Source organism: Ornithodoros turicata, unplaced genomic scaffold, assembly GCF_037126465.1.
Source record: "Ornithodoros turicata isolate Travis unplaced genomic scaffold, ASM3712646v1 ctg00001192.1, whole genome shotgun sequence".
Lineage (NCBI taxonomy): Eukaryota > Metazoa > Arthropoda > Arachnida > Ixodida > Argasidae > Ornithodoros > Ornithodoros turicata.
This window is the reverse complement of record NW_026999494.1, coordinates 54,336-126,424: the sequence shown is the minus strand read 5'-3', so window position 1 is coordinate 126,424 and position 72,089 is coordinate 54,336. Positions and strand designations below refer to the sequence as shown.

The window sequence follows — 72,089 nt, the reverse complement described above, 5'->3', positions numbered from 1 at the left end:
AAGACGAACTCTATAGCAAGTGTCATTCCTCCTTCAGTCAGGTATTCACTGTATGTAGATGACGTTCAGATTTCTTGTTCCTCTTCCAGCGTCGCTAGGTGCGAACGTCAACTCCAACTCACAATAAACAAGTTGGTCAAATGGTCGCACGGAAATGGTTTCAAGTTTTCTCCGGAAAAGACAGTATGCGTCTCTTTCTCTAGGGTACGGGGAGTGTTCCCCGAACCAACACTTAAAATGGGCAGCCACGACATTAACGTAAAGCCCGAGCATAAATTCCTTGGACTTATATTTGACCGGAAATTGACTTTTCTTCCTCACCTCAAACACCTCAAGGTAAAGGCCATTAAATCTCTAAATCTTCTAAAAGTGCTTTCTCACCGGTCCTGGGGAGCAGATCGTGACACACTCAAGAAGGTCTACGTCTCCACTGTTCTATCCAAGTTGGATTATGGGTGTGCTGTGTATGGTTCAGCACGGCCATCTACACTCAAAATCCTCGATCCAATACACCACCAAGGACTGCGTTTAGTACTCGGAGCATTCAGAACTTCTCCGATACAAAGTCTATACATAGAAGCGAATCAGTGGTCTTTAGAGAGACGTAGGTTTTACCTCGCTGCTTCATATGCACTTAGAATCAGGGGTCACCCCGAGAACCCAGCATATCAATGTGTGAAAGATACACCATTCAGACAGCACTTCTTGAACAGACCTTCAGCCGTACCTTCTTTTAGCGTTAGAATGTCACAAGCAGTCGAACACTATGGCTTTCCAGAATACAACTCTATGATTCTTGAGACAACTAAGAAAATCCCTCCATGGCAGCCCCCTCCAAAATGCAACGTATCCCTTTTCAGATACAACAAGCGTGATACTGCTAACAGTGTACTCCAGCAGGAATTTGAGGTGTTAAAGGATAGCTTTGGCAGCCATGTAGAGTTGTACACTGATGGCTCAAAGACCGTTTCCGGGGTATCGTGCGCTATGGTCACTGGCACAGTTACAAGGTCACATCGTTTGAAGGTCACCATGTCTGTCTTCACAGCGGAAGTGTATGCCATAATTTTAGCCCTGAATTATATCTTACAAAATCGTATCAAATCATCAGTCATATACACAGACTCTTTGAGTTCCTTACAGACTATCTGTAGCATTCACTGCACAAAAGACCCCATTGTCCATCGTGCAAGGCTCATTGCAAGCACTATAGCTAACAGGGCTTATCGGTTACTGTTCTGCTGGGTACCCAGCCATGTTGGGATACCTGGAAATGAAAAGGCCGATCGAGCAGCTGCTGCTGCCCTAACAAACGACATTACGGCTTTCGACATTCCATCAAAAGATCTCACGCTATGTTTAAAAAGCAGCATTAACAGACACTGGCAGAGCTTTTGGGACCAACAGACAAGCAACAAATTACATGCTATAAAACCCAAGATAGGCCCTTCCCCATCTGCAGCAAATCGACTGTATGAGGTGCTATCTTGTCGGCTCCGTTTGGGACACACATACTTAACACATGGATATCTCTTACGGGAAGAAGATCCTCCCGAGTGCAATCACTGTGGGGAACAACTCTCAGTCCTCCATATCCTCATTGTATGCCCAGCGTATCAGCATCTTCGTGAACGTCATTTTGTTTTATTCTATAGAAACTTCTTACCACTGCACCCGGCGCTTTTGCTGGGCGATGAAAGTTTCATACCCTTTGAAAAGATCTATATGTTTTTTAGAGATACCGAGTTTTTAAAGGATCTGTGATTTTAACTACTAACCCAGCACTCAACACTGTTTTAGTAAATACACAAATTTTACACAGATAAAACTTACACTGGTATTTGGCGCATTATGGCCTTAGTAGCTAATGCGCCAGAAAAACCCAAATCAAATCAAATCAAATCAACATACTTAGTGAGTTTGTGCCTCAGATGCACGATCCTAATGTGGGAGAAAGCGTCGAATGCGTCGAATGGCGTTTATTTGGCTACCGAAAGAACACAGTATTTTCCCCTGTCGTTACCCCATACTTTGTGAGTTTGTGCCTCAGACGCACCATCCTAATGTGGGAGAAAAGTGTCGAATGACGAGAATGGGCGTTTATCTGGCTACCGAAAGGACACGGTATTTTCCCCTGCCGTTACCCCATACTTTGTGAGTTTGTTCCTGAGTGCACGATCCTATAATGTGGGAGAAAAGCGTCGAATGACTAGAATGGCGTTTATTTGGCTAAAACACGAAGTTTCCCCCGCGAAAGGGGTTAAAAATGTAGGGGAAGGCAACCAAAAGTGGATGGCATTGGACCCAGGCCTCAACCGAAGTCAAGGTCAGCCTTCCGGCCAGAGGGTCCAAGGCAACCACTTTTATAAAAACAAATGAAAGTGGAAAAGGCCCAAGGATATTTAAAACTACCACAAAGATGGTACTGGTCGCTGAACTAAAACCATCCGTGCTCCATAAAATCTCAACATCTTCAGATCATACGGTTGAAGCGGGAGAGACAAATCAGACTACCCACTAAAACTTTGGCAGCCAGCCAGGATATGTCTCCGCTCGTGAGGCCAAGGTCGCGGAGGGCCCTGCGTGTACCAGCGCACGTACCCCCTCTTGCACCAAAAGCAAGGCCATGTATAGAAAAACGTTTATCAGGGTAAGATGCAGCTAGGCAAGAGTACTTCGCAACCTTGGCCCTATTCATATCGGATAGTGTGGCTGGGCTGGCATCCCAAGCAATCGCTATGTCCAGCACGACCACCTCATCTCCTTTAGTGTAAATCAGATCAGGCTTAAGCCTGACACCCGAGGTCGATGTTAGTAACTTTTCTTCTTCTACAGTCGCATCTGGGTCGTGCTGACGTAGGAGTCTTGTTATTTGCTTGGCTATAAAGTTGTGCCTAGCCACACGAGGGAGGTGAAGCTTTTCACATTGCTGTAATATGTGAAAGGTAGATTCTTCCGCAAGACCACAATATCTGCAGCTGCGCATCTTCGGGTCACGTGTGTGTTTATTCGATAGCGCCCGAGTTGGATACAAATTTGTGCGCAGCTGGAGCGCTTTTATACGATCTCCGTCTTTTAGCAACTTAGAGTCGCATGCGAGCCAGGTGTTGCCCGCGGGTTCCTTAGTATGGGAAAAAAGGCCTTTGTTACTGTAGGCCGCTTGCCTCCTCTTCCAAAATTCCTTTTTTTAAGCAAAAGATCGCTTCGTTGACCTCACTCCTGTCGGTTATTCCGACAGGGATGCCCAGATGAACAGCCAGGCGCTGGAGGTTTTCCCGGAGGCCACTAGACAAGATTGCGTCGATGAAGGGGTCGCCGAGCCGTGTCATTCGCGCCATGGCCTTGTATTGAACTGATGCAGCCGTCCATTCAATGCATGCCACGCCGAGTCCGCCCTCTAGGTTTGCAAGATGAAGGTGGATTCTAGGAAATGAGTGTGGTAGATGGAGAATGGACTTGACTGTGTTTCTAACTGCTTTGTCTTTCCTAGTAGCATGGGAGAGCAACCCAAGAATGTTAGCAGCTTGATAAAGAAATCTTGGGACTACCAGGTGCTTTATGCATTTAAGTTTCTGGAAAGGTTTTAATCCAGCTGATGTAATAATAGCGATCATCCTCTTTGCCGTGTCGTCGTCAATTCTACTTGGCCGATTGACAGAGTTTGAGGCCGAGATAGGAGATCGGCGTGTCTCTCCCCCGTGGCTGAATTGTTTTGCCGCCAATGTCCAAAGGTGGAATACTATAGTCGAACCATTTCGACACCCCGTTGTAACGCCACCCGAAGTATTGTGATTTGGCGGGATTCAGGACGAGGCCGACGTTGTTGAGATAGCTTTCATTCATCCTTATCAAGGATTTAAGGCCCTCCAGGCTGGAAGATATGAGTAGGATGTCGTCCGCAAATGCCATCGCTGCTGCATGTTGTTGGTCAATTTCGACCCCGAGGCCCGACGTTTTGGCCACTTGGAGCAGGGGATCCAAGACCGAGTTAAAGAGAAACGGCGAGAGGGGGTCTCCTTGCTTAATGCCTCGATTTACAGGCACCTCCCTCTCGTCCGTCTCTCCGTTCCAGAAGTACATAGCGACACATTTCTTATAAAGATCTTGTATAATGTCTCCGTAGCATTCTGGAATGTCCCTGCCCCTTATGGCCGCTCCAATGGCCTCGTGGGAAACGCAGTCGAAGGCTTTACGGACATCCAAACTCACCCCATGCAGACTCTTCTTTCTTTTCTTAAAGATTTTCATTAGGGCCTGGCGGGTCAACAGGTTGTTACTCGTCGCCCTATCGTCCTGAAATCCGCCTTGGAGAGCGTGGAAGTTGTTATAAACTGAGAGCCTTCTTAGGAGTATTCGGGAATAAAGCCTGAAGAGCATTGGCGACATGGTTATTGGGCGGACCTCTGCAGCTGTCTGAGGCCGATTCCTTTTAGGAATGAACACGGTTTTTGACCTCTTAAGTTCATCTGGAATGTGCCGGTGGATGAAAAAGTTATTGCAGACGTGACGCAAGATTGTCGCTGGCACGGCGTTTAGGTTGTCTAAGGTGAGTCCATCTGGACCGGGCGCTGACTTTCTGTCCATTGCTCTTAGCGCAGAGACAATCTCTTCAATCTCCAGCGGCCCATACTCGGCCGGTGTCTTGGTCCCGGACGATAGTCTGGTTGAGCATGCCGCTGAGGGTCCCGAAAGCAAGGGGTCATAGTAGGCATGTATATCGTCCAATGTGATGGAAGTTACTCGGATGATGGAGAATGGTGGATAATACTTGGAGACAAGTCTCTGAAATTGCGTAGCAATAAAGTTGGGGCGCTCGACTCTGGGGCCGTGGACTCTTTCGCAGTATTGGAGGATGTGGCATGCAGTTTCTTCGGCCTCGTGGCAATGATGAAAGAACACAGTATTTTCCCCTGTCGTTACCCCATACTTTGTGAGTTTGCTCCTCAGATGCACGATCCTAATGTGGGAGAAAAGCGCCGGATGAGTAGAATGGCGTTGATTTGGGTATCGAAAGAACACAGTAGTTTCCCCTGCCGTTTCCCCTGCCGTTACCCCATACTTTGTGAGTTTGCTCCTCAGATGCACGATCCTTATGTGGGAGAAAAGCGTCGAATAAGCAGAATGGCGTTTATTTAGCTATCGAAAGAACACAGTAGTTTCCCCTGCCATTACCCCTTACTTCGTGAGTTTGTTCCCCAGATGCTCGCCCGGCATCGGGAACTTGGCCCCCCCATCGCACGGCAGCAGCCGCAGCGGCCCCCTCCTGCACTCACGGTTGCGCTGCCGCAGGAGGGAGACCAATAGCTGTGCGTGGCTCTCCCGTGTCTGGGGAAAGGGGACCCTGGTGGTTGAGTGGACCTGGAGGTTGTTTAGGACCCTTCGGGGCCCCTCCGCGAAAGCAACACACCGCTTTGGCCCCTGCTTCCCATAGTCGGGTGGTCCTGGGAGGCCCGGCCAGGATTATTTGTGGTGACTGCCGACGACGAAGCCGGTCAGCTGGCGCCGCCCACGCATGGCGCCTCAGCGCGAGGCCGTGCAGAATAAATCATTCTTTGGGCTCGCTGGCCGGACGTGTCTGTTTTATCTCTAGCTGGGATAGTTTCCCACACTGGTGACCCGAACAATGGAACACGCTGCGCCTCCGACAGGGGCCCACAACGATACAAGAGACCGCAACGACCCTGCCTCTCGCCCTAGCGTTGGACACATAGCAGTACGGCTCCCGCCCTTCTGGAACGCCAACCCAAACGTTTGGTTTTCACAAGTAGAGCGCCAATTTCATCTGGCTGGTATCACTTCACAAGTTACGAGGTACTCCCATGTCGTCTCGGTATTACCCCCAGACATTGCTACAGAAATCGCTGACATCCTCTGTGGTACAACCCCTCCTATGCCGTACGATACGCTGAAGGCGGCCATCATCGAACGCACTACCGCCTCAGAACGCAAGCGCCTTCAGCAACTCTTGTCCGCAGAGGACCTTTCGGATAGGCGCCCATCGCAATTCTTGCGTCACATGCAACGGCCTGGTGGAACGTTTCCATCGTCACCTCAAACAAGCCATTATGGCCCACGGTGATCGTGCGAGCTAGTCGGATCACCTCCCGTCCATCCTATTGGGCATCCGCGCAGCAGTTAGAGTCGGTCTTGGCTGTTCGTCGGCGGAGCAGGTATATGGAACCCCGCTCCGCCTGCCCGCCGACGTCTTTGTACCTTCATCCGTCCCCTGCACGGATCAGCCTGCTTACCTCGCCCGCCTCAGACAAGCTTTTGCTACGCTTCAGTTCACTTCGACCCGAGCGGTGGCATCATCACCTCCCTTCGTCCCGTCGGAATTGGGTACAACGTCGCACGTTTTCCTCCGGACGGATCGTCTTCGTCGCGCACTCGAGCCTCCGTATTCTGGGCCTTACACGGTTCTGCGCCGTTCCCCCAAGACTTTTGTCATCGATGTCCACGGCCAACATCAATCCGTCTCCATCGACAGGCAAAAGCCTGCACTCATAGACCACGCTCCTCCCGTTTCCTCCCTCTCCGGACAAGCCTTTCCAGCGCCTCCTATGCCCGTACAGGTGAAGCACGTCACCTGGGGTGACTACTTACCCCATGCGCCCTCTCATCTGAAGACATGATAACCTTCCCGTACCGTCACCACACTGAGAGGGTGGGGGGGCAGCTGTGGTGACTGCCGACGACGAAGCCGGTCAGCTAGCGCTGCCCACGCATCGCGCCTCAGCGTGAGGCCGTGCAGAATAAATCAGTCTTTCGTTTTTGGGCTCGCTGGCCGGACGTGTCTCTTTTATCTCTAGCTGGGATAGTTTCCTACATATTCAGCTAGTCGCCATCCCCCTTTTCATTACTTTTTCTTTCTACCTTCTCTTCTACTCCGCCTTCCTCTTTCACCTTCTTTAGCGGCAAGGGTCAACCTTGGGTAGTCCTTCACCCTCCAGAAAGTACACTTGGGTATCGTGCAGAGACACCTGTTACCGTGCTGGCTGGGCATGGTCCCCTGGTTGGGCTCCGTGGTGGGCGGCATGGTCTCTGCACTGAATTGCTAGTTTTCTTGTATGGAGAACAACAACCCAAAACACAATTGTCGGAACCGGAAACGGTTCCGCACCGATGGAACAAAAAGCTTCAACAACTTCGAAACCAATTCAGAATCCTGGTTTGCGAAGGATATTGTTGTTCACTCTGATGAAGAATAAAAGCCACTTGGAAAAATGTCACCATTAGTTGTTGGAAAGACACTAGAGACGACAATAGGTAAAAGATACAATGCGAAAACACTGAGAACTGGTGGTCTGCAAGTTCAGATTGAGACAAAGGAGCAGAGTCTGGCACTTCTTTCACTAAGAAACATTGACGGCATTGCCGTGACCACTTCTCCACACAGAATCCTCAATACAATCAAAGGCGTCGTTTCTGAAGATCAGTTGCTCTCGTGCACTGAGCTGGAACTTGACGAGGGCCTAAGGGAGCAGGGTGCCATTTCAGCAAAGAGAATGTCGATGAGAAGCGACGGAGAAATGATTCCAACTAAGCACATTGTACTCTGTTTTCAACTTGACAGCCTTCCAACAACCATAAAGGCCGGATATGTAAGCTGCCATGTCAAAGCGTGTATCCCCTACCCCAGACGCTGTTACAAGTGCCAGCGATTTGGCCACGGTTCGTAGGTGTGCCGTGGGTAGGCTGTCTGTGCAAAGTCTGCTGGAAAGGATCACTCTTCAGAGACTTGTTCTAATGATGTACGATGCACAAACTGTAAGGGTAGCCACCAGCATTTTCCAGATCCTGTCCTCTCTGGAAGGAAGAAAAACAAGTACTCAAAATAAAGACCGAACAGAACATTCCATACCGAGCGGCAAGAGCACAGTTAGAGTTCCAGAGAAAAGGAACTTTCTGTGAAGTGGCGCGCAGGGGAGTGGCACCACTCAGAGTTTCAGTGGAGACCCAGACCTCTGGGCTTCCACTCCACACTCTCCAAGGCAAAGAGAAAGTCACTGAGGTCTGCTCTTCAGTGGCCACACAACAAAACGGCAAGGCAGAGACTGCCGGAGCCTCTGAGGAGGTCCGCAACTCCCTCTATTTGGGACGGGATTTCAAAGCACCCGTCTCAAAATGCAACACAGAGTATGGATGTTGACGACGACGACTGCTTATCGCAGAAGACGTCATCAAGTTTGCCAGGGTTCACTCGTAGTAAAGAGCAGAAAGGAAAAAGAATGGTGGAAGAGGTAAGGGCGCAAAAACAAAAGAACAGCAACGGATTCCTCCACCAAGGAAGCAGCCTCCTTAATTATTACACACTGGTGCACAAATTAATCTCACAGTCTTTACGTCTCCGGAGTATAAGTCAGCTCTTGCTCCTCCTCTTTCTCTCAACGCTTGTGATGAGTTCCAAGAGCATTATACAGTGTGCTTCACAATCATTTTCAGCCATTGGTCTTTCTTTCTGTACTGTATGTCTCTTCCAGAACATAGACTCGTGTGTGGACAACAATCCTTATAGTAGCGACCACTTTCCTGTGGTGCTCAAACACCGCCTTCTATCTGAATCTTTAATTACGCGACCGCCCCGGTGAAAAACAGACTTAGCAGACTGGGTGTCTTTTCAAGAGGAAACCACTCAGTTGTTGGCATCGTTGCAGAGAATGGATATTGACGAGGCCAATGATTTCTTTGTGGACATGGTAATAAAAGACGCCACTAGGTCTATTCCGCAGACCAGGGTCACCTCCCCAGGTGTTGCAAACCCTGGTGGACAAATGACTGCGAAGAGGCGATAAAGGAACAAAACCGTGTATGGGGTGGGTTCCCAAGGTATCCTACACTAGCAAATCTACTGCTCTTCAAAAGAGCCAGAGCTAAGGCGAGATGGACACGAAAACAACCAAAACGGGACTCTTGGAAGGGGTTCGTCTCTTCCTTAACTTCAAATACACCAGCAAAAGTGGTATGGGATAGGATCAGAAAAATCAAATGTGATTATACCTGCTTCTCTGTCACCCTTCTTCAGAAAAATGGCATTGTTTGTGAGACTTTAGAAGAACAGGGTGACGCCCTGGGAGAACACTTCCAGAATGTGTCGTCGTCTTCCCACTACAGCAATGAATTCTTAGAGCTAAAGAACTCTACTGAAAAACGCAACATTGTGTACGGCACTGGTGACTGCTGTGCATACAACAAACCCTTCAACATGACGGAACTTTTAAGAGCCCTGTCTGCGTCAAAACAGACTGCTCCAGGGCCAGACTGTATCACTTACAGCATGTTAGAACACGTGGCACCAGCAGCTCAAGAATGCATGCTTTGTCTCTTTAACTCGATCTGGAATGAAGGCTGTCTCCCATCCCATTGGAAGGAAGCAATAATCATTCCTTTTTTAAAAACTAGGGAAAGATCCATTTAACCCCAGCAGTTACAGGCCTATAGCGCTCAGAAGTTACCTGGGCAAAACCTTCGAACGTATGGTGAACAACCGTCTAATACACTACCTCGAAGAAAATAAGTGCTCAGATCGGTACCAGTGTGGATTCAGAACTGCATGCTCCACCACGGACCATCTGTTGCGTTTGGAGACAATAATTAGAGAAGCCTTTGCATGAAAGCAACATTGCATTTCCATATTATTTGATCTCGAGAAGCCTTATGATACGGCATGGCGATACGGCATTCTCCGGGATTTGCATGAATTTGGAATACGTGGCCCTCTGCCCCACTGCATCGCTGACTTCCTTCGGGAGAGAACATTCAGAGGCAGAGTTGGAACAACCCTCTCTCGACCTTTCGTGCAGGAAAGCGATGTGGCGGCTAGCAGCGCCATCGGTGCCTGGCTCAAGCAAGAAGACGGCATCTCGCTCACCCGGCCGCTGGTCTTACCCGGTTCCATTAAAGACACTTCTCGCCCGATCCTAGTCTCTTGTGGTCGCTTCTATCTTAGCTCCCACAATTGGTGACCCGAACGTGATCGCCCGCACCTTCTATCATCACTGGTCAGCCATGGCTCAATCCGCAACTCCAACAGCTTCTCAACAGCACGCCCTTCTGCCCAGGTCAATGTCACAGAACTGAAGCTGCCGAGTTTCTGGGCAAATGATCCCGCACCCTGGTTCGTCCTCGTAGAAGCCGAATTCGCCAAACGGCACATTACCAGACAGCAGTCAAGGTATCACCATGTCTTGACATCCCTTACTGCTCCCATTATAGCTCAAGTACGCGACATTGTCATTAAACCTCCCGATACCAACCCTTACGACACCCTGAAGACTCAACTCATTCAACGCCTCTTCGAGTCTCTATAACAGAGATTACGCCATTTGCTCATCACTGAAGAATTAGGTGGCCGCACTCCCAGCCAGTTCTTACGTCGAATGTACCATCTCCTTGGCAGCGAGTCCTCAGCCCCAGACGATTCAGTACTCCGCGAATTATTTCTCCAACGGCTACCGCACACGTTACGAATGATCCTTTCGGCGTCTCCAACCGTGTCGCTTTGCGATCTATCAGAACTCGCCGATCGCATTATGGAAGCAACGCCACAGTTTTGCGGCACCAATGCCGTTATTCCATCACACCCTAGTGACCCCGTCCCCCCCCCTACCAACTCCAAGTCCACCTGTCTGCTCCTCCTGCGACACCCTACGAACTGAACTTCAGGGTCTTTCCGCCATCGTGTCGCGCCTATCTATGCCTGAAACCTGCGACTCAGATCAGCACTTCGACCCAGTTGCCACCGTCTCTTGACGTCCACGTTCTCCTAGCCCGCAACGACCGCGCCCTTCCCGTTACCGTTCCTCTTCCCCTAATCGTCCCCAATATCAACTTTGCTGGTACCACGCACGCTTCGGCAAGGCCGCCACGAAGTGCCAAGAACCCTGCATATTTCAGGGAAACCCGGGCACCGGCAACTAAAGGCGACCCCCGTTGCTGGTCCTCACCAAGATCACCTATTTTTCATCGCTGATCGCATCTCCAAAGTCTCCTTCCTCATGGATACCGGTGCCGAAGTCAGCATCATCCCTCCTTCACCAACTGACCTCCGCCGCTCCTCATCCGGCCCTTTCCTCCAAGCTGCCAACAAGACCCCCATCACCACGCATGGAGCACGCAGTCTTACCCTCGACCTCGGCCTGCGACGCACATTCCGCTGGGTATTTCTGATCGCTAATGTCACTCACCCAATCCTCGGCGCAGATTTCCTAAGCTATTTCAACCTCGCCGTCAACATGCGCCACCGGGCGTTGCTCGACGAAGCCACAACGCTCCGCGTCACGGGCGTTTCTACCTGCATACCATCGTCCGCAATCCCCGTCCTGCGCCCGTCAGTCACGGCACCGTACGACTCTATCCTCGTCGACTTTCCCGACATCACGTCCCCAGCCAATGACTTGAAACCCATCAAGCACAGCGTCTTCCACTACTGTAGAGGACGGTGGTCTTCGTCTACATGAGCCCCGACCGGCGATGACGGCGGCCTATCTCCATGGCCGCGCCGGTGGAACTGAGAAGCGGGTGCTCCATGCGCGTGGCCATCGTTGTCGTCGTTGTAGTCCTCCAGAGTCCGCTACACTACGTCGAGACCACCGGCCCTCCTGTGTTCACTCGACCTAGACGCCTCGCACCCGAGAAGCAAGATTGCGCGCTCCGAGTTCAAGCATATGCTTGACCTCGGAATCGTCAGACCATCATCCAGCAGTTGGGCGTCAGCGATTCATATGGTCCCCAAAAAGACCGGGGACTGGAGACCATGCGGAAATTACCGCGCACTTAATCGAGTCACTATTCCTGATCCATACTCCATTCCCCATATTCACAACTTCGCGGCCTCTCTCCACGGATCAACCACCTTCTCAAAGATAGACCTTGTGAAAGCATATCACCAAATTCCCATGCACCCCGACAGTATCGCGAAGACGGCCATTACTACGCCTTTTGGGCTTTTCGAGTATCTCCGTATGCCCTTCGGTCTCAGGAATGCGGCGCAGTCCTTTCAGCTTTTCGTCGACGAAGTTATCCGATGCCTCCCTAACTGTTTCATCGATGACATCTTGGTCGCGAGCCCAACTCAGAAGATCATTGCCAGCACCTTCGCGAGCTCTTCACCAGGCTCCAGCAGTACGGACTCATCATTAATCCCGGCAAGTGTCTCTTCGGCGTACAACAACTGGAGTTCCTCGGACACCTCGTTTTTCAAGACGGCATCCACCCTCTTCCAACCAAAGTTCAGGCTGTCCGTGATTTTCCACTGCCCTCAACACAGGAGAAGTTGCGGGAATTTCTCGGTATGATAAATGTTCGATAATTATGATAAAAGCTCGCATATATAGCAGCATTTACAACTGACATCCGCCACATTACGGGAGCCCAAAACGCCGCAGCTGACGCCTCTCCCGCGCTCAAATTGCGTCTGTCTTGCAGTTACCACCTACCGTCGACTTTTCCGCGCTGGCAGTGGCGCAAACCGATGACCCAGTGCTGCAACAACTCCGCTCTGGCTCATCCTTGGACATTCAAGATGTCCACACCCCATATGCGGACACAACCCTTGCTTGTGACACATCTACTGGCTCCCCACGTCCCTACGTGCCCGAGCAATTTCGTTTTTCCATCTTCAAAATGCTTCATGCACCTTCTTACCCAGGAATTCGTGCCACTCAGCGTCTTGCTTGCCAACGCTTCATTTGGCCTCGCATCAACTCGGACATCCGGCTTGGCTGGACTCGCTCTTGCCTGGCTTGCCAGCGAGCGAAAATCGGCAGAGACACAGTCACCCCTGTGCAAGCCTTTCTGCCTCCCTCTCATCGTTTCCAACATGTCCATGTGGACATTTTCGGGCCACTGACCCCTTCTCGTGGTTTCCGGTATATATTTACCTGCATCGATCGCTGCACGCGCTGGCCGGAAGCACAACGGATCCAGGACGTAACCCGCTGACGCCGTTGAACGAACCTTCCTGTCAGTATGGGTCTTCCGATTTGGAGTTCCCGAAACCGTCACGTCGGACCGAGGCCGCATATTCGAGTCCAACCTGTTCAACGACGTCCTCAGATTGCTTGGCTCGACGAGGCACAGGACCACCGCGTACCACCCTTCCAGTAACGGCATCGTTGAGCGCCTCCATCGGTAAATTCGCTCCCATCAGCCGCTCCGCAAGCCGATCCAACACTTTGGGTGGCTAACATTTCACTGGTACTCCTCGGCCTTCGCGCCGCTCTCAAGGCTGACTTACACTGCTCCTCGGCTGAGCTTGTCTATGGTACCACCCTCCATCTCCCCGGCGCTTTCTTCGCTACTCATCCAGCCGCTCCCATCAGTACCGACGCCTTTCTGCAGCAGTTGCGTGACACTTTCCGTGACATCCGCCCGGTTCCCCCGCGTCTTTCTTGGGCCCCCTCCCCTTTCATCCACAAGGACATCGACCACGCGTCTCCGTGCCGTCTCATCCGCCACGACGGCATGCGTTCTTCCCTCCAGCCTCCGTACCTTGGCCCTTACAAAGTCCTCAAGCGCGCCTCAAAATTCTTCGCGCTCGACATCGCCGGCCGTGAAGACACCGTCTCATTGGACCGCCTCAAACCTGCGTATCTCGACGCACCTGACAGTCACCTCCACAGTGTCAACTTCCCCGACCAGCCGAGTACGAAATCTCACGACCCTGTCCCACGCCACGTCCACTGGTCTCCACACTTGGTCCGAACCACTCCGTGACTGGCCGGGGGAGTGTCTGTGGCGGCTAGCAGCGCCATCGGTGCCTGGCTCAAGGAAAAAGACGGCATCTCGCGCACCCGGCCGCTGGCCTTACCCGGTTCCATTAAAGACACTTCTCACCCGATCCTAGTCCCTTGTGGTCGCTTCTATCTTAGCTCCCACAACGGTGTTCCCCAGGGATCAGTTCTTAGTGTTACGCTCTTCATTGTCAAAATGAACTCTGTTGCCAATGCCATCCCACCTACTGTGACATATTCCTTGTATGTAGATGATATACAAATATCCTGTTGCTGTACGAGCCTCTCTAGATGTGAAAGCTAGCTTCAGCTTGGTGTAAACATGTTAACAAAATGGTCTTCGGAGAGCGACTTCAGGTTTTCACCTGACAAAACTGTCTGTGTGCCATTCTTCAGGGTAAGGGGTGCTTTCCCTGATCCCACACTCCAAATGAATGATCAGGTCATCACTGTCAAACACGAGCACACATTCCTTGACCTCATATTTGACAGCAAGCTGACTTTTAGACCATATATAAGGCACCTAAAGGGAAAGTGTATGAAGTCCCTCAATTTACTCAAAGTCATGTCTCACAGATCATGGGGCGCAGACCACGAGGTTCTACACCGCATCTACATGTCTTGCATTCGCTCAAAACTCGTTTATGGTGCTATCGTTTACAGATCAGCTCGTAAAACTGTCCCGGCGTCGGGATCTTGGTGCCCCCATCGCGCGGCAGCAGCCGCAGTAGCCCCCTCCTGCACTCACGGTTGGGTCCTCGCAGGAGGGAGACCCCTACGTATAGCTGTGCATGGCTGTCCCGTGTCTGGGGAAAGGGGGATCCCTGTGGTTGAGTGGACCCAGAGGTTGTTTAGGACCCTTCGGGGCCCCTCTGGGAAAGCAATACACCACTTTCGCCTCTGCTTCCCATAGACGGATGGTCCTGGAAGGCCCGGCCAGGATTATTCAGCTAGTCGCCATCTCCCTTTTCATTACTTTTTCTTTCTCCACTCCTTCACTGTCTTCTTTTTCCACCCTTCACCTTCTTTGGCGGCAAGGGTCAACCTTGGGCAGTGTTTTCACTCTCCAGAAGCTGCACTAGGGTATAGTGCAGAGGCAGGTGTTAGCGTGCACGGCACGTTCCCAAGTTGGGCTCCACGGTGGGCGACAAGCCTGCTGCACTGAATAATAATATCTTCTTATACGGATAACCACAACTCTAAAAATCTGATCGGCGCCTAAAACGGAGCCGCACCGAGAAACCTGAACCGAATCTGCTTGATCAGTCTCCAGACCCCAGGTTTCCGAAGCTCCTAACAATTCAGTCTAAGGAAGACGGAAAGCCACTTGCAAAAATTTATTTTTTTGTTGTGGCGAAAGAACTCGAAAAGCAATCGGTGAATCTTACAATGCAAGAAAACGGAATGCTGGGGATATGCAGGTCGAAGTACAGAACAACATCAAAGCACGGCACTACAGACACTGTAAGTGCTAACGTACACCGCACACTGAACATAACCAAAGGTGTAATATCAGAAGATAAACCCCTCGGATGCACAGAATCTGAGCTTGAAGATAGACTGAGTGAGCAGGGCGTGGTCTTTGCAAAACGGATCGTCATGAGGAGGGATGGTAGGGAAATCGGAACCAAGCACATTATTCTTTCTTTTCAACTACATGTGTTACCTTCTAATGTAAAAGCTGGTTACCTGAGTTGCAATGTCAGACCATACATCCCAAATCCAAGACGTTATTCCAAGTGCATTTCAGGCACATTCGCTTGTCTGCCGCGGACACTCCACCTGCCCAAAGTGTTCTGGCAAAGACCATTCGCCAGAGACTTGCAGTAATGAGTACCGTTGTGCCAACTGCCACGGCAACCACCCGGTGTACTCTCGATCGTGCCCACGCTCGAAAGAAGAAAAAGAAATCATAAAGATCAAAACCGTACAAAACATTCCATATAGAGCTGCAAAGAACCAATATGAATTTCAAATGAAAGGATCTTCCTCCGATGTGGTGGGCAGGGGAGTGGCACCACCAAGGAAACCTGTGGAAACTCAAACCTGCTCGCAGGTCTCTGAGTTTCCACCCTACATTCCCCAACAGGAGGCTGGAGACACTCAGGTGACTCCAGCTGTTACGGAGGCCAGCCGTTCAACTGGCCACAAACAAACAGCCGCGGCCTAAGGTCGATGGCACACAGTTTGGGACGGGGTCGTAAAAAGCCCTTCCCAAAGAGGCACCCAAAGTATGGAGGTCCACGATGACGACTGGATGTCGCAGAAGTCATCGTCGAGCCTCCCCAGCATTCCTGCACAAGGGAAAGAAAAACGAGAAAAGGGACGAGGAAGGGGTTTCAAAGGGAATGAGCGACAGAAACAACCCCCGCGAAAGGTCCAATCCCCTAAATGGTACAAGTCTTTTCTAGTCGGTGTCACCAAGTGCTGCGCTTTATTTTCCTCCTTTTTAGTGTGACTGTTGTGAACTACTTCCTCCAATGGAACTGCCGTGGTTTACTTTCAAACTTAGACGACATTAACGATCTCTTCGACAAGTACAATTTCTGCCTTCAAGAAACATATTTCAACACTCACACACCAAATCAAATCAGTAGACACGATGTATTTCGAAGAGATCGAACCGATGCCCCTCGCGCATCTGGCGGTGCGGCTATCGTCACACGAGGGACTGTTCCGTCTAAAGAAGTCCACTTTGTTACAGACTTGGAAGCCGTGCAGTTGTGTCTGGACAGAATTGTCACCATCTGCTAGATCTACTTGCCACCATCATGAAGTTTTGCACAGAGGGATATAGAGTACTTAATCAGCCTACTTCCAACTCCATTTATACTCCTAGGCGACTTTAATGCCCACAATCTGCTTTGGGGCAGTGCAAGAACCGACAGCCGAGGGAAAATGTTGGAAAGGGTCTTGTTATCAACTCCCATTTCTCTTTTAAATAGAGGAGCACCGACGTACGTCCACTGTTCAAGTCAGTCATTCTCGGTGTTAGTGTTATCGCTTTGCAGTCGATATCTATATCAAGATATAGAATGGAGAGTAGAAGAAAACCCACTTGGGGGGGGGGGGGAGTGGTCACTTTCCAGTGGTCCTAAAATATATGTGTGCAGTCAATTGTCTGGCAGCATGCCTCCCTAGATGGAAGCTCCAACATGCTGACAGGAATGCTTTCTCTAAAAAATGTGACCTGTCGTTAATCCCTGTGGAGAGGATGTCGATTGAATAGGCCAACAATGTAATTACCAACGTCATCCTCGATGCATTAACACAATTCATTTCCCAGACTTCCGGTCGTCTACGGAAACGACCGAAGCCATGGTGGAACAGCGAGTGCAAGGAAACTCGTAAACTTCAAAATCGTGCGTGGGGTACATTTCGGAGGTATCCCACATAACAAAATCTTGTGTTTAAAAAGACGAGAGCCAAGGCCAGATGGACGCGGAAACAAGCAAAGCGGTCATCTTGGCGCAACTTCGTGTCCTCCCTATCTCGCAGTACCCCATCCAAAGTGGTGTGGGACAGAGTTCAGAGGAGAACACCGTAGTTCTACAATCCCTCTGCTAGAAGTCAACCGGCAGGTGTGCGGAAGCCTACAAGAACAGGCGGATACGCTCGGACAACATTTTGAACGCAACGAGTGGTGGTGATGAGTACCTATACAATCAGCCGTTCACGATGGTGGAGCTTCGGCGATCCCTATTCGCTGGTAAAGCCACTGCCCCAGGCCCAGACAGAGTAACATACTCTATACTGTGCCACTTGTCTGATGAATGAAAAAAAAATGTTGCTCCTTTTCTTTAACCGCATTTGGGCAGAGGGAACATTACCATCATTACGGAAGACTGCGACTGTCATTCCCCTTCTCAAGCCAAGAGAGGAAGCATCGAATCCGGCCAGTTACAGACCTATCGCTCTTACAAGTTGTAAAGATGTTTGAGCGACTGGTCAATAACCGGCTGGTTCATCATCTAGAAGAAAATAATTTCCTTTCTGAATTTCAATGTGGTTTTCGAGCAGGGTGCTCCACTGTGGATCACCTTGTTCGGCTAGAAACCAGTATCCGTGAAGCCTTCGTCAGAAGACAGCATTGCCTGTCTATCAGTTTTCTTTGATTTGGAGAAAGCGTATGACACCGCGTGGCGACACGGTATTCTGCCGAACCTTCACTCTTTTGGCGTTTAGGGCAGACTCCTTAGATTCATTGCAGACTTCCTCCAGCACAGATTATTTAGAGTACGACTGGGGACCACTCTATCCCGCCCCTTCGTACAAGAGAATGGTGTCCCGCAGGGACCTGTTCTCAGTGTTGTTTTATTTATTGTGAAAATCAACTCTGTACCAAGGTCATCTAGCCCTCCATATCTTGCTCCTTGTACGCGGATGACATTCAAATATCTTGTTGCTCCACGAACAGGTCAATATGCGAACGACAGATGCAGGTGGCCATCAACAATATGGCCAAGTGGTCTTCATCAAATGGATTTAAATTTTCAGATGAGACAACTGTGTGTGTCCATTTCTCTAGGATTAGAGGACTGTTTCCACCACCTACGCTGCAGCTTAAGCGACAAGATATCCTTGCATAATGTAAAAAAACCCGAGACTAGGGAACACGAAGTGTTTGTGTCTGTCCTTTCGTGTTCCCTAGTCCCGGGGTTTTTTACGTTATGCATCATCTTCACCAGCTCGCTTGCTTCCTAGCCATTTTTTCATTAAGATATCCTTGTTCAGCCAGAAGCCAAATTTCTTGGCATTACTTTCGACTCGAAGCTGACCTTCAAGGCTCATGTCCAAAACCTAAAGATAAAGTGTGTCAAGTCACAAAACCTTCTAAAAATCATCTCTCACAGATCTTGGGGTGCGGACCAGGAAACACTGCACCAAGTGTATACTGCATGTATTCGCTCAAAAATTGATTATGGGTCCTTTGTCTATGGCTCTCCTCCCGGTCGGTGCTGAAAGCCTTGGACTCTGTCCATCACTAGGGGCTCAGGCTCGTGCTTGGCGCTTTCCGAACGTCTCCAGCACAGAGCCCCTATGTTGAATCGAAGGAATGCTCATTGAAAAGACGGCGTTCTTACTTCGGTACGTCATACACGCTTAGAATAAGTAGTCTACCCCAAAATCCAGCCTCGACCTGCGTCAAGCACACACGCTTTAAAGGGACTATCGCATCCGGGAACGTGTGTATGAGACCCATACCATAATGTTCGGTATCATTTCACAATCTACTTGGCCAAATTTCTCTTTCGAGAACGCCGTACATATTGAGTAAACGAATTTTAAATATTCCCGCCGCCTCTGAAGCTAAGGAAGCCCAGCGATAGTAACATCATGATGACGTAACGCAGCCGCACGAATGGGAGGGCTGCGCAGACGACAGTCTCCGAGCTCGTCTGCTTCGGGTTTGAGTCGCCATCGTCGCCATTTACCTCGCGAAAAGTCATCGATAAATACGCCGACTTCCGCTTGTGATTGCGAGTTCTGACGCGACCATGTCGCGTGAAACACGGTGTTACGTTCCTGGGTGTACGAACACTTCGGGCTCTAACCCAGAAGTGACATTCCACAAGCCGAGGGACAGTGACACGAAGCGAAAATGGGAGGCAGTAGTCGCCAGCAGACATCCTGACGTACAAGGAGAAATACATGTGTCCCGCGTTTGTTCTTCACACTTTGCGGAGGATGCGTACATGGAAACGGATGTTCTACAAATCCGACTTGGAGTTCCGAAACGAAAGCGGCTGAAGGCTGACGCCGTGCCCACAATATTTCCGGAACCAACTCGGCCGCGGTCTGCTGAGGTGGGTCACAGTTCTCGTATATGTCAAATGGGACCCCGCAAAAGGACATAATAATTGATAGGATCTAGCCCTGAAAAGCGTGCCTGCAACGCAGTTTACACGCTTTTCTCGGCATTGGCACAGCCGGCGAAGTTCGATCCCTAAAACTAAGCAATGTGGGTTTTGCAAGGGAAACCCATGAGCTGAGATTGCCATTCTCGTAGTGCTTGCTGGAAATGTCGCTTACCGATGGGATGGATTATTATGAGAACATATATAATGAAGGGGCGTATGCACGTTTTCATTTAGCCGCGCGTCATATACGAACACGAACGGTACTTTGTCCATTTGTGGGCTCCCATTCAGCGAGCAAATTTGCGCGTGAGGTTTCATTTTCTCTACTGCATTAATGCATGCTGGAAATACAGGTTGCATGTTCGAAAAACAAGTGACAACTTTATTTTGAGATTGTGAATGGGGAGTTTGTCGCCATGGGCGATACTCTACCCCATTGCTTCTGGTAATGTGGGGTATGGAACAATACGAGTCCATTTTCATAAGAGGTATCTGTACAAGGAATGGTTTTTCTAGGCAGATTTGTGAAAACCAATCTATTACATATCTTATGAGATGTTGACTTATGAATTGGAACCACAAGTAAATAGTTTCGTTTACAGGTCCAGTCCACCAGCTTCACTGAAGCCACTGCAAGTGGTACGTTCCGTAGAAAGCTCTTATTAGGCATTGCTGCACACTCATGCTCCCGCCTATCTGTTCCAGTTTAAGATGTTTTTGTCGTACTTGTCCTGTACCAGCCTGTTACAGTGATAGGTGTGATAATGTGTTTGTATTGTAGACGTGGAAAGGATGGAATCAGCAAGCGATGCGGGTGAATGTTTCAGCCTACAACAATCCATGTCATCAGCGGGTCCGGAAAATGGTACATGCCCAATTCATTTATGCTCACTCTCGATAAAATCCATGGTGGTTAAAATGAATGCATAGGCAATTACTCTTGAGATTCATAGCTCCTCGTTGTAAACACAGGAGAGCAGTAATCACATTATATCCCATATTGTTTTTTCATAGCTGTATTGCATAATTGCCTTTCTGCATTTTTTGTATGTGTCATGTTGGTATTGCTCTATTTCTTCAGTGCTAGTGCTGGATGGACTGCCCCTTGAACCATTTGTGCCCTACCAGATAGTCAGCCAATATGGGTTCCATTACACATTAGTACCGCACAAGCCAGAATCTGTAGCGGAAAAGGTTCAGGACAAGCAAACACAAACAGCTATTCCGACATCCACGCTTGGTAATATTGTAATATCATTTACAGGGAACAGACCTTTTACACACGTAGCCTACTACCAATTTGGTTTGCAGGCACTCAAACTGGGTTCCACATGCAAAGTAGGGAAAGCCAGACAGGCATGAGCCTTCCCCCTTCCAGCTCCCTTCTGTTGACATCATCTGAACTGGTGTCAGCAACTTGGTGTCCAGAAGACAGCAACATTGAAAGCGTGGAGGTCTCTGCAGGACAGGCTTCCCTGCAGCATATAGGTGCACCAGCATTTGAGGAACTGATGCCAACAGATATGCTTTACATGCCTCTTTCGCCCGTCCACTGCTCCACCCCAGCTAGAGAAGAACTTGATACAACCTTGGGATCTACATGGTATGCCGTAGTACAAGTGTATTATATTTACACAAAATTGTTAATAGCTCTGGTGATCTAGTGATTACAAAAAGGAAAGCTATGACGTCCATTTAAGTTAATATGAATTACATTCTGACCGTTGTGAGGCAAGTGTGACAGAGTTACAGCATATTTGTCTACCCACAGATTAATATTGCCTCTTGATGTGTTTTACTATCCATGTGGGTGGTGAGCCTAAACAGCTTGTACCCTATCATGAAGTTGCTACTATCTGTGTCGGGTCTGAACCCATGATAATTGGGTCAGTAGGTGAACATGCTAGCAATCAATTGATAGGAGCCACCTTGAAATGAATACCACAGATGCTAACAGCATATGTTACAACAGCAGTCAAGGTGGTGGATAAAGCTTGAAGATAAAAAAGCTTAGGAAGAACAACAGACATACACACGGATAGCTCATAGCAGCAATATAACACGTAACACAGACATGACAGAAGTTATAACAAAATACATGGGAACAGAAGGGGTAAGGAAGCTGTGGCCAACAAACTAGGCCACCATGACCACGCTGGGGAACAGGTCATTTTAACCTTGGTGAAACAGACCTACAGGGAAGGATGTACAGGGATTTTATGAAAAAGTCATCCTAGAAACAGCACCGCAAAGTGTGCTGCCCTGACGAATAGGCCGTGCATTCCAAGACATAGATGCCTTCCTAGACTGAATAGCAAAGGCTTTCTACTTCACACACAGCATTGTATTACACATATACGTTTCGCAAAGGTGAATAACTTCTTTTCTTTCTCGATGTAGCCAGCCTGATCCGAAGGACGTGACGGTCCACTCATCTGAATTAACAGAGGGATCAGAGACTGAAGAGTAAGCTTTGCGCTTGAAAGCCGTGGGAATTCTTACATTGCAACTATTTTTTTCCTAGTGACGAATATGAGAAGGAACATGAGGGACATCATTCTAAATCCCATGTGCATCGAACGTAAGTACAGCATGCTCCAGTATGCTGTGTTTTAAGACATAGAAATATGTGATTGCTTTTCAGGCTAAATCCAGAGGAACGTCTCTTCCTGGTGGCGGAGTCAAGTCTGCGAGAGCTCCTGTCACAGTGTCCTTGTGGCAGCAGCGATGCTGAAACAGACATCTCAACAAGGGGCACATGGCTGAGAGCAGCAACAGCTTGCAGCTGTGGGAAACTGCGTACATGGTCCAGCCAGCCTTGGGTGGAAGACAGGCCACTCGGAAACATTCTGCTCTGTAGTGCGATTCTGTTTTCCGGCGTGAACATAACCAAGGCATTTCGTATGTTTGCCATGATGAAGGTACAAATACTGGCACTTTTCTAGTGTTAATGTAACCAAGGCATTTTGTACATGTTCCATACGATGCAGGTGCCAACACTGACTTTGTCGCAGTACTTCAGAACACAGAAACAGCACCTCTTTCCTGCCGTGAATGATGTGAGTACATTTATAAAGTATGTGCCTATTATCGTTCAAGAACACAAGTAACATATCCTAGCGGTAGCTCGAAAGTCACAGAATGTTTTCACCCAATGTTCCTTTTAGTATGTGATCTTATCTTATCTACAACTGTTGTAGGTCTTCCTGAGCAGACAAGCTGAGCTACTGGACCGGCTCCGCCCAGTGCCCCTGACCCTTGCGGGAGATGGCAGATGTGATTCGCCAGGCCACACAGCCCTCTATGGCACTTACACACTGCTTGAGACAGTTGCCAATAGGATCATCCACTTTGAATTGGTCAAGGTATCTCATACCAAATCTTTCTGTAACAGTATCGTAAACATTGCATCATGCAATTCATACTTTTTTGGGTAATACCCGATATTTACCCTCAAGCTTCCAATTTTCAGCCTTAATCCAGTTTCTCCCTAAAAAAATGTGGTTCTAATTTATTAGATTTTGTCATTGCGGAACTGGCAGAGCTTACTCACAATGTTGTACTAAAATCCTTAACACTACGAGCTCAGGACTAATTGCTGCTATTCAGAGAGTGGAAGAAGTGTTGACGCTGTACAGGCCTACAAGTGTTGAAGTTCCACAGCCTAATTGAGCACATCAAAACATAGCTCTGTTGTTTCTGTTGTCAAATGACCATACCTCTAGGGGGCAACACTACCCTGTATATGGGTATCACATGTCTAATACGTCCATCTTGGTGTTTTATGTAACAGTCAACAGAAGTCTCAAGCAGCAATGCCATGGAGGTACATGGTCTAAAGAACTGCCTTGCCTACCTTGAAGCACATGACATGGTTGTGGACACCATAGTGACTGACCGCCACACTGCAATAAAGTCTGTTAAGGGAACTGTGTCCACACATCAAACACCGTTTTGACGTGTGGCACGTTGCGAAAGGTGAGCACTCTCAACAAGCATGGAAAGTTGCTTTCGGTATTGAAACTCATGTGGTAACTTTGAACAGGGATCAAGAAAAAGCTTGTGTCTCTCAGCCGCTCCACAAAGCACCACGTTGTGAAGTTCTGGATAGAGAGCCTTATCCGACACATATACTGGTGTCCAAAGTACAGTGGGGAAAGTGGTGACCTTTGTCTGGCGAAGTGGGTATCGGCAGTGAACCACATTGTCGATGTCCATGAGCATGACAACCCACTGTACCCAGTTTGTTATCATGGCCCAGTTTCAGAACCACGAGAATGGCTCAAAGAAGGTAAGTAAAATAGATAAACCTATGGGTGCAGTCAGGCGATAAGTCAAGAAATCTCTGAGAAAACTTTAAATGAATATTTGGTAAAGTAATTGCATCTGTGTTTTCTGGAGTAACACAAATGCAAAATGTGTGACATATATGCGTGTGTCTACTCTACATGCATGCCCTGTTATCATTGTTTTGGGAAGTGTCATTTTTAGCTGTAACTGAACAAAATTCAGGAAAACTGCTTAACCCTTTCTTAAATATAGCACTGCATGTAAATGGTTTTGGTGCTTAAAAAATACAGTTCTCACAACACGGACCTCAGTGGCTGAACGATGGTGATGACAGGCAGGGTGAAGTGACCCGACGAGACTGATTGTGGCATTAAACCAGCACACTCTTGAAAATGGTGTCCTAAGATTAACTGTACAGTATGACTTTAATAAGTCACACTGTGCAGTTAATCTTAGGACACCATTTTCAAGAGTGTGCCTGTTTATGAATGCATTCTTTTAAATTATATACAGTGCTTATTAGCACTGCTGACACAATCATGTGAGGTAGGTTTTTTGAGTGGAAGCTGAAGTTAATTTCCGCGTTGTATCAAAATTTAAGCTACACCATTTTTATGCGTGTGTAGGAAAGGAGCCTTATTGGACTGTTCATCCCATTGACACACATGAATTTTTCATTGCTTGCCCTCCTGTAGAGGGCCCAATAAATAGCACTATGGTCCTAAATTTTCTTTGGCAGGCATGTACTAGTACGTAGACATAGCAACAAAAATACTAAAGAGTGGACAAGTTGATTTATCCCTGTCTTACACCCACGAGTTCTGTCGTTTGCTATGTCGTGGTTGCATCTCCAAGCATCGAGCTTATAGGTAATTTTACATAATAAGTGGTCGAGCTGGTGGATGAACTCCAATGTCAGGAAGCCTGACCAGCGAGTGACAAGGGAAAGCAAGCACAACACAAGTGGCTTGTTGTGTCTGTTTTTTTTTTTTTTTCTGTTGTCGGTCGCTCACGCTTTCTCAAGATGGAGTAGTAGTTTTGTTAACTTTGTTGACAGAGCTAGAATTAAGCTTATCATTTACAATTACAGATAGTGAGACGTACGCAAAGGTCAAGGACATCTTGACAGCACCCGCACTGCTCAGGGATGTCCCTATGCTTTCTACAAAACAACAGACATATGGCCTGGAGTCATACCACAGTGTCCTGAACCACTTCGTTCCGAAATCCTATTCGTTTTCTGACGAGGGGATGGTGGCCAGGTATTAAACCTTCATAAAATCATGTCACACATACAGAACTTGTACCATCTACATTACAAAACTGGGTTTTAGGACACAGTTGGCAATACTCCATTACAACGAGAATGCTGACCGTGTGCAAGTGGAAAGAGAGGGCTCCAAGCAGTTCCGACTGAAGCCATCCAAGCTGAAAAAGACGTGGGTGGCCGTACCCCTCAAAGAAAATGCTACCTATGGTATATTTTCACCACTGCGTGCATCATGTTCTGTGTCAATACATGGATGTAGTTATTGTGGCTAGTTTGAAGATAGCACTAGTTATAGTGTTTTATCCTTTGCAGAATTTTTTTATTGAAAAGCTATGAGAGCAGCATATATAGATCTCATTTTTGCCTGATTACTTTAAAAAATTTAATTAGGTGATTCCAGACAAAAGCAAGCGGAATGAGGGTATCCTTGTTTAGAGCTATTTCAGGTCTAACAAATCCTAAAATACACATGTGCCTTAAAATATCCATCCTTGAATATTGATATGAAAATGAGCTGAAACCACGCTGGCGGGGAATGCAGGAAGCACAGCGCTCACTTCATGCAAGAGCTCAACATAATTTGAAGTAATGGAAATCATCAGAGTAGGTGCTGATCTACTGGCTAAATAAACCACTTCTGTTGCCGTAGATGGCTCTTGAGGAGCACTTTTTCAGTCTCTCATCATCTGCATACCAAAATTCAGCAATAGATATTTCACGGCATGCTTTTAAGGATTTTTAAAAGATAGAATGGCTTTCAATGTGGATTTTCTCCTGTTCTGCTTGCTATTGCTCAAAGGTCACATATACCCCCTTCCAAATGATGTCCGCCTTGCAGTATAACTCAATTGAAAAAGTGATGTCTGTGCTGCTCCCATAGCTTTTTCATAAAAACACCCAGTATTAAGCATAGTCCTTCAAGTTCACCTAACACATTCATTGTCAACCTATGCTTATCCATCAACAGATTATGCGGCAACACTGATTGCAGAGGTTCTGACTCGCATTCAAGAACACCAAACGCAGTCAGCAGCTGCAGAAACTCGGCCAGCTCGTTCAGCAACATATGGCGAGAAGCCAACTCTTAGGCAAGCTGTGGAACAACACCAAACACGGTACGCAAAATATTGGTTCTACAAAGTTGCACCCACCCTGCTTGCTCCTGATGACTTAACTCTATTCTGAATTTTACATGTAGGTTCCAGAAGGGAAAGTAGGCCATGTCCACACCGGCTGAGGACCACGGACAGCTGGCCATCTTGACATATGACACCACAAACGGCCCTTTTCAGGGCCAACCAATGCTTTACGCAAAGACAAGCGTTGCTTGCAGATCAACCCACCTCATATGACATTGCATATTAATTCTCAAACCCATTTTGATAACTGCATAACTAAAATCATTAAAGGGACTATCGCATCCATGTGTGTACGTTAGTCGTCGCTTAACAGTTAACTTGGCCAAAATTCACTTCCATAAACAGCTGAAGACAAATTTGTCACTCTCAGCCGCTATCAGCCTTGTGTGTGTGACGTTTGCTCCAATACTCTAATATCCGTCATCCGCTCTTGCCCACATGATTGTCAGTGAGCAACGTAGAAAAAAATGTCACTGCAGTGGCACAATCAATTGGGACGGATGCGGCAGCCCCTTTAAGCAGTACCTGTTGTACTAAAAGAAGTCTTATGGATATGCTGAATTGCAAAACTATATTTTATTATAACCAAGTTAACATTTTTTTTTTCATTCCAGCACATGGGCAGTTCCGAGAAGACAGCAGCCTGGAATCTACTGAAATTGCGAACAACAGTATCATCACCATCTGTGCATGGATATTAAATACCACTGTAGCATTTCGTTATGCAAAGGAAATATTAAAACGAAAAACACGAAAGAATTTATATTCGTGCTATCCGGGAGGTTTTTCGGTATGTGTGGTGCATGTACTGCTTTCGACACAGCAGCTTGTGGCTCTTGATTTTCATCACATTTGAAAAAAGGTACATGATCTTTTTATGAGCATTAGCTTAATGAGTTAGATGTTTCAAAAAAAGGAAGTGAGGTATATGGCTTTGAAGCCTTACAGTGTGATAAATGTACAGGAATGTACACTCATGCCAATAATATCAGGTCGACACCCTCTAGCTTACCTACTCCTTTTATGTTCACTGAAGTATACAGCCTTGTTAATATGAAGGTATAACCATGAAAAGGGAATCAGCCAGCAGATGCATATAATATATGTATGCTGAAAACATACCATTCTTAAGAAAGAAACCCTTGGTATGAAGGCGACGGGTGCTCTCTTCGAATCGCTCGCACAGCGCAGCCTGGAATTTGTCGCCTATTTCTAGGTCCGAGGTAGCCCCAGACCCAACTGGCAAATATAGAGTAGGCTGTGAACCTCAGACACCTATGTAAAGATATAAGGCCAGTCAATTTCAGCGATATACTGCAGCAAAAAAGGATGACCAACTCGCATACATAAGAGGTGACCAAAAGACAACTGCAAATATCCTAGTATATTCCAACATATCTATAGAACATTGCATTAAAAGGTTGCATTAAAAGATGAAACTCCTACATATCGGTTAAAATACAGCTGTGGTTGCAGTAAGGGACTATTACCGTACCCGCCCTAGGAAACGACATACCTGTTGTCTGTCGGATCCAACAGCCGCAGCCGATAGTCGTAGCGGCAGTACTGGCGTGCATTCACCGCCAGCATTTCTCTCCGCAGACAGAAGTCGTGGAACAGACGGTGCTCGGTGATGCACCGCACGCCAGCACTGTCACACAGAGCTGCAACCTGGCTCACTGAGGTGCAGCACAAGTATTCGTCTGGTTGCTCCGGACTGCAGACGCCGCACAGACACCTGTCGTTTTTGAAGTACCAGTCCAACAATCGGTTGATAGCGCAATTGCAGTGGGTGCGATGCGTACAATGTGATAATCTGACTTACCGAAAGTCATCGTTTTGCGCGACTTCGCGAACAACTGCATCCCTGTTGATCGGAGGATGAAGCGGAAGTGGGTCCGTTGAATACGGATCATCGTCTGACACCACGTCGTCCGAGCTGTCCTCACTGAATTCATCCAGCAGCGACGAGGAAAAACTTTCGCTTTCGACGTCCGACATGATCACAGCTAGGCTCTACGCGGTTTCCCAGGCAGACGACGTCCCGACAGTCGCTCCCTGATTGGTGCGGCTGCGTGACGTTTGCGGAGAGGGAATACCAGAAAACCCTCAACGTCCGTCGTCTGCTACGGCTATGTTTTCCAGCAAACTGCACAGAAACTACTCCACTTTTTCGTGTCGGACTTTTTGTGTAATTGTTGGCGACGAACGACGAGTAAAACGGCGCTATAGTTTCGGAATCAACCGGGACGGATGCGATAGTCCCTTTAAACAGCTGTTTATTAACAAGCCCTCTGTCGTCCTTCCATTCTCCTTGCCATTCTCATAGATTGATTGCCACGGTTTCTCGTCCTGTGACCTACTAGTTGTAGAGTGTAGCAGAAAGGTCCCGCCCTGGGAACCACCTCCAAGGTATGACACCTCCTTGGCAAAATACAAGAAACAAGACACTGCTTCATCAGTACTTCAAGAAGAGGTTGCGCACTTGAAAGACAGCTTTGATAATCACACTGAGATTTACACAGATGGGTCCAAGTTTAGTGCAGGAGTGGCACGCATATAAGGTCTCATCGTATAAAACCATTTGCATCAATTTTTACTGCCGAGGTTTACGCCATTATCTTGGCTCTCAACTACATCCTTCAAGATTTCATAAAGTCTTCTGTTTTATATACAGACTCCTTCAGTTCGATTAATGCAATTTGTAGTCAACAAAGAACAAAGAACTTTCTTATACAGCGAGCAAGATCTTTAGCCAGTTTGATAAGAACAAAGGGGTAATCCCTCATCCTATGCTGGGTTCCCAGCCACGTAGACATCAAAGGCAATGAGTTAGCAGATAAAGCAGCTGCAGCTGCTCTCCAACATGACATTACACCTTTTGGGATGCCCGTGCAAGGCATGAGATCTGCACACTGCGGAGAATGTGGCAAGCCTTTTGGAACACACAAACAAATAAGAAGCTCCACTTAATTAAACAACACATTCAGGATACAGGAGACCCAGACCGACTGAAAAACAGCCTGTTGTGCACTTTACGAGCGAGGTTACGTATAGGCCATACGTACCTTACACACGGGTTCTTACTTCGGGCAGAGGAGCCACCTCAGTGTGCGCACTGTGGGCAGCTCCTGTCCGTTGTACACATACTCATCACATGCACACATCATGAAATCCATCAGAAACATCACTTCAAGGAATTTTATAAATACTTGTTACCTCTTCACCCAGCCCTATTGCTTGGTGAAGAGGCTCTCGTCCCTTTTACAAGAGTATTTCCTGAGAGATGTTGGCATTATCAGATTTTTGTAGCCTTACACTTATATTTTATTAGTCATCGTGTTTACCCTTAAATAACCATAACATCACCACTGTCTCAATCATGCCTCAGTTTGTGGCGCATTATTATCCTTGTTGTCCATGCGCCATTAAACTCCCAATCATCATCATCATAATCGTAAAACTGTCCTTGATTCTTTGGATGCTGTTCATCATCAGGGTCTGAGAGTAGTGTTTGAAGCCTTTCGCACATCCCCAGTTGAGAGCTTATATGCGGAGAGCAATGAGTGGTCTTTAGGGAAACGCAGATTTTATCTGGCCTCCACCTATACAATCAAGCCCTGCAAGGCATGGATGATTTCAGCCTGGGCCACGGGGCCCAAAGGGACATTCATCTTAGATGTCGAGTTCATGACGCCCTGGATAGGCCTTGAAGTAGAAGAAAACAAGGGGTCAAAAAACTCGTGGATGTCCCCGAGACTGACGGAGGTGCAGTCATTGTGCTGATTCATTAGGAGCTCATGGGCCAAAACCCTCGGGCCCAACCGGTATAACCGCTGGTGTTCCCGAAACCGTTCCCTCCGTCTGGCGTTGCGGTTCATCTTCTCTGGGTAGTGGTTAGGCCACCTTGGCTTGTAACGCGGCTGCAGCACTTGCACACCAAAATGTCTGTAGAGAATCTTAAAGTCGTCCATCCCCAAAGGAGCTTGGCTTATATTATGGCTTAGTGCTTCGTTGGTAAGGCCCACGGCCGCCAAGCTTCTCGAATATCAGATGGCCTTGTGGTCCGAATCGGATCTGGAGGCGGCGGCCCAGGGCCCCTTCACTATACACTCCTGAGGAGTTGCGGCGATGCGTTCCTGTAAGATGGTCTTATATTTCTGCTGATGCCGCATCATACGTATTGCCATTAAAGAGCGACTTGCAAAGCGTTGGGCCATGCCCTGGTCGATGAATGGGTGGTGCAAAAGGTCTTTTTCCAGCAGGGCCAAGGCCCGCATTTCCGTGCCCGTCCACCTCCCGTAAGCCAGACACGCCATGGCGCCGGCCTGTTGTGCGCCAATATCCTTTTGAACACACTGGGAAGATCGAGAGCTCAATGGGGAGGCACCTGCTCCCACCGGCGCCGGCCCAGGAGGAACCCAGGCAGCCGACGGCCCCGGCGCCAGATGGCTCACCGATGCGCGCCCAGCAGACTCAGCAAGGAATTGCAGCATCTCCTGACCCAAGGCATCCACTACAAGGGGAAGCACATGAGTATGAAGGTGGATGCTGTGATATGTGATGCTGTGGCATGCAGTTTTCTGAAACGCATTAAGGGCCACAGTGGCTACTACGGCTGTGAACGTTGTGTGCAAAAAGGTACACATCTGGAGAACAGGATGCTCTTCCTGGAGTTAGATGCTCCTCTCCACACCAATGAAAGCTTCAGGGAGAAACACTGCAAATATCATCACATTGGTGAATCACCATTCCTGTGTTTGAACGTTGACATTGTTGCGCTGTTTCCACTGGACTACAAGCATCTCCTTTGTTTATGAGTAATGGGGCATCTTCTTAGCATTTGGATTGGCGGCAAATATGGCAGAGGAAAGGTTAGTGGAGAACAGCAACAGACTCTGAGCGGAAGACTGCTTTCCTACCGTGAGGATTTTCCAAGTGCGTTCCAGAGAAAACCAAGAGGAGTTGAAGAACTAGACCGCTGGAAGGCAACAGAATTTCGTACTTTTTTGCTGCATACAGGGCCCGTTGCATTGAAAAAAGTGTTACAAGAAAAGCTTCATGAACACTTCCTTGTCCTTCATGTAGCAGCGAGGATGCTTGCTTCACCAGGGTTGTATCAGACGCACAACAATTATGTTGAGAAGCTCCTGCAGTACTTTGTGCAGGAAGTGGAAGCTATTTACGGAACAACACAAATAATTTACAATGTACACTCCCTTGTACATTTGGAACGAGACTGCTTGCACCATGGCCCACTGGACTCTTTCAGTGCGTTCCCTTTTGAGTGTTTCTTGGGGAAAGTTAAACGAATGTTGCGAACCACAAGCAGCCCTGTCTCACAGATCAGCCGCAGAATTTCAGAGATGAACCACTCCAGTGGTCCTCCTTGTGAAAAGACTGATGCAGTCCACCAGGTGAAGCCTGGTTTCTCGTACTTTCTTGAGAATGATAACATTGCACGATTTCAAGAAATACGGGCATCACAAGTACGGGTAACTGTATTTTTCACCAGGAGGGATTTCTTCGTCACACGAGTCAAATCCTCACTAATGAGTATTTTCAGAGTCTGCAACGGAAACAGTACCTCTGAACTGACGATGCCCCTTCATGCTTTCGTTTCAACGTGCGTTTCTTAAGTACAAATCGGGTTATGTTTGCATGCCACTGCTCCATCAGGACAAAGAAATTTGCCATGCCATTCTTCATGCCAACAAGTTGCCATGAACAATACTATGTGCTCTATGCAAGAAATGGCTCTTGAAAATAAGTAAAGAACATACCGATTCTGTATAGTACCAATTCTCTATTTCCAATGCATGAACAATATATTATGTAAAATTGGTGATGTCTCTTGTTGTTCACTGCATGCGCAGAAGTAACCCCGAAGAGAAAAATTTTTATTGAGCAACGAGGCATGTAGAATGTCGAAATGCATTTTTAGATTTGACCGGAAATGCCCTCCAAGGTTCTCACAGCTTACATTGGTTTCTGCAATCTGTCCGAATCAACAAAGCCCATCAGTCTAGTGCACAAACTTGCATGAAAACACAGATAATCCTAAAACAAAAGTCTCAGTGTGCATTGCTCTTCCTGTCTCACCGCGCACATGCACAGCATGTGACATGAGGCTGGGTTGGGGTGTTTATTTCTTGGCATGCGCAGAAGTAACCCCCGAAGAGAACAATTTTCAATGAGCAACGATGCAGATAGAATGTCGAAATGCATTTTTAGATTTGAGGGAAATACTCTCCAAGGTTCTCACAGCTTACATTGGTTTCTGTAACCTGCAGACCTGTTGATGTTGACGAAAGTTGGCACTATCGGCTGAATGCGGACAATGCCAACTTCTGTTGGATGTCGCTGGCCTATCAAGCTGCGAACGACGCAGGACACTAATTTGTGAATGTCCTCCTACGTTTACGTGGTGCACCATTCAAAATTAAGGAAGCATGTTTTTCATTTTCAGTCACTGTAATGTGCTATTAATTGTATATTTAATTGCCACTTCTATGAAGCGCACTCGACATTTGTGAAAACATATTTTGTTGCAACTTTTGCCCGCAAACAGATAAATTACTCTCTTTGGAACCCCGAGTGACGTCGACATTCTTGTCAATGCTGCTCCTTACGCCTCTGGAAATTCACCAGGGCTTTTTACCAAGCTGCGAAGGACGCTGGACACTAATTTGTGAATGTCCTCTTACGTTTTCGTGGTGTACCATGCAAAATTAAGGAAGCATGTTTTTCATTTTCAGTCAGTGCAATGTGCTCTTGATTGCATATTTAATTGCCACTTCTATGAAGCGCACAAAACATTTGTGGAAACATATTTCATTGCAAGTTTGGCCCGCAAACAGATAACGAACCGACACGACAGGACACGACCGATATTGCCAACTTCAGCGGGATATTCGTTGCAAGTTGGCATTGTTGGCTGCATGTCGCTGGTTTTGATCAACATCGAGCCGACATTGCCAACTTCAGCGTGATATTTGCTGCAAGTTGGCATTGTCGGCTGCATGTCGCTGGTTTCAACGAACATCGAGCTTCCAATAGATATCTACTGGAAATTGGCAATTTCGGCTCGTTGTTGACCGAAATCAGCGACATGTAGCCGACATTGCCAACTTCAGCATGACATATCTTGGAAGTTGGCATTGTCGGCTACATGTCGCTGATTTTTTATCAACATCTAGCCGACATTGCCAACTTCAGTGGGATATCTGCAGGAAGTTGGCATTATCGGCGCCATGTCGTTTTTTGTGTGTCAACATTGAGCCGACATTGCCAACTTCAGTTGTATATCGGCCACAAGTTGGCAGTGTCAGAGATATATCGGGCCGACATGCCCAACTTTCTACAGACATCGGCCCAATGTCGTGTGCTGCCTGGGGTAATTGCTAAGTCGATCCCTCGCTCCAAGTTCGAGGGCACTTATTCCTGACTGACCTGCCATTGAGGCGGTATCCAGTTGGAGCTGTTCTTCAAGCCCGCTCACGCCGTGCGCAGGACTACTAGGTTGCTGTTGATGGTGCTCTTCTTTTATTGTTCTTAACGCCGCCTTGTATTTGCTCAAGTGACGGAGGCCTCTTATGCTTGCCAGGAATCTTGTAATATGTCTCTTCGGAAGCTGAATGTTAATAAAAGGATGCGGCCCAATCTGCAATTCATAGGTAGCAAGCAGCTTCATTTCAGCGAGGGTTCATCTTCCGTATGAGATTAATGCGCAGCTGCCGCCACCTCCGCTGAGTCACGCAAGGCAGAACCGACAGCCACCGCGGGCACCGAGGCATCACACGGACCCATCACGACGCTACCCCCATGAGGTGGTTGTGATCCACTGGTGGGATTCTGGGCATTTGTAGAGTGAGGAGGCAAAGCCTCGGCGGTACATGCGTTCGCTCGTTGGTGGATCGCAATCTCCGCTGCTAGAACGGAAGATCTGATAGATCGCCCGCGTCCTCATCCAACAGTAAAGGAGATCTAGGGCCCAGAAGGGCGAGATCCGCCGCAAGGGCAGACATGTCGGGTGAGTCTACAAGGGACGCGGGCAGAACGACTTCAGTGCCTTGAGACGACTGACCGCTATTAGTCTGGGCAGCAAAGCCCGGCCCAGTTTTCGTAGGCGTGGGGGAGTCATCGAGACAGGCCATGGACACACCGGCGACCGCGCAAGGTGCCGGCACACCCGAACGATAACCGGCAGCGTCGGCGCCGGGAGCGTCATCGCCGTCTTGGGCACCTTCGGAGTTGCAGGCAGGGTTGCTGGCGGCAAGTACTTGGTCTTTCTTTTGCACTTCGTGAAATGCGAGGACATAACCTTGCTGTTAGTGCTGGTCTTAACTTGGCATATGCTGCACCTCCATACAGGTTCCTGGGAGTGGCCGTGGTAATGGGTCTCGGGCTTTGGCCTTGAGGATAATTGCTGCCCACATAGTGGACGGATTAAATCGTCGGGCGGGTATCCTCGTATGGTCTTGTTGAGATTCATTCTCAACACACAGGTTTCGCACGTCTGGCCCACAGCGCAGAAGAAAAACACTCTTATTCCACTCGCAGTAGCGCAGAAGTAGCACACCGGCGTCGGGAATTTGGCGCCCCCATCGCCCGGCAGCAGCCGCAGTAGCCCCCTCCTGCACCAACGGTTGGGTCGCCGCAGGAGGGAGACCCCCACGTATAGCTGTGCGTGGCTTTCCCGTGTCTGGTGAAAAGGGGATCCTGGCGGTTGAGTGGACCCGGAGGTTGTTTTGGACCCTTCGGGGCCCCTCCGGGAAAGCAATACACCGCTTTGGCCCCTGCTTCTCATAGTCGGGTGGTCCTGGAAGGCCCGGCCAGGATTATTCAGCTAGTCGCCATCTTCCTTTTCATTACTTTCTCTTCCTTGGTCTCCTTCCTTCTCTCCTTTCTTCTTTTCACCTTCTTTGGCGGCAAGGGTCAACCTTGGGCAGTCTTTCACTCTCCAGAAGCTGCACTAGGGTATAGTGCAGGGGAAGTGTTAACGTGCAGACCGTACGTTCCCCTGGTTGGGCTCGGTGGTGGGCGGCACCCCACTGCACTGAATTACATACATATCTTTATGGATTCAGCCAGCACAAAAAATCAAGATCGACCCTTGAAAAGGGGTCGCACCGATAGAGTTAGACTTGATGTCGTAAGTTTAAACCCGGAACCCTGGTTCCCCAAAGTACTTGTGATAAAATCGGACAATGAATCCAAACTTCTTGCGAAAATATCACCATTTCTAGTAGCAAAGGAACTAGGGAAACTTCTAGGCAAGTCTTACAATGCTAAAAAGCTAAACACTGGGGATCTTCAGGTTGAAGTCCACACAAAACAACAGAGTACCGCACTCCAAGGAGTGAAACAGGTTGGTGACATCAAAGTTACGGTCACAACACACCGCACCTTAAACATAGTGAAAGGTGTGATATCCGAGGATGAACTCCTTTCTTGTTCGGAAGCAGAGATCGAGGAAGGATTGAAGGATCAAGGAGTTGTATGTGCAAAGCGCATTGTAATGAGAAGGGATGGTAACGAAATCCAAACAAAGCACGTAATACTCTCTTTTCAGCTACACACACTCCCGTCAGAGATCAAAGCTGGCTACATTAACTGTCGTGTACGACCATTCATTCCAAACCCCAGACGATGCTTTAAATGTCAACGTTTCGGCCACAGCTCCCAGATGTGTCGCGGACAACAAGCTTGCCCAAAGTGTGCCGGTAATGACCACACGCCGGAGTCATGTAGCAAAGAATTTCACTGTGTCAATTGTCAAGGCAGCCATCCGGCATATTCGAGGTCATGCCCACGCTGGAAAGACGAAAAAGATATACTTAGAATCAGGACCGAACAAAAACTGACGTACAAGGCAGCAAAAGCACAGCTGGACTTTCAAAAGAAAGGAACGTTTTCTGAGGTGGTGCGTAGGGGAGTGGCACCACTCAGAGTATCCGTGGAGACCCAAACTTGTGGGCCTCCACTCCACACTCCCCATACACAAGAAACGTCTGCGGAGAGCTCGCCTCCGCCGGCTCCCGCCACAATCTCTACGGAGGTTGATGGCACGTTTTCAGTCTGGGATGGGCTCACTGGGAGCTCATCCCAGACTGCCACACGCGCAATGGAGCTTGACGATGATGACTGCATGTCGCAGAAATCATCGTCAAGTCTTCCAAGTACACTGGACCAGAGAGCTCCTTCCCAAGGGAAGGAGCAAAGAGAAAAACATGGAGGTCGAGGTAGAGGCAAGTCAAAGGATAAACAGAGGCCCCCCCGCCAAGGGTCACACCCCCTTAACACACAATGTACAGAGTCGCTCTGCTCTTTCCAATTTCCATTCTAATTATGGGACAGGTTTTCCTTCAGTGGAACTGTCGAGGCCTCTACAGTAACATTGATGATGTACACGATCTTTTTGAAAAGTACAGAGCTGTCTGTTTCTGCCTACAAGAAACATACCTACACGAAAAACACTTAAATCCTTTCCGCAGACATAATATTTTCAGGAAGGACCGGACAGACAGCGCACGTGCATCCGGTGGTATGGCTGTAGTCCTTCCACAGTGCATACCTGCAAAACACTTTCCACTCGTTACAGACTTGGAGGCAGTAGCAGTCGAAGCGTGCCTCGACAGGACTCTCACGGTATGTTCACTGTACCTGCCCCCATCAGTGGTAATAGAGCAAAGAGATTTTGAAGACTTATGCAATCAACTTCCCCAGCCGTTTATGATTTTAGGCGACTTGAATGCCCACAATCCTTTGTGGGGAAGTTCAAAACTAGATGCACGGGGGAAAATGTTGGAGAGGGTCCTCCTTTCGGGGTCACTCTGTCTTCTGAATACTGGGCTACCTACTTATGTGAACGCTTCAACACAAACTTTTTCTTGCATAGACATTTCACTATGCAGCCCATCCATTTTCCAGTTTCTTGACTGGACAGTCGAACAGAATCCTCGGGGGAGTGATCACTTCCCTGTAGTCTTACATTTCCGAGGCCCTACAAACAGTCTCATGACACGACCACCACGGTGGAAACTGTCGGAGGCAGACTGGAATGTGTTCAGAGAAGAAGCCAATTTGGCGCCCTTGTCTTTTGAGATAATGTCGATCGAGGAATCAAATAATCTTGTCACCCAAATAATTATAGGCGCTGCTGAGCGAGCCATTCCACAAACATCTGGATGTCTTCCCAAACACCCCAAGCCTTGGTGGACTCATGAATGCAAGGAAACACGCAAGGAACAAAACCGTGCATGGGGCATCTTTCGTCGATACCCAACACCAGCAAACCTTCTTTCATTTGAGAAGGCACGTGCAAAGGCCAAATGGACCAGAAAGCAGGCGAAGCGATCGTCCTGGTGTAGCTTTGTTTCCTCTTTGACACAAAGAACTCCATCCAAAATAGTATGGGATAGGCTTCGAAAGATTAAAGGAGACTACAATGGCTTTTCAGTTCCTCTGCTTGAGGTCAGTGGTATTCCATGTAGTAACTTGGGTGAGCAGGCTGACGTGCTTGGTCAACATTTTCATGATGTATCAAGTAGTTCTCAGTACAGCAAGAACTTTCTGCTCGTGAAGCAACAATCCGAAAGACACGTTTTTCCAGTCAAAGGTGGGGAGAGACATTCGTATAACCAGCCTCTTACAATGGTGGAACTCCTGCGAGCACTGTCTTCAGTAAAAATCAGTGCTCCTGGATTAGACCGTATCACATATTCCATGCTTATGCACCTGTCAGAAGGATCAAAACAAGGTCTGCTCAAACTCTTCAATAAGATCTGGGACAAGGGGCAGATGCCATCATCATGGAAGATGGCTACAGTTATCCCATTGCTGAAACAAGGCAAAGATCCCTCAAACCCATCCAATTACAGACCTGTAGCCCTCACAAGTTGCTTAGGGAAAACGTTTGAGCGAATTGTCAACCATCGTCTGGTACACTACCTCGAACAAAATGGGTTATTAGACAAATACCAGTGTGGGTTCAGAGCGGGGTGTTCCACTGTTGACCATCTTATTCGATTGGAAACATCCATCAGAGAAGCCTTTGTAAGAAGGCAGCACTGCATGTCAGTTTTCTTCGATCTGCGGAAGGCTTACGATACCACTTGGCGGTATGGTATCCTTCGGGATTTGTACTCTGTTGGAATACGTGGTAAACTGTTGCAATGTATCACTGACTTCCTTCGGGGACGTACCTTCAAGGTCAAACTTGGCACAACACTGTCACGCCCATTTGTACAAGAAAATGGCGTCCCGCAGGGATCTGTGCTCAGTGTCACTCTGTTTATTCTTAAAATGAATTCCATTGCAAATGTCATTCCCCCTTCGGTTACATACTCGCTATATGTGGATGATGTTCAAATTTCATGCTCTTCTGCTAGCATATCGAGATGTGAAAGACAACTTCAAATCACCATCAATAATCTCGTAAAATGGGCAAATGAGAACGGCTTCAAATTCTCAGCTGAAAAAACTGTCTGTGTCCCATTTTCGAGAGTCAGAGGGATGTTCCCCGATCCCTCGCTTAGAATGAACCGTCAAGAACTTGTTGTGAAGAGCGAACACAAATTCCTTGGTGTCATCTTTGATAAAAAGCTTACATTTGTTCCCCACATCAAGGACTTGAAAACTAGATGTGTGAGGGCATTGAATCTTCTTAAGATTATCGCCCACAGATCCTGGGGTGCAGACCGTGAAACGCTGCACCGCATCTACAACTGTGTTGTCAGGGCTAAGCTTGACTATGGGTGCATAGTGTACGGGTCAGCCCGACAATCTGCTCTGAAATGCATAGATCCTGTTCACCACCACGCCTTGCGATTAATCCTGGGAGCATTCCGAACATCGCCTGTGCAAAGTCTCTATGTGCAATGCAATGAGTGGTCTCTCGAGAGACGACGGGCCTACCTTGGAATCCTCTATGCAATAAAAATTTCTAGCTACACAGAGCACGCTGCACTCTCATGTGTTACGGAGACTCGTTTTGAGCAAATGTTCTTGAACAAGCCAAGAGTAATTCGCCCATTTAGCTTGCGAACACGGCAAAATGCTGAATAGAACAGATTTACACTCGATTATTCTTCACTTTCAAAATGTAATGAAAGAATACCACCTTGGCAGCTAGTTATACCGTCAAACGTTTCCTTAACAAGGTACAACAAGAGAAACACAAACACTGTAGTTTTGAAGCAGGAGTTTGAGACTTTGAGGGAAAGCTTCGGCGACCATACTGCCTTCTATACAGATGGATCAAAGAGTGAAGCCGGTGTATCGTGCGCTATGGTAACGGAGAACGTCACAAGGGCTAGCCGCTTACAACAGAAATTTTCAATTTTCAGCGCTGAGATCATTGGCCTGATGCTTGCATTGCGCTTCATCCTTGAAAATGGAATTAAATCATCCGTAGTCTACACAGATTCACTTAGCGCTCTGTATGCTATTTGTGGACTGCAACGAACAAAAAACACTCTTGTCCAGCAAGCGCGATATCTTGCCAACACAGTTCTCAACAGGGGTTATCGCCTGACCCTTTGTTGGGTGCCCAGCCATGTAGGCATACAGGGGAATGAAAAAGCTGACCGGGCTGCTGCAGAGGCCGCGGCCTCGGGTGAGATCACCCCTACTGCCTTCCCTCATCAGGATTTGAGACCCCTGCTGAGGAGGGCGATCAATCACAAGTGGCAGGAATTTTGGACCACACAAAAGGATAACAAGTTGCACGTGATAAAACCCTATGTGAGAAGTCCCGGGTCAAGTCCATCAAACCGTTTACAAGATACATTAGCCTCCCGACTGAGAATTGGACACACGTACTTGACACATGGCTTCTTACTTCGACGTGAGGACCCTCCTATATGTGTGCAGTGTGGTGTCCAGCTGACCATTTTACACATTCTCTGTACATGTCCTTTTTTGAGGAGCAACGCAAGAAACACTTTCAACAATTTTATAAGTATTGCCTGCCTTTCCACCCGACCCTGTTAATCGGTGACGAACCAGCTGTGCCTTTCCAAAAAGTGTTGCAGTTTTTAGAAGACATTAATATTCTCAATAAGCTTTGAGGTTTTAACTTGCCCATTTTAGACTGCCACAGCTTGTTTTATTTACAAATATAGTCTTTGTTTAATTACATCAGTATATTTTTAACTCAGTTTTATGCACTCACCAGCATTTGGCGCATTATGGCCATAGTTGTCGATGCGCCATGAAAATCCTAATCATCATCATCATCAGCAGAAGTAGCACACGTGCAGCAAAAAAAAAAAAAAGATTCAGCTGAGCCACAACCCAAACAATATAGAAATATATATAAATATATATAATATTAATAATGTAATATATGTTATATAGAAAGAACACAATATATTTCCCCGCCGTTGCACAATACTTTGTGAACTTTCTCTTGAGATGCACGATCCGAATGTGGAGAAAAGCGTCAAATGAGTAGAATGGCGTTTATTTGGCTAAAACCATGCACCATACAAAGGTTCAAAGCAATAAAAAGGGCCTTATAACACATGCGAAAAGAAAACGACCGACAGGCCAGACAAACAACTATGGTGGTGAGACCTCAAACCATCTTGTTAAAATGGTTTAGGCACATGAGACTCCCTACCAGACTCCTTGCAGCCAACCAAGCTACTTGTGATCTGGAGAGGCCGAGGTCAGCACAAACTTTCCTGGTGGAGTGGCAGGTCATGCCCCTAGCGCCGAACGCCACTCCAGCGACCTTAGCGTTCATGTCCGGGAATAATGCAGCCAACGCCTGGTACTTGCTAACTTTCTCCGCATATTCTTCCTTTCAAGGTTAGCTACGGAAGAGTCCCAGGCGATGGCTGCACCCAGGATAACAATGTCATTTCCCCGCTGGAGAACAACATCTGGCTTTAGTCTGGTGCCCTTAACTGTAAACACTTTCTCCCTTGTAACGTTAATTCCAGGGTTATGATGGGTAACCAGACGGCAGAGTTGCTTTACTATAAAATTGGGGCGCTCGACCCTAGGGCCATGAATTCTCTCACAATACTGTAAGATGTGACATGCCGTCTCCTCGGCCTCTCCACTGTGCGGACAAAGACGCGCGGCAGGGTTGGCAGCGTGCTTGTTGTATAAGGACCTGGTAGGGTACAGATCGGCCCGAAGCCTAAGTCCTCGAATCTTGTCACCGTCCTTAATGAAACGGTTGTCAGAGTACAACCATCTGTTGCCTAGGGAATCGCTCTAAGAGGCGAACAAACCCTTCTTTGCATACTGATCCTTAATACTGAGGATCCACTGGTGGCGGGCATCATTAAGGAGTGATTCGACATCTCCAACCGACGTGAGTTCCTCGGGGACCTTGAGATAGTGGCATAGCTTAGCCTTGTGGTGTTGAAGATAGGCATTAAATACTGCGTCAACGAAGGGGTTCCCGAGACGCTGCAGTCTTGCAAGAGCCTTGAGCTGCACTGACTGGGCCGTCCATTGTAAAGGCAGAAGGCCCAGGCCTCCCTCTCTCGGTTGTAACCATAACAGGGCATTCGGGAAGCAGCTCGGGAGATAGCAGGTCCGCTTAATAAACATCTTGTTACCCTTGTCAGCTTTCTCGCTTAGGCGTATAACATCCAAGGTGTTCGAGAGCGTATACAGCCTTCTAGAAACCACCAATCCCTTAAAATAGCGGACCCTTTGAAAAGGCTTGAGGGATGCCCCTGCCATAATCTTGGTAGCAGCATCAGCCATGGCATCCTGATCTGTTGGTCCCCTGCTGACGTTGATACTGAGGCCTAAATATCGAATAGGCGTGCCAACATCATGCGGGTGTATCCACTGTCCCATAACCTGCTCCGATGGGATCTTATAGTCGAACGAGTCCGTCGTACTGTTCCAGGACCATCCAGAATATTGTGTCTTGCAAGGATTTAACTGCAAGCCAACTTGCTGCGAGTAGTCCTCGGTTATCCGAATTAGTCTCTGCAATCCATCGTAGGTTTCAAAGACTATCACCAGGTCGTCGGCGAACCCAATAGCAGCTATAGAGGAGTTTTCCAGGTGGAATCTCAAGCCAGACTCATTAAGAAGACGCAACCGGGGATAAAGAATAGAGTTGAAAAGGTAGGGGGACAGCGGGTCCCCCTGCTTGATCCCCCGGCGAACACATACAGGGATATCGTCCCCTTATCCATTGAACTGGAAGGTTGTCACTGCTGAAGTATATACATTTCCTCCACCAGGGATACGTAGGTTGCGGGCACGCCGCGACCATTTAGAGCAGCGAAAATGGCGTAATGACTCAGCTTATCAAACACTTTCCTGATGTCCAGGCTTGCAGCATACAGAGGGCGGTGGCTGGCTTTAGCGATCTTAGTATTAACAATTTGGAGCTCGTGCTTTTGTCGTCTTCAAAACCGCTCAGGAAGTCACCGCCGCGGGCACCGGAGCCGAGGCACGCCCACCAACGCCGGCAACTGCACCTCCATTCAGCAATGAACCTCTACTAGCAGGAACATCCGGACACACCAGACATAAAGATGATGATTGTGCTCAGACTCTGTGGCATTCACCAAAGTATCACAGGTAGTGGGTCTCCTCACAGCCACAGACTGATTGCTTTCTGGCTGTGTGGCACGCAAAAAGGCATCGCCAATGGTGCGTCTCCCCACCGCCACCGCCAAGGCTTCCGCCAACTGAGAAATATCGAGATCGGAGTCCTTATCCGCATTTGCAGCCGTACTGGGGATACAAGTCCCCGTGGTCCCCGTAGACGTAAAGGGTGCTTGGGTCGACTGCTCGCCGGACGGTTGTGGAGGCCCCACGGCACCACCCACACCGGATCAACTGGCCACCGGCCCCGCCGAGGAAGGGCCCGCCAAAGCACCCGCCACCGCAGACAGGGGCCCGCCTCTCTTCTCGGCTGTCCTTCGACATTTTGTATACTGCGATGAGAGTACCTTGCTGGACTTAGCAGTTTTAGTCTGACATATCTCGCATTTCCACATCAGAAGAGTGGAATGCTCCGTGTAGTGGGCCGCGAGGTTTGGTCTAGAAGAGGCACAATAGTGGCAAAGATGGCAGCTTAGCTCCTCGGGAGGGTAATCAACTATCCACTCCATCATGCTTAGAAGTAAGAGGTCTCACCACAGCAAACTAAAAGCTTTGAACACCCTGCAAAATTAGCGGAGGTTCTAAAAATTAAAACACAAAACCAATTTTTGCTTCTAGCAATGGCAAAGCGCCGTTGTGCGGTCCTGTTAGCCGGTTGTTGTAAACCGTTGCCCAGGGGGTGCCGCGAGGAGGCCGGACCGCACTGTGGCTCAGCTACACACACTAGAAGAACCAGTGTGCGAGAAAGAAAGAAGAAAGGTGCCCACCCCCGTACCACACGAAGTATCACAGGGGGAGCACCAGTAGAGACAGATACAGCTAAGAAAAAAGGAAGATACTAGAATAGAGAACAGAAAATAGATAGCAGCGAAATAGGAAAAAGTAGAAACCACCCCTACCAACATTCAAGAGGGACCACAGCCAGGGGAACAGACCCGACAAACCGTGGCTTTATTACCATTTTCCAACAAATTAACAAGAAAAGGGCCATTGGCAAACATACAATGGATATCGTCTTCCCCTCCGACTGATTGTCCGGTTATACAAACTTAGCTATTATTAAAAAAAAAACCAAAAAGCTGCCGACGTGACCGTCTCCAACCCCAGCTTCCACCCCGAAAGTGCCATGCCAGGTTAAGCTGCGCCAACATTGGTCCTCAAGGAGAACCCGAAATCCTGCAAAACTAAAACAAACATAATAGAAACAGCACAAATATCGAAAATACAAAAATAATTAGAGTAAGCAAGTACCTATTACTTATACTAAATACTAAGTTATTAGCAAATACAGGTTATTGACATAATTAACAGCTTGGGAGAGCAGCAAGTCCGAAAATATAACCTAGCACCCAATGGGACCTTGGCTAAGCAAGTACCCAGTAGTCCCGATAACACCCATTACTAATGCCTGACTTGCGCACATGAAAAAGATGTTAGTATTCAAGCCTATTCCCAGATGACACACCCACGACGAGGGATTCACCGTCCAAACCTTAGCGAACCCGGAGCTACTGCTGACCTGTACCGACTGCTGTAACAACATGCCACTGACATGTACAAAGGCGCCACGCGATTGAGGGGACAACTAATGTGACCACCACCAGAGGCCACAACTTTCACGTAACCACCGTGTCCGCAATTAAGCTCCAGTCTGTAAAAAAAAAGCCTACAAAACAAAACAAACATAACAGAACCACCACAAATATCGAAAATGCCGAAAAAAAATAATGAGTAAAAATTAATGAGTAAACAAGTGCCTATTACAAGTTATTAGCCAATACACGTTATAGACATCATTACCAGCTTGGGAGAGCAGCACGTCTGAAAATACAACGTCGCAAGCAATGGGACCTTGGCCAGATAGGGTACAGTAACAGTAGTAGAAAGACAGTAGTAGGTGGTAACCTCCGGTAAGGGCCACCATAGATAGTAGTACGTGGTTGCCCCCGGTACGGGCCCCCCCCCCGGGACCAAGTAATGAAACCCAACCCACCCCGTTACAAGGGAACCGCGAACTGACCGACCCTGCAAGGATACCTATAACCGGAATATTTTACCGGGCAACCGCAAGATCGAAGAAACACAGCACGATCAGCGGGGATACCCTGCCCCCCACCCACGGGCTGCCGCTTGCCCGTAACCACCCGCGGGTGAGAGGGACCCGACCTCCCGCAACCCTGACTTTCTAATGAAGTAATGAAAGACAACCCACCCCGTTGCAAGGGGAACCGCAAACTGACCGATCCAGCGATGATACCTATAAACCGACCCAATTTAGGTTAAAATGAAAAGGAGCAGAGCCGGCGATCATGAACAACCCGCATAATCATACTCCATAAGGGGCAGAGTTCAGTGCTACGATAGGGCCACCTATTCCCGAATGATACTACTATGGTGTTCACTGCTACAATACGACCACCCATTCCCGAGTGGGACTAATACCCATTCACGATACCCCACAAAAGAGTTATACACTATGCCATGAAAGACCAGACAAATCTCACGCATGGGCCTCGAAAATACAAACCTCACCTATACGCATATTGACAAACGCAGCCGATGTCAAAATGTCGAAACACAAGTCACGGCCCCGTCGCTGGCGTAATTTCACCCACCTCATTCAAGCAACCTGTCGTTTCGTATAAGTCCCCACATATCAACAAACACTATGGACCACCACCCCACAGAAGACCTGATCGGGCCTACGAGTCCAGAATCTTCACCCAACGAACCGCTCGGTTCCTAACCGTAGCCCCTCACGGAAACTCGGCGGACATTGAACTCGGTCCGTAGGGGAGGCAACTTTGACAATAGCTGTTAATGGCGAAATTCCACCTTCCTCACCCGACGAGCTGCTCGCTTCCTAACCATGCCCCCTCACGGGAACTCGGCGGCCATCGAATACGGTCCGTAGGGGAACAAATGTAGCCACCGAGACATACACCAATACCATCCCTGAAACCAGGGGCAAGCCAAGGGAGCACCACTGGTAGACCAACCCCATCCCAACAAGTGACTCAAAGAGCGGAAACACCCAAACACTCAGCCCACCAAACACCGCAAACTACAGTACGACCAACTCCAGAAAACAGCGTGTTCATGACCCACCACCAAGGGACCCGACCCCGAGAGAACCACCTGCGGTAAACGTCCAAGGGAACACATGGACAAACAACCAACTTCGGGGGCCACCCGCTAAGTCAGCACCGGACCCAGACACACCAACTCGCCGGGGGCGGGAAGGCATCTACCAAGCGCTGGCACAACGAACCCACCGGAACCGGGTTCTCAATTTGCTGGGTCCAAGCTCCCTGGTCGTCTCACAACAGGAGCCCTTGCCGCCTCCCCCAACCTAGCGACGAGCCTGCTGAGGCCGTGGCCCCGACAACGTGGCTTCCAAACTGCCCGCCTCCCAGTAGCCAAAGTCCCCGGCAGTACAGTAACGGACACCACCAACAACATCCTACTGTGCATTTGCTATTTTGACCAACTGTTTTAAAATTGAATGACAATTATCATTACGAATGTGGAAAAATAACTTACAGGGAAGAAGTGGCCCACCGACCAGGGCCGCCAAGGCCGCCCTCTGAACCGCTGTTAACAGACAGTCAAACACGTAGTGACTAACGTCACCAACCGAAGTCCCACAACCACATACTCCTGATTCTCGAAGTCCCCTTACCCTCAGATCTTCCAGAAAACCTCCGTGCCCAGTAACCAACTGTGTCAGGTGGTAGTCTGTTATAAAACCCGGCTCACTAGTAACAACCGGAATACAGTGTTTCAATCAGTGATAATAACCCTGCCAGCGACCAGACCACAACTTCATTGCCCGACTTCTAATCCAGTTTTTAAGAGTCACCTTTGACACCCCTGTCACCCAGGTAACCGGGGCCTGTCAGGCCAGGGTCTCTATTCTGTCGGCCAGCTCATTACCATCGACGCCTGTATGGGAGTAGACAAAGTAGAACATTATCCTTATGCGTCCCATAGCTTTCCTAATTATTTTCTTAAGTGCCTGCACCCGAGGGTTCCCATGCATGGGATTCGCCAAGGCCACCAGTAATGACAAACTGTCCGTGTAAACCCTTACTGGTTCACTAATTCGATGCGTGTCTAGGTAAGACACCCCAGCAAACATTGCTGCCAGCTCCGCCTAAAAAATACTGGCATGCGAGGGAAGACCCAGACGACCCTGTCCAAAAAAATCGTTATCCTTCAATATACAAAACCCCGCCCCAACATTCTGTGAAGTTTTCGAGCCGTCAGTAAACAAACTATACCCTTCGGGTACAGCATCTCTCACTCGCCGAAATGGAACAGCAATCCAAGTTAACGGATGAAGTCGCCATACATCCAAAGGATAATCTACATCTCATGTCCGAATGTTCCTATCTCCCACAGTGATGTCCACCCTAGCCTGCCAAATCCTGAAAAACATAGCCTCTTCCCAGGCCTTTAAGTCTAGCGGCAACGTATGAACTAATGCTGGCAATACCATGTTAGGCACACACGGGTACGCCCTACTCCATTTAATCAATGGGATACGCTGGATGGCTTGCAGTTTCCTAATCATCTGAGAGTTATTAGACTCACGATACCAGGCCCCTGCAGCGTAAAGTGCCACTCTTTCGATGCACCCAACATAGAGTGCCTCAAACAGAGAGAAGGAATTACGGCCACCCCCACGTACTAAGCGGACTAAATCCAAAGTTAATTGTAGGATCCTATCTCGTACCTCATTGAGGTGCTGATTAAACGTCAACCTATAATCGATGTTCACACTTAAAACCCTAATAGTGCTAGAAAACCTTACACTACATCCCAACACACGGATAGTTGGCGGCCGGCTTTAGTACTTATCACCCTTAGCCACTACAAGTCCCCTTGTTTTATCTGGATTGAGTGCCACTCCAACTGATGAACCCCAGTCCAGAAGGTGGTTCACAGCCATCTGCCCCCTCGACCCAGCTCCTGCTCGTGCCGTGTCCTCGACTATCAAGTTACTGTCATCTGCGTACAAGTACGCAGTGACCCCAGGTGGAAACTGAATGTCTTAGGCTCTATTCGCAACCACATTCCAGATAAGGGGACTCAGGGGTGACCCCTGCGGACAACCTACCACTGGACCAACGACAACAGCCCCACCAGCCGTCCGAACAGCATACCTTCTGTCTACGAGGAACCTCCCAATCGTAGATACCAAGTTACTTGGACATCCCCAATTAATCAGCTCTCTCATTACCGCCGACGGCGTGACATTGGTAAAAGCATTGGCTATGTCAAAAGTAAGTAATACTGCACAATTGTCCCTCTCCCTAGATCATCGTAACCGTTCAATTACGTGAGCCAGCGCCAATGTACAAGATTTGCCGTGTAAAAAGCCATATTGCCCCTCCCGAAAAAAATTACTAGTCGGCAAAAACCAATCCAGCCGTCGGAAAAGTAGCTTTTCATAAATCTTCCCCATCGCAGAAGGCACACTGATCGGTCTGAAGTCCACAGGGTCCACCGGCATTTTACCCCTTTTAGGGATCAGTACCACCCTACCCATTCTCCAAACGCGTGGGAAGCCTCCCAACCGGTAACATTGGCTATACAGCCACCTCAAAAATCCCGCATGAGAGCTCTGCAGGGCACTGATAATATCGATGTTGATATGGTTCATACCGATCGCGGCCTTTCTATTGAGACTGCCAATAGCCACTGAGACCTCTCTTTCAGAGAAACCACCCTCTATGCACCCTTCGTCGTAGGCGTCAATTACGTCCTCACTCAACCCTCTATGCGGTACAAACAGGGTTTCTAGAATAGTCCTCACTGACTCCTCATAATTAACCGTTTGAGTATCATCTGCTTTCCTTATTGGTGGAATAACAACGTTGTGCTTCTTTTTCCCACAGACCATTCTGTATGGTTCTCCGAAGCTATTTCTCTTTCCAATTGAGGATACTACCTCATTCCAGTACGCCTCCTTTGCGTCAATGATTTTGCGTTTGTACTCCTTAAAGAGACCAAAATACACATTCTTGTACACCAAACGCACATCATTTCTAGCACGTTGGTATCGACGCCTGGCAGCCTTAACTCTATTCCTGAAAGTCGTCAAGTGTGTATGGAGTCGTCAAGTGTGTATGGGGTGGTACCGTGGTCCACCACGGTACCACCCTATGTGATTGCCTAATCCTCTGCAGCTCCCTGAGACGGTACCCAGTAAACCATATATATCTCAGAAACGTCCACACGATATCCCACTTGGGATTTTGGGAGATCCCAGGGACTAGGCTGAATAGCCCGTTGACGTTTCTGGGACAGACAGAGGACCCGTATTTCTTCCACATTTGCTGATCCAGGGAAGGTTCCAGGAATGTCTCTCAGGGATATTTGGACATATAGAGGACATATACAGGACGTATTATTATTGTATTTTGTAGCTTTTTTTGCTATTTTTACTTATTCTACGGAAAATACTACTCTGCAACAGAGAACATCGTACCAATGAACTCTCGTTTATTGAACACAAACCAAGTACAGTGATGTTACATGCACTGTAAGAAATGCTCTTTCTAATAGTACAAAATATGATATTACAACATAAATAAACTAATTATTAACAATATAGGGTGACACGGATAAGACGCATAATAAGACAATAATGGTCATAATAATAGTAATAACGTGATTGCTACGCCACTTCGCAACCGTCATCCCTGAAAGATATCCAATAACATAGTTAATTCCATCTATTGGGATAGCAGCTCAAACACTGCCATAAATAGGCGTAAAGAACAGACACTCTGCAAAAAGTGGGAACAAATGCAAGACAGTGACTTACCGCAGTTTCTCTAGCAGTATAGATGGTTACATGCGGAAGCAGCCTAATCACTGGCAGACCCAAGCGACGTCTTCCGGTTTATGCCTGGCTCTTCAGTGTTGTAGAGACACCAGTAACTTTACACATGTGTGAGGCTATCCATGGTTGTGTGTGGATACTGTAAAACAGTCATGTTTTATTAGTCATATCGCGTCCATGTGACATTTAAGAAAGATAAGTGGTCATGCAAAAAACAAAGAACTTTGAAAAAGAGTGCAGTCAAACGTGAAAACATAACTGCTATCCTTTATATGAAAGACAACTGTAGCTGAGCCAAGCTTATCTACTAGCAGGCTGCGCATAGTTAATAGAATTTGCTTCACCATTGCTTTCATCATCCTCAATCAAATCCTGAATCAAAGAGATGTGAAGAATTGGACTTGCACTTTGTACCTGTACACACACAATCTCACACAGTTCCGCCGTTCGCATGAGTTCGTCAGTGATACGCACCAGACTCCGCAGGTAAAGCAAATTACAGCTGTTTACTCAGATACAAAGCTGTCATTGCTCCACACCTCTACCACATGTGATTGTTGAAAAAACAACAACGCACAAATCTTAAGTGAGGCAAAAGGACCCAGTAAACCACCGATGTCCCAAGGACGTCTACATGATGTTACCCTCAGGACGATGAAGACATCCTGAGGACATCCTGAAACATAATTTTGACATACTTGGGACGTACTCAGAACTGCCAAAATAACATCCGCGCACGTCCCAAGGAAGTCCATAGTACGTCAATGACGACCTTTTACGGACCTCTAGTGGACCTTTTTCCCGTGCCTTAGCCAGGCTTACTGACGTTCTCTGAACATTACACCAACACCGCACAGCAGTGCGTATCAGTGGCACAAACAAGCAACATTAGATCAAACACTTTATTTCGTATGAAACTGAGCGTCATAGCATCGTATTACCTCACCAGGTATTATATCACAGCGTAACATGACCAGCATTTTTTTCGCATTGTTATTGAGAACTTACAGGTCTTTGAAAACATGATGTCCATGAACACACACAGCATCGGTCCACAAGGGGAAAAACTTAAAGGTATACGCCCGCAGTGTCCGAAGTGCGACGCTGAAACATATGTTGAAGCACTGGCATAACCGACGACCATGCTGCACTGTGTTTCGTACAACTGGAGATTTGCGATGTGTCCAGCTTGCCTTTCGTGCGCAGAAATTAACGCTATCCATCTTCGGCTATATTCACTTTTCGCCACGGACTCCCTTCCCTGCCGCGTCATGTGAGCTTAACCTGCAAGAAATGTAATTTCAAAAACACTGCTGCAGCAAAATGTCACTGTGAAGTACGCATCGACGTATACGCATACCTTTAGACACAGCGCCTATGGTTGCAGTCTGCAGTAGCCTAGCATTCTCCCTATCAACAGCCATATTGCCTGCGAAGACGGGAAACGCATGGATAACCACGTAGTAGGAACGTGAATGCCTCGCGCATTCACTACGTACCTTCAAAACGGGTAAAATCTTGAAAATGACGCGGGCGACGCCACTTGGAGATCAATAATTCACATTCATCCGCTACGACGTTTCCACACATCTGTAAAAGAGTCAACAAGGTGCGACACATTGTACTTCCCTGCAAATTCTTTATTAAAATCACTCAGCATTTTTTACATACAGTGGCACAGCCGTAAAGCCGTGGAGCACATGACGAAGTTGCACGGGTGAAGCGTATGCCCAATCTGTTTCGCAGTAAACACAAGTCACTGAAGAGCTCTGAAACGCACTTTAGCGTAACTTACCTGATGTCTTTCAACATTTCTGTGACCTTCCCACGTCGTGGGTGTGCTGTCCCAACCGCGTTGTTCACCGCAATGAATACGTCGAAAGTGTCTGAAATTCATAGATTAGACATTAGTAACGGGGCCACTGACGATGTTGCATCTTCACCTTGAAAAGTACTGGTAGGGTCACGAGTACACTTAGCTGAAAGATAAAGCATAGGGTAATAGGAATCAAAAGGGTAATAATCACACTGCTAGCATAAAGTAATAGAACCCACACGCTAGGAATGATACCAAACAAAAGTTGCACGAATCGTACGAACATAGAACTAACCTTTAATATAAGAAATCGCAAGGCTTCTGGACCTATCTTCCAGGGTGCACGCATAAAAGCACCCCCAGGCAACACTAGTAGGGCATAAAAACACATTCAGAACAGTCCAGGGCACCAGAGCAACGACGGAACGCGAGACAACGGGAGCCATAAAAAGGCGTGCGAACGCAACGAAGCTTGCAAGCGAAATGGACGCCGCCCGCAGCGCAGAAACGGCAGGAAGGCCACCTGCCCGCCAGTCCATGCCCCAGCGCCCAGGCGCTCCTCGGAATGTAGCAAGGGACGGAAAGTCGCGCGAAGACGGGACCAACGCTATCGGAAAGAGGACGTTTTCCTCTTCAAAAACACATCTCAATCACCTTCCTACGCCAGCAAGAACCCGATATCGAAAAAAATGCCCCAGGCCCATGTATCAGAGAACCGCCGTTGCCACGGTGTTCTAACTCGAGAACCGAGAGGGATAGAAAGATGCGGCAAGTTTCTACGCGTTTCCCATGTCGAGTGCGTGTGCCCATTAAAAGGAAGTCGGATCCGCCGTGGGCTTCAAGCCTGAAGACAGGGACAAAAATCGGTGAACGGTGGTCGGTGTCAGGAATTTCGAGAATGACGTCTTAACCACTGGAAATCGATGGCTGGTCTCAATTGGAAAGTTGTAGAGCAGGGAACAGAGCACGCGCACACAAAATTTCGACTAAATCGGACATCGGGTAATCGACTTACGACACCGAAAAGTGGGAAGCGTTTCAGGGTGGCTCTAGCCAGCCTCGCAGCTCGTCATGCTCTTAAGCCGATATCGGGAGAACGGAACATCGCGCGCCTGCGGGACAAACGCTGTTGGAAAGAGCACATTGAGACCTTCATAACGAAGGAAAAACATGACCATGTGGCAGCAACGGGAAGGCTTTTTTTGGGGGGGGGAGGGGGGGCGGGGAAGCCGCTGGTCCCATGTATTGGGAGGAGTCTGAACGCGGAATCCTCTAACTCGAGAACTGCTAAATTTAGAGAGACGCGGTGAATTTTATCACGTGCTCCGCGTCGAGAACAGTGGGTTCTCCAAGTATGAACCCTGTCCGAGGTGAACTTCATTCCAACAAGGGCACTGAAGTTCGGAAAAACGAATTTTACTAACGCGTCTCCGCCTACGAGTTCGAAACCACTACAGATCAGTTCCTGTGTGATTTGCGCGATCACACAGCTAATCCAGGCCCGTTCGGACCTGAATTTTGGTCTCGATCCAACAGTCCAGGCTGGATTTACAAGACTTTGAAGGTGTCAGAAGCACCGACGGTTGCCTAGAATTTTCAAATATCTGGACAACCGCCAGGATTTCTCACAAGCCGCAAGGTGCACGCGTAGGGGGATGGAAGGGAAATTCGTCACAAGATACAGCATCCCGATATCGCCGCTGCAGGCCAAGATATTAGACACGGGAACCCATCGCGAAACACCGCGATGTCACTCTGATGGGGTTAAACCATCACTGAATGGCTAAAAGACGCCGCGGTATCAACCGCCACCTCAAGTGGCATGTGCAGTGCTCAGTTGGAATCTCTATGCATATCTGATCTATTCTGACCGATGATATCACTACGGTGCCGTAGGGGACCTGGGCACATTCTTCTTATTTGTCCATGCTACCAACCTTCCCGAACCGCGCTCTCTCAGATCCTTAGTCAGTTGGAATTTCACCCTTTCTATCTCTATGAACATTGCTTGGCCCCTGGTGAAATCCAGCCCATGAACACTCTGTGATGAGAGCTTTTTTGGTCTTTTTAGACACGTCAGGACTTCGATCCTTATGGTGAAGGGGCACATTTCATCGCATTTTATGCCAGTGGGCTCGGGTATCCACACTAGCGACGAAACTCCTCATTATTAACCTTAGAAATAAAGTTGTTGTTTCATTGATACTCTAGGCCAATTCCTTCAATTGGTTTTGCATTCGTTGAACTGGTGCAGTGTGTACAAAACATGTTGGATTACATTAAATCAAGTGGAAATCAGCGTTTAGCATTTATATCCATTAAGCCAATTAATTGAATTGCTTCTTTATTCCGTGGGTACGGTCTTCGCCACACAACATAGTGGAACATGATGTCGCGAAGGTATAGCTTCTCTTCAAAAACCCTGATTCTGTCAGTGAGGAACTTGTACCTGACGGCTACATAATGAACGAATTGACTGTCTGATTTGTCTTTGGATCTCGTTGGAATTGTGGCGACAATTCAATGATGTTATGTCTTCTCGTTCCGGCAGGGAAGCACATCTGGAGATGTAGTTGTGTGTGTTCCGTTCTATATTGCAAGAGATATCGAGGTCTTCTCGGCCTTCCCAACTACCTTTATTAGCACTACAGTAAAAGGAAACAGAAGCTAGATACTGTGGTACATATGCTAAGCTCGGACCATGTCGGGAGTTTCTTTGTAAATTCAGATGAATAATTTTTGTGTGTTGCCACTTCGGTAACACGGATAAAAATTAGTGTCACTGTTTTAGTTTCTTGCTGCACGCTGTTGAACGTTATCATAAGGATACAAAAATATAATGAGCATCGAAAGTATGTTTGTATCTACTTCTAAATCAACATCCGATCGGGACGCCATTTCGAAGTCCCAGCGATATCATTAAAATACATCCTGGCTAGACAACGCTAGGACGTTTCGAATGACGTCTTATTTACATCATTGGGACATTTTTCGCGGATCAGGACTTCGGGATCTTTTCAGGACGTCCATGGGACATCGGTGGTTTACTGGGGAAGAACGAACTCACCTTAACTGCAAAGCCGGAGAACTAAGCAACGCTAGCTCTCGCACAACACGGCAATCATTGTTATGCACAATATAGTTGTTCGACGTACTGGCCAGTACTGCCTCGATGCTCCCGAGATTCCAGTACAAAATACGCATGATGCTGAGGTTCCAAAGATCCTTTCGTGTAACATGTCATATCCTACTGAACCGCTACAACGACGCGGCTCGCCTGTTTGAATCGGCGGTTGGAGAATGTCGATGGCGATGAGGCAGATGTCGTTACGCTTCGGCTCGCGCTTGTTGGGAACTTCATTCTTGTTATATCCCTCAACATACGTGACCGATCATTATAATTCCCATGGAAAAGGTAAAATATGTTTTTTTATCTCTCTCTTTTGTTTATTGACTATGGTGCGATACGTGATGAGTCGTTACAAATATGATTAGAAAAGGTATGAATATGAGGGTATAAAATTAATATTATTATTATGAGGAAAGAGTGAGATAAGTACCACATCAAACAGGCCTTCCTGTACATGCGAACGGCACATGAACAAATTGGGTGCGCAGTATGTTGAGTAAAGACGCAACGACTTTTCCGTTCGTGATAAAAGTTGACAATATGTTGAAGGTACAATGTAGAACCGACGCAAATATTTGCTGCGTAAATCGTTAGTTGAGTGGCTCTGGGAAAATCAACGTTGTTCTTTATGTTCACAATCCACCATTGACCAGGTACAGTTGAAATAGCGTTGATTCAGCACTATCTATCTACATACAACATTGCTCAACATTAGTCAACATTAGTCAACGTGCATTCTACGTTACACCAACAGTCGGTGTTGACTAGCAGCTTATTCTGTGAAAGCTTTTTTATTTGTTCTGTTGTACATGTCTGAAGTGAGAAGTGATTTATTTAAGGATAGTTTATAACCTTTTTATGCAAAAAATGAAATTGCCATGTCTGAGAATGCTGGAAATGGCTGTTATCGACACACTAAATCCTTGTAAGGTAAAGAAATGTCATTGTTGTGATATTCGTAGTATATCCACAGAATATTCACTGGGGATATTTGTGACGTCTCATGGTGGATATACAGCGGACGTTGTGAGGATACGCGTGACATCTGTGATGTGTGAGACCAATTTGGGAGGTCTGTGGGATATTGATGGTTTGCTGCGTAACCTTCGATTCTAGCTTGAGTAATGGCAGCCACCTGTTCTAATTCCTCCCTATCACGTAACTGTCTCTTGCAAACCAGTGTAAACCATTCATCCCTGCGGATAGATTCTTTAACTCTATAAAGTTCTTTTCTGGTTAATCTAATTATCCTTTCATCATCCTGGTGAAAACAAACAAATGTGATAAATCTGTGATCTGAACACGATGGCTCCTCATGTACCGTCCAATCTCGAAAAGCCAAAGAAAACCTATCCTGTAACCAGTGAGACGTCAATCCAGGATTCACCGTTGGTAGTACTGAATGTGGCCAATGGTCCCGGTTCTCCCAAAACAGCTAAATTTTGTCCCAAGATGAAGTCTACCAATTCATTCCCCCGACTATCATTTATAGTCCCTCCCCAAATGACATTTTTGGCATTGAAGTCCCCAACTATTACAACAGGAAACTGCTTATTCTGCGTTTTAATCCCAGCTATGACGTTTAAACCCTGCCTAAGCCCAAACTGGGGCTGACGTAAATGTTAAACACCACCACCCTGAATCTCGACAAGGATGTAGCGCAGCCGTGACCCCGCCCATTTCGGTTCATTGATAATCTAACTGCAACAACATCCCTCTCCATCATCACCGGGAACATGTCACACTCAATGTCACCAATGACGGTGGCCACTTTCGCCTCAGCAGCACTACAGAATACATTAGCCCTATCAAAGTCACCATAGACCTGCCCTCTGACCAGATATGGTTCTTGAATACAAATAATATTAACCCACTCACGAGACCCGAACGCAATGGCCGCGTCCGTCGCAACCCTACCCCTACCCACATTAATTTGTAAAAATTTTAGTTTAATAGTAAATTACAATTTAAAATAAAAGAGACAAAGTTAGCTATGCCAAATTCTATGCTTCATCCGTTCCCTCTCGTAGTTGTAAATAGGGCAATCAGGGGTGTTGAACTGGTGGTGCACATCAAGTCGCTGAAATGCATATTGAAAACAACAGGAATTTAGTGGGTTCCAATGAGAAATCATTGTAAATGTCAATTTGAACGAAGTGGAACCGCGCTCAGTCGCACCCATTGGAGGCCAACCTAGCTTCCCACTGGCCAAATGTACAGCAGCAAGGATTTGCCCACTAAAGTCACATTGGAAGTCTCGTTACCGATGCACTTTTTGAATGTGCAATGACTACCCTGTTGCATCAGAAAGCATGTTTTCGCTGTACAAATGAATCACAGAAAATACCATTCCTGCTTGAACATTTATTCTTACATATATAAAAATACAGTAGATGTGAAAATATTGCAACCCAGTAAACCACGAACGTCTAACAGACATCTAGAACCGTGGATATTTTGGATATCTAGTAGACATCCGGCTATGTCCAGCTAATGTGGAATGGATGTACTATGGATCGTCGGAAGCTCATCCATAACTTTATAGATGGATATCTTCTGGATGTAAGAGCTGGACATTTGCACATCTTGTGGAGGTGCTTGTGAGGCATTGCTACGTCTAATATACGTCCTGTCGATGTTCCTACCGGATTAACATACGACAATATATATAGACCAGATTGCAAATCTACTTTTTCAGCTATTTTGTGTGCATGAACAGCGCAAATGCCGTAGCCGCGGCCGTACCCCACCCAACACGGCTTGGGCATTTCTCAGTAGCCTCTATTGGCGTACTGGATGAAACATATACTAAAATACGAGTAGTTGCGGGATGTTTGTTAAGTGTAGTGGGGCCAAAAACGTTTGTAACGGTGACGAGGATGTGTTTCTGCAATTAATTCGTACGTCTGCAATGAGACAAACTGCCCGTTAACATTCCTGATATTCCTTGCTAACAAATATTGTGTTTGTAATTGAGGCTATTGTCTATGATGAGGTTACCTAGTGAGTGGAGCTGTCCAACTGATGGGTTTTCTGTGTTGGTGGAAGAGTGCTACGTAGATACTTTGCAGAGAGCAGGACGCGAACAAGTGGAAAAACTTGCTTTTACTTGTTCTCCAATTTCTGACGTTCTCGCAAGATAGATTCGCTTTCTTCTAGCGCTATACGTAAAAATTACTATTGAATTGATAGTCGAAACAACGTTTCGTAAACGTACGTGTATATTATCGCATGTTAATCCGGTAGGAACATCGACTGGACGTACATTAGACGTTGCAATGCCTCACAAGCACGTCCACCGGATGTGACAAATGTCCAGCTGTTACATCCAGAGGATATCCATTTATACAGTTATGGATGAGCTTCCGACGGTCCATAGCACATCCATTCCACGTTAGCTGGACATATCCGGATGTCTACTAGACATCCCGATTGTCTTAGATGTTTGGATCTTTCTGGTATGTCTAATAGACGTTTGTGGTTTACTGGGAAGTGGCAGATACAAAGGTAAAAGTTATTTGTGATGTTTTTTATCAGAGCGAATATTCACCAAGCGGTTGAAAATCGCTAGCAAGACATAGTAAACACCAAGAATAGAAACCTTATGAGCACTTACATGTTGTGAAAGCATTCTGTCCATCATCAACACACACGACATAAATCCACAATGAGTAAGTTCATAGATATGTATCCATATGTCCAAACAGTGCCGACAAAAAAAAAAGACATAATGCTCTTCTGTTCTTCGTAGATTTCTTATCCTCTCCAGCTTGACTTTCTTGGGTGAAAATTAAGGCCATCCAGCTTCGTTGAGATTCCGTTTTGACAAACTGCTGACAAATGCTCACGCCCCTATGCCAGCCGCGTCATACGACAGTGACCTTCAAGTAATAACATTTCGAAAGATAAAGCAAAAATGTGCTCGAACAGCAGCATGTCCACGTAAGTGAGCATCCAAATATATTACATACCGATGCACACAGCGCAGGCGGCAACACATTGACTGCATTATACTCCAATCAACGGCCGTAGTGCCTGCGACCAGAGGTAAAAACATGCAAAGTGGCGTTGAAAAAACGGGAATGCTTGACAAATTGACTACTGACCTTAGACACGGATAAAATCCTCGAAATCAAGCACGAATGACGCTGAATGCTTGTGACCGACCGCACACGTCCTAACTCTCCAACATTTTGTGAGAGACTGATTAATTCGTTGACCGTTGAAGGAAAACGCGTCCACATACATCCACTGAATCTTGTACGGAATGCATTAAAAATAGCTTACAGTAAAAGGTGTCATACCAAGGTACCACGGCACATGTAGTTCTGAGCATAATATGTTGATAAACATTTGAAATAACACGAACTATTTTCAGCTCACACGAGACACTATACCGGGTGTTTCAGTTAAATCCCCGGGCTAAATGATTCGCGAATGGGTGCACCAATCCACGAGCTTTCTTTTTTACAGGTATCTGTCCGATAACACCTACAAGCTGCACGCCGTGTGAATGAGTGGGAGGCGCTCATTATTAAAATAAAAATGCAAATGAGTTTTGAAAAAAAGTGTAACTCCTAAAGCAGGGCGCAGTCGGCATTAAAATGGATACTACCCCTTTTGGGACCTTCAGTGGACACCTTTTAGAGAAAAATATGCAACCGAAGTGGGTCATTTGTTGCAGTAATTAATTGGTTTCGGTTTACATATTTTTGTCGCGGCTTGTCGCGGCGAAGCGCAAAAGGACGCTCTTTCACTTCCTTATGCATCAATGAATTACGTCCTTACACAACGAATTACACCAATGAAATACGCCCTTTTGCGCTTCGCTGCGACCAGCCGCCACAAAAATACATAAACCGAAACCAATTAATTACTGCAACAAATGACCCGCTTCGGTGGCAGATTTTTCTCTAAAAGGTGTCCACTGCAGGTCCCAAAAGGGGTAGTACCCATTTTGATGCCGACAGCGCCCTGCTTTAGAAGTTACGCTTTTTTACGAAACTCATTTGCATTTTTATTTTAAAAATGAGCGCCTCCCACTCATTGACACGGTGTGCAGCTTGTAGGTGGTATCGGACAGATACTTGTAAAAAAGAAAGCTCGTGGATTGCTTCACCCGTTCTCGAATTGTTTAGCCCGGGGATTTAACTGAAACACCCTGTATGGTGCGGCAGGGAAATGTATTACGACGCGCCTTCTTGGCGACATCGCGGCCGACGGTCCGTTCGCCTCCTCAGTCGATTTGTTCAGAATAAATTTTAATTTCAAATTTTTATTCAAATTCCACTTGTAATATTTTGATGCCGTTCGTGACCGGGAATTTCATTTGTTTGAATTGGTTCGAATTAGTTGAACACGAATGTACAGCGTTCTTCCGTTGTTCACCATTCCGTTTGTCACCGTTGGTCACCATTACGCTCGTTCCATTAGCAACTGACTTCTCCTTATTGTAGTGGCGGTAACGCAACATTTTGGATCCCATTAAATCAATTGGAAATCAACATTCCTCATTGACGTCCACTAAACCAATTCGTTGAATTTGTTCCTTGCTTCGTTGATGTCATCTTCGCCACACAACACGGTGAAGCCGGGTTTCGCGAAGGTAGCTTCCCTGCTTAACTTCCAATTCAGTCAATGAGAAAGAGTCAGCTTTCACACGTTGAACAAATAGTCAGTCTGATTTCTCATTGAATCTCATTAAAATTTCGTGAAGAAATGAATGAGATCGTGCCTACTATTTCCAGCAGGGATAAAGCAGCGAGACCACCCTGTGTATAACTCCCTCACCGAGCACAAGGCATTCGCAACATCACAAATGGCCTCAACAACAAAAGTGTTCCCACTGTGTGTCGATTTTTTTTTTTTAAGTTGTATGAAGCCTTTGTGTTCAGGAGGCTCATGCGGGGGACTTCTCTGGACTGTTGGGGTGAGGTTTACACCTGTGTCATGGGATATCATGAATGAGTATTGGTAACGCTCGGGAATAGGTTGTCGTCTATAATAGTGAACATTGTGGTAGTAACCGGTTGGAATAGGTGGTCCTATTGAGGCAGGGAGCTCTACGCCTGTGGGGGGGGGGATTATGCGGGTTGTTGATGGTCAGTGGCTCTGTCTCTTTTGTTACAACGTGAGTTAAGATTGGGGGTTCGGGCAATATAGTCGGCGTTGCGGACGGTTCGGTCTCCCTCACCCGCGGGTGGTTACGCGTAACCTGCAGCCCATGGGTGGGGGGGGGGGGGCGGGACGTCCCCGCTGGTCGTGCTGTGTCCTCTTCAATGGTGTAGTTATACGGTGAGATGTGGTGGCCACATGTATCCTCGGTCGCTGTGTCCTTTTCGGTGGTGTAGTTACACGGTAATATATGGTGATTACATGTATCCTCGGTCGTTCAGACAGTTCCCGGATTTCTGTCACGCAGTGGGGTTTGTTAACTACTCGGTCCCGGGGGTGATGCCCTCAACGGGGGCCGTTATATACTACTGCCACTACACTGGACTATGCTATTGTGCCTTTTGTCGGGGGGGGGGGGGGTCGGGTCTCCCCTTCTGGTGGTTGCGCGTGAGCTGTGGTGGTGGGGTGTGCGTGAGGCCGCCCACAGTTAATCCTTTTTTTTGTTTACTTTGCTCTACCTTGCTGCTACTTAGCCTAAAATTTTCATTGTTGATACCTATATAAGCATAATAAGCATTACATTGCTTATTAATTTTTACTATCCGGTACTTGTGCCGTTTCTGTCGCATTTGCTTACTTTTTCAGGACTTCCTGGATCCCTTTGAGGACTGGTGTTCATTCGACGTTATGTGACACGGCACCTGCTGGGTGGAGGCTGGGGCCGGAGGCGGTCATGCTCAAGTTCTAACAAAGTTTATATAACCGGACGATAGCCGGAGGAGAAGAATATCCAACACTTGTTTGCTTATGGCACTGCCATGTTTACTATTTGAAAAATGGAAATTAAAGCCGTTGTTTGCCTGGTCTTTTCCCCTGGTTGTGGTCCCGCTGGAATGTTGGTGGGGGTGATTCCTATCTTTTTCCTATTTCGATGCTATCTATTTTCTGTCCTGTATTCTAGTATTTTTTTTTTCTCTTAGCTTTCTCTGTCTCTAACGGCGCTCCCCCCTGTGATACTTCGTGTGGTACGGGGGTGGGCACCTTTCTTTCTTTCTTTCTTCTTGTGCACTGGAGATGTGTGTCGAGTATTCGTCAAGTATTTTAAAGTCATCTGCCCTAATGTTTATCCCGTTTTTAAGAATCACCGACAGCAACTGGTCCGCAGTAATCCGTCTTTCAACGTTACATATCTTAACTCGGGAGTTTATACTCCTTGGGAATGATGCTCGCTGTCGGCCCGCCAGACGCTCGTCTCTATTTACTAGCTCCGTTACGGAATCTCGACCTAACGATTACGCCCCCGTTTCTCATCGCAGTTAAGGTTGCATCAGGTATCCCGATCTCCTCTGGGCTATATTTCTCTCGCAACACTGTCTTGATGTCCTCGGGTCTATGCTTACCGTTACTATGCACAAAAAGTACAAATGGTACTGGGGATTCCCCAACAGACTCCCGAGCCAGCTGCTCCCCTACTTCCTTAGTCACCTGTGCAAAGGTTTTGCCCGTGGCGACGTGACTCTCGAGCTCGACAATTTTTTCTTTCATATCTTCAACCCTCCGTGTGGCCGCCGTAAGCTTCTCCCGAAGGATTGCCAAATCACATTCCTGTTCCAAATTTGTTTTACGAAGGTCATCAATCAGCTCCAGCCACTCGTGGAAGAGTCTCGCCGGGAGCACCCTAGCACCCTCGTGAGCTGCAGCCTTATCTATCAGGGCTTTCACCTCGACCCTTAGCTCAGCCTGAACCTCTTCGCCCTTCTTGTTGACCTCGCACAGTAACGACAGCTGAGAGGAGGCCTCCCGATGCATCAATTCGAACTGTCTGACCATTTCCTCGTATTTCAAAAATATAGCCGTAAGGGCATTTCTCTTAGGTACTGTTAACGAATGTATATGGCCAATATACCTGATCTAAGTTCCCTTAGTCGATGCTCGAGAGGCCACTCTCCCCATTCGTCACTCTTAACTAGGATGGTAATGTCTGTTCCCTCCCGCAGATCAGTAGTGGACCCCGATTTTCTCGTGCCATCTTCCTCTCCCTTCGTTATGGCCTGGGTAGTCCCACCCGAATTTGTCTCTACAGGCCTAACCTGTTGTTCCACAGGTGAACCAGAGTTCTCAACTTCCTTTACCACAACCTGATAAGTCTCACTACCGCCTTGTGCCTCAGCACTACGGGACCTCTCCCTGCCAGGCGGGCTTCTAAGGATCCTACTATTCCGAGCAAAAGGGTCCGGGGCTGCACTCATCCTAACCTTACCCCCAATAAAGAAAAAATAGTGTCACGGCCGGGGACCGAACACGGGACAGCGCGGAATTAGACTATCCAGCAGGCTGGCACGGGTGCATGCCTTTTTGCTCAAATCATGAATTTCACTGCGGAAAACCCCAAAAGCATTAACTCCAGGCACAAAAGGTGCTTCCAGTAACCAAAACCAGCTCTCAGTCCACCTCAAGAGGCCCTAATTTCACCACGGCGACTACAACCCCTCACGCATCCCGGGTCCGCCCACACATGTAAACAAAGGAATTTTTTTCAAAATACACCCCCCAGGCTGAAACTACATCTATTATGCGTTCTAGATAACCTAATTAATGTTCTCCTTCAATTTGGCAACTCCAAAAGGCCCCGGGAACTTAAACGGACTCACGGTTCTCCTGCGGCGGTAGCCCTAACCTTCACTTGTTATTGGTCTTAAATTCCATGAAAACTCTTGGAAAACCTGGCGAAATTCTTCCAATTATTCGCCCCAGGAGGTCCGTGAGCCGTCCAAAATCCCTCGCACGCCTGTTGAACAAAAATGTGACAATTAATCTATCCCTAAAGAGTGGAGGCAGGAGCCCAGACAGACACGTCCGCTCACTTCGCCACCGGCTGGCGAAGTGGTACACTAGAAGAACCAATGTAGGTACACCAGAACTCTTCGAGGACACTTCGCTCGCCTGAACACAACAAAAGAAACTGAGCCACTCCCCCCAGAGAGCAGAAAGAACAGAATATATTCCCCCGCCGTTACACCATACTTTGTGAATTTTCTCTTGAGATGCACGACCCGAATGTGGAGAAAAGCGTCGAATATCGTTTTTTTTGGTTAAAGCAACTACTTTCCCGGAAAACCAGGTTAAAAAGGAGGCATGGTTGCCTCTTGACGCCACGCCATGCGTTAGTAAGGAAAGCGGCGGCCAGAAGCCAAAGTTGGCCAGGTTCGTCAACAAAAGGAGTAAAACTGACAAAAAGCGCCAAAACCGCCCAAAGAAAATCCCCGCACGGGACACAAGGGGGAGCAAAGCGTAAAGTAGGTAAACACCATGCGCTTTCCACTGTCCGAGGAGATCACAAAAGATCCCACAACCGGGGACACAGAACAGATGCCACACCATGACAAGGCAGAAGACCATCCTGTTATAACTTACACGAAACGAACGAATCTGCTCAAACAAATGAGGCTCCCAACGAATGCCCTCGACGCTAGCCATGAGATGTCAGAAGTCGTAAACCCCAGACTACGACACACCCTCCTGGCGGTAGCGCAGGTCAAACCCCGAACCCGGAAGGACATCCCCACTACAAGCACGGAGTTGCCGGGGAAGCACTGCCTGAGTGTATCATATTGAGCAACCTTCTCTGTACACATGCTCTCAAGGGTGCTGGCAGTGCTATCCCACGCCACAGCAATATCCAGGACGACAACATTGTCGCCTTCCTCAATGACAATGTCCGGCTTGTAGCGGGCTCCTTGTACATTAAAAATCCTTTCTTGGGTAACCGTTGACCCGCGGTTATACTGCGTCAGACGCTCAATCCTGGGGCCATGCGATATTTCTCGATCGCCTGCTTTCGAGCTTATCTCAGTGTCAACTTCAGGTCGCCTCTATCGGATTTTCCCATGGGAATGCCCACGTATTGGGCTAGCTTTTCTTGGTTGTCTTTAAGGGGCTCAGAGAGTAGAGCATCCTCGAAAGGGAGCCCTAATCCGGCTAGACTTGCACAGGCTTTACCTTGGTGCATTTGCGGCAAAAAAACCTAATCAATCAATTAATCTTTAGCTTGGTAGGTCGCCGCTGTCCATTCTAGGGGTAGCATGCCTAGCCCACCTTTCCTTGCTGGCATGTGCACATGGGAGTTTGGGAATGAAGATGGAAGGTGGAGCACATTCTTGGTAATGGTTCTCCTGATCTTGTCACGTCGGGCTGCCTCTGATCTCACATTGACGGTGCTAGAGGGCATATAGAGATATCTCGTAGATACCAAGGTGTTAATAAAGCTGACCTTCTGGAACGACTTCAAGGCCGCCCTTTTGATCACTGCCAAGACCTTCTCAGCCATTCCATCGTTAGCCATGGGGGGCTTATTCAGGTATATCTGCAGCCCGAGGTACTTCACTGGGGCCTCCTTAGGTAAGGATGGGATGGAGCATCCATCAATTCTCAATGGGGGAGTGTATAGTCAAACCACTTCCTCACGCCATTGTATCTCCATCCAAAATACTGCGTCTTGCGGGGGTTTACAGTCAAAGCAGGGCTCTTGAGATAATCAGTTGTCGCGTTTGTCAGAGCTCTGAGCCCTTCGTAGCTCTCAGACATAAGCAAGAGGTCGTCAGCAAATGCTATAGCCGCCGCATTCTGGCCTCCCACGGACACAACCAATTCAGACTTATAGGCCTTCTGCAACAATGGGTACAATACCGTATTGAACAGAAATGGGGATAGCGGGTCGCCTTGTTTGATGCCTTGATTCACAGACACTCTCTGGCCGTCCGACTTTCCGTTTAAGAAGAAGGCAGTTGTACAGTCACTACACAGGTTCCGGAGCAACTGTATGTAGAAGTCCGGGAACCCCCTCCCCTTGATAGCCCCGTATATGGCTTCGTGACTCACAGTGTCAAAGGCTTCCTTGACATTAAAGGCTAGCCGCATACAGACTTTTTTTCTTGGTCTTTTGTTACTTCGTCGCTCCCTGGATGACCAGCAAGGTCGAGCTTGTACTGCGGTCACTCTCAAAACTGCCTTTGAGGGGATGGAAGGTGTTATCCTCTGTGAATCTCTTAAGTAGGATTTTCGATAGGAGACGGCTCAGCATCTGAGACATGGTTATAGGACGCAGATCCGCAGCAGACCTCGGGTTGGCCTTTTTAGGTATGAATACTGAACGTGAGGATTTCATCTCCTCATGAATGTCTTGGAACGCCATGAAGTTATTGAGAATATGGGTCAGGATCTTTGTCGGTGTCTTTGCCAAGTCTGCCCAACTGAGTCCATCAGGACCCGGAGCTGCTTTCTTATCTAGGCTCTTCATAGCTCAGATGACTTCGTCCGGGAGAAATGGGGTAACCTCGACAGAGGTTTTACCATCTGACCTCAAATCTCCCTCAACCCTTCTGGATTTGGACAAGAATAGTGGGTCGTACAACTCGTGGACATCTTTTAGAGTGACTCTTTTGCGATCTCCATCCTGATCCATGATCAATTGGTGAGCTAGCACCTTTGGGCCTAATTTGTAAAGTCCATGACGAAAACCCGAGACTGGGAAAAAGACGAAAAACAGACGACACAACACAAAGTCTCAAACACAGCTAAAGTTTAATGGACAACCATTATATTTAACCATTTTATTTGTAAAGTCGTTGGTGTTCTCTGAACACGGCCCTTCTTTTGGCGTTCCTGGTTTTGGGTAAGGGCGCATTGCTCTTTTGCCGACCTCTGGTCTGCTGGGTCCCGTCCTTCACTGCCACATCGAAGTGTCTAGTAATCATTGACCAGTCTCCCATACTCATGGGGACATTGGCCAGATTGGTGGCTAAGGTTTTATTATGGAGTGCAGCTTCCTCCATATCTTCCATAATCTCATCGACACTGAGCACTATAGTTTCCTCCTCCCTGACTTCATTGTCAGCATTCGTGACCAACTGCGTGGACACTGCTTCTTTGATCCTCTGCAGGGCACGTTTGTATCGTTCTTGGTGTCTCATCATTCTGATTGCCATAAGGCTTCTGGTGGGAAAAACCTTGGCCAGTTCGGGCCAGAAAGGGTGCGAGCCGAGGGCGACCTCCAGCTGAGCCAGCGCTGCGACCTCTGAGTCAGTCCATCTCCCGTGGGAGAAGACTTGGGCTACTTCCTCCCCAAGGGACGTGGGGGGGATGCTGCGACACTGCTGCTCGTGTGGCACAAGTGCCCGCACGAGCCCCGAAGCATAAGCCAGCGACCCTAACATTGCAGCCAGGGAAAGAATCAACTAGGGGTGTGTTCCCATGTTGACCTCTTCGAGCGTTTGCGGAGATGCATCCCACGACACTGCCATGTCAAGTATCACTACATCGTTGCCATCTTTAAGAACAATATCCGGCTTGAGCCGGACCCCAGTTGTCGTGGCGTATACCTTCTCCTGTTCAACGTGGGCCAACGGATTATATTTTCGTATCAATCGAACTATCTGCCGACACACAAAGTTGCGCCACTCGATCCTTTGGAGGTGAATTTTCTCGCGTTCCTGCAATATATGGAATGTGGTTTCCTCTTTATTCTTACAACCTGCATTTAGTAGCGTCGGGATCGATCGAGCCTTTGTTGGAAAAGGCTTTAGTAGGATATAGATTATTTCGAACCAGTAGTGCCCTAATTCTATCGCCACCCACGACATACCGGCAATCAGGCTCAAGCCACTGATTCCCAACGCGCTCCTTGACATGGGAGAAAAGTGAGGCGTTTGTGTAGGGCTGTCGCGCTCGCTCAATCCATCGTTTTCGAGCCTCGAGTAGAGCAGAGTTAACATCAGTCTGAGAGACCAGGCCATAGGGAATAAGATGCTTGCGAACCGCTCGTAGACGTCTGCCAAAGAAGTGGAAAGAATGGCATCGATGAAGGATGTGCTAGTCGCGCCATTCGGGCAGACGCTTTGGCCTGGGCGGCAACAGCCGACCATTCAAGTTGGGCAACTCCAAGACCACCCTCTCTGGTAGGTAAATGTACGTGGGTGGTATGGAAAGGCATTGGAAGATGGAGCATTTTCTTAATAGCAATGCGCAAAAGCTTGTCTCTGCGCAGAAAGAACACAATATATTCCCCCGCCGTTACACAATACTCTGTGAATTTTATCTTGAGATGTACGATCCGAATGTGGAGAAAAGCGTCGAATGAGTAGAATGGCGTTTATTTGGCTAAAAACTAAGAAGTCCCCGTAAGGGGTAAAAGGTCAGGCTACAAGAAGGGCGCCTTGGGGTCCAAGCTCAGAAGAGGTTAGCGTTAGTCTGCCATAGAACCCCAATGTCTCCTCTTAATAGCAACAAGAGAAAACTAAAACCACAGAAAGGTTAAAACAAGCCCACCAGTGCCAAGAGCTGACAGGTAAAATAGTACTACTGGGTGCATAGTCGACTTTACCGCCTCAAAGACTACCGGAGATGACCTTAGCTGCTAACCAAGCCAAATCGGCGGTTGTACACCCGAGCCTTCTCAAAGCTGCTCTAGTTCCGGCACAGGTGCCGCCGCGGGCGCCAAAGCAGAGTCCCGGCACCTCAAAATGCTTGTCGGGAAAGCACTTCGCTAAATATGCATACTTCTGCATCTTGGCCCTGTTGACATTTTCCAGGATGGACGGAGAGGAATCTCAGGCGATCGCAATGTCTAAAACGGTCAGTTTGTTGCCATGAGTAATGACTATGTCGGGCTTGAGCCTCACTCCGTCCACAGATAATTTTTTTTTTCTGCTGGATCTGGATGTTAAGATCATATTTCTGGGCCTAATGCGCGATGTTCTTTGCGATGTAGTTATGTCGCTCTACGCGTGAAAGATGAATTCGGTCGAACTCCGGCAGTATGTGGTAGGTGGTCTCGTTTTTCTCCTTGCAAAACCTACATAGGAGTGCGGCCGGGTCACTTGCGTGCTTGTTGGATAACGTACGCGTAGGATATAGATTCGTACGGAGTCGTAACGCGCGGGTGCGGTCACCGTCCGCTAGATATCGACAGTCTGGCCTAATCCAGTAATTACCAACAGGCTCGCGGCGGTGGGAAACAATTCCGCCGTTCTTGTAGGTAGCAACGCTCGCGTTGACTTGGGTTCTCTGGGCTCCTTTCACGGCTGTAGATAAATCGTGGTGATCGGTGATAGACGCCAGGACTCCCAGGTACTCGCTTGTCTTGTTGTAAATATCGGCGAGTGCTTCTGATAGGATGCTGTGCGTGAACGGGTCAGCTAGGCGGGTCATGCGGGCAAGTGCTTTCATTTGAGCGGCTACCGCCGTCCATTGTAACCGTAGGACCCCCAGTCCCCCCTCTCACTGGGGAAGGTGCTCGTCAATGTTCGGAAACGGGAATGCCAGGTGTAAGACCCTCTTGATGCAGATGCGCAATTTCTTATCTCGCTGGGATGCAGCCTGTCGAACATTTAACACGTTAGATAAGACATAAATATATCTTGGCACTACTAAACGATCGATACATCGAAGCTTTTGAAATGGTTTCAAAGAAGCCCTCGTAATAAGGTGAAGGACCTTATCAGCGTACGCGTCTTCTACCTGTGGTGCCTTATTAACATAAAGGTGGAGTCCCAAGTACTTGATAGGAGTATTCTTGCTTCGAGGGTATACGGTGGTTCCTGCAACTGTAATATGTGGTATGTTGTAGTCAAACCACTTTCGGATCCCGTTGTACTTCCAACCGAAGTATTGTGTTATTTTGCGGGTTGAGGGTCAGATGGATATCGGGGAAGAACTTCTCAGCTTCGGATACAAGGGCTTTAAGCTCTTCCAAGCTTGATCACATTAGAAACACGTCATCGGCGAACGCCATGGCCGAAGCACTACAGCCTGCAACCTCCACTCCTACTCCGGACTTGTTTATTCGTCAGAGAAAGGGGTCCATTACGACAAAAAGAAATGGCGACAAGGGATCTCCTTGCTTAATGCCTCGTTTGACAGGCACACGCTTACCGTCGATTTCACCATCTAGGCAGAATGACGTACTTGTATCTCTATAGAGATTCCGGATAAGGTCGATATAATATTCCGGTGTGCCTCTACCTCTGACGGCCTCGTAGATGGCGTTATGGCTTAAGGCATCTAATGCCTTACGAATGTCCAGGCTTGCAGCAAGCAAGTTGCTCTTCTTCTTCTCTAGGTAGCGCATTACCCCTTGTAGGAGCAACAGGTGAGTACTGGTTGCTCTATCATCCTCACAGCCCCCTTGTAAGGGGTGAAGGGAGTTATCCTGAGATAATCTGCCCAACAATAGCTTAGAAAAGGTTCTGCTGATGACAGATGGCATCGTGATAGGTCTGAGGTCGGATGCTGAAAAGGTGTTGGGAGTTTTCGGTATGAACCCGAGCAGCACAACCCACCGGTCCGACGTCGGCGGAGCATGGTTCCCAAACGGGGTTTCCCCGGGGTTCAGTACCGGGAGCGCTCCGGGAGTGCAACATCACACCCGCACCGGCCCAATATTGGCTCCCGGTACCGACGCCCGACGCGTCCCCATTACGATTTCGGTATTGATTCCGTCGTGGTTCTGGGGTGACATTTATTGTATTTATATTTTTAAATTAATGTTTTATGTATTTGTTTGCTCAGACCTTGGCAGGTGGACTCCTGTGCCTGGTTCGTTCCCCTTCGGTGGCAAGGCATGCCGCGCTATGCTGCTGGCAAATTGGCATTGGATAGTGATGCACTATCCATAGCTATCCAATAATAATGCTCATGACAAACCGTGTAAAAGGTAGATGTAGGCGTGTTCTGATTTATTGCGTGACCCAACGCTACTAAAACCATTCAATGTTGTTCTTCGGCCGCCGTCCCCGATTTTCTTTTGCGAGCTTCACGTCCACTATCCCGGTCAGGAGCTCCAGCCAAGTAGCGTCCAATTCTCCCATCAATTTGTTGCTCGGTGGCTGTCTGGTACCTCTTGAGCAACACATCCTGAAGGAAAGAAGTATGGAACGTACCCGGAATGGTAGGCAGATGCACTTTCTGGAAACAACAAGAACAAGCTTGTATGATATTTACCAACAACGCAAGAGTAGAGTCGCAAAGACGAAAAGTTCTTTTTTGCTGCGCTCCTTTCAGGCTGTACTCCAGTGCTACCGTGTTGCTCATCACCCGGTTCATGATCAGACGTACAGTTTCTTGCACAGAGTTTCCACCCATGCGTGACAAAAGTTCGACCTGGAAGAAAATACATGGGTCGACGTACAAATATTTGAACACCACGACCGGAAACAAAGATTTTAATGTCCGAGAGTGTTCCATGCCTTGATGGGCAAAAGACTCACAGATACTTGGGAAAATAAAATGTGAAAAAAATGAGAAAGTTACATGTGGAAGAGAAACCCGCCAGGTATACCTGCTGCTTTCCAGCTCCGTGCAGTCACCTTGAGCTGTTACAGTTGATTCCTCAAATGTGGAGATGTTAGCAGCATGTTCACTTCCTTCCGGAACATTCACATCATTGGCCGTAGCTTCTGCACGCTCCACTTGTCGGAGAATTTGCTCCATCTCCGTGCGAACAGAACGGTATCGTGCCCATCTTGACATCCTGCTGGGAGAGCAGTATTGAGTACATCACTAAGGACGTAGGCAGGTCCACCTACTGCGTGGGAATGCAGCACCACTGATAAAGATTTCAACGGGGCTGCGGTCCAATTTCAACCAATTCGGGGTCATTAACACTGGAAACAAGCGACTAAGAAGCGGTCAGAAACCGTTGGTTGCCATCTGTCACGCCAGTTTAATGTTCTGATATGACGCTTCGTATTACCTCACTTCTGACGCTTATTAGCAAGCATATATCACTTCCCTTCAATAAGTCAAGCACCGCACATCGTACTGTGGTGCTAGAAAACTCAAGATCATGAGCAAACCTTTGCTGAAGGAGGATTCTTCGAGTTTCGCAGTTCAGAAACGCCGCCAACGCGTCTGATTCAAGAGGAGATGAAAACAAAAGTCGCGCATGCGCGCTATAGCATGATGAAGCAGGAGAAGGACAGGGAGGGGACGAGGAGCAACAGGGAGAGCATCGGCCGCCGGTGGGCTCCAGTCGACGTGCGCAGCACCGGATACCTGCTGGGATTATATCGGCGGAAGGTATTACTCTCTACACCCCCTTTCCCACATGTGCCGGGAACGAGATGGGGTCGTGGCGGCTTGCGGTAGCCGATATTCCCCAGCGGGGTGCCGGTCGCCCCGACGGGGCCCCGACTCCGACCCGGCGCTCTGTGCTGCTCGGGAAAACTGTTCTTGAAGCCTTCAGGTCGTCAGGGGTGTTCTGGAATATCATAAAATTCGTAAACACGTATGACCAGAT

At 47.7% G+C, this 72,089-nt stretch overlaps 2 protein-coding genes across 2 annotated transcripts; one reads left to right on the top strand and one right to left on the bottom strand.

The window, feature by feature from the left end:
• Positions 1 to 20,795: 20,795 nt before the first annotated feature.
• LOC135376632 (uncharacterized) lies at positions 20,796 to 26,368 on the top strand. The gene is made up of 13 exons (XM_064609146.1): positions 20,796 to 20,831; positions 20,903 to 21,194; positions 21,992 to 22,057; positions 22,116 to 22,172; positions 22,236 to 22,512; positions 22,582 to 22,650; positions 22,792 to 22,956; positions 23,385 to 23,506; positions 23,665 to 23,882; positions 24,972 to 25,143; positions 25,216 to 25,358; positions 26,119 to 26,266; positions 26,350 to 26,368. Exons 2-13 carry the CDS (start codon positions 20,923 to 20,925, stop codon positions 26,366 to 26,368), a joined length of 1,728 nt encoding a protein of 575 aa, XP_064465216.1. The 5' UTR covers positions 20,796 to 20,831; positions 20,903 to 20,922.
• Positions 26,369 to 27,291: 923 nt separating this feature from the next.
• On the bottom strand, positions 27,292 to 28,405 carry LOC135376629 (uncharacterized). The gene is made up of 3 exons (XM_064609143.1): positions 28,116 to 28,405; positions 27,807 to 28,028; positions 27,292 to 27,565 (listed from the first exon to the last, which is right to left on the bottom strand). The coding sequence occupies exons 1-3, from the start codon at positions 28,289 to 28,291 to the stop codon at positions 27,418 to 27,420; spliced, it is 546 nt and encodes a 181-aa protein (XP_064465213.1). The 5' UTR covers positions 28,292 to 28,405; the 3' UTR covers positions 27,292 to 27,417.
• Positions 28,406 to 72,089: the final 43,684 nt, after the last annotated feature.

Coding starts and splice junctions, on each gene's coding strand:
- LOC135376632 (XM_064609146.1), top strand. CDS start 20,923: ATGCAAAGTAGGGAAAGCCAGACAGGCATGAGCCTTCCCCCTTCCAGC. Junction 22,957..23,384: donor TCCACTTTGAATTGGTCAAG/GTATCTCATACC, acceptor TTTATGTAACAG/TCAACAGAAGTCTCAAGCAG. Junction 25,359..26,118: donor CAAAGAAAATGCTACCTATG/GTATATTTTCAC, acceptor ATCCATCAACAG/ATTATGCGGCAACACTGATT.
- LOC135376629 (XM_064609143.1), bottom strand. CDS start 28,291: ATGTCGGACGTCGAAAGCGAAAGTTTTTCCTCGTCGCTGCTGGATGAA. Junction 28,029..28,115: donor GCGCAAAACGATGACTTTCG/GTAAGTCAGATT, acceptor CAAAAACGACAG/GTGTCTGTGCGGCGTCTGCA. Junction 27,566..27,806: donor TTGGATCCGACAGACAACAG/GTATGTCGTTTC, acceptor ATCTTTACATAG/GTGTCTGAGGTTCACAGCCT.